The 72,089-nt window shown below is 41.4% G+C and overlaps 1 protein-coding gene and 1 long non-coding RNA gene across 5 annotated transcripts; both read left to right on the forward strand.

Moving 5' to 3' along the window:
- Positions 1-13,728: 13,728 nt before the first annotated feature.
- LOC139622778 (receptor-type tyrosine-protein phosphatase epsilon-like) lies at positions 13,729-35,589 on the forward strand. Of its 4 annotated transcripts, none has more exons than XM_071480357.1 (22): positions 13,729-13,978; positions 15,369-15,561; positions 19,925-20,195; positions 25,868-25,939; positions 26,855-26,951; positions 27,407-27,480; positions 27,924-28,060; positions 28,227-28,317; positions 28,497-28,573; positions 28,656-28,692; positions 28,788-28,885; positions 29,508-29,627; positions 30,473-30,636; positions 31,509-31,644; positions 31,842-31,991; positions 32,494-32,587; positions 32,925-33,001; positions 33,140-33,274; positions 33,500-33,625; positions 33,785-33,936; positions 34,958-35,093; positions 35,224-35,589. In XM_071480357.1, the coding sequence occupies exons 4-22, from the start codon at positions 25,873-25,875 to the stop codon at positions 35,296-35,298; spliced, it is 2,043 nt and encodes a 680-aa protein (XP_071336458.1). In that variant the 5' UTR covers positions 13,729-13,978; positions 15,369-15,561; positions 19,925-20,195; positions 25,868-25,872; the 3' UTR covers positions 35,299-35,589. The 4 variants fall into 4 exon arrangements, with proteins under 4 accessions (XP_071336458.1, XP_071336459.1, XP_071336457.1 ...); XM_071480358.1 differs by having other exon boundaries at positions 15,369-15,446; XM_071480356.1 differs by having other exon boundaries at positions 15,447-15,561.
- A 15,047-nt stretch (positions 35,590-50,636) lies between these two features.
- Positions 50,637-58,775, forward strand: LOC139622435 (uncharacterized). Its single transcript, XR_011691256.1, has 4 exons — positions 50,637-50,911; positions 51,498-51,725; positions 57,665-58,518; positions 58,687-58,775. It is a non-coding gene; the product is annotated as an uncharacterized lncRNA (long non-coding RNA).
- Positions 58,776-72,089: the final 13,314 nt, after the last annotated feature.

Genomic DNA, 72,089 nt, shown 5'->3' on the forward strand with positions numbered 1-72,089 from the left:
CAAATCAGCATATTTCTGCATATTTCTTCACATTTGTATTTGTATTGGGGCAAAGGTTTTACCTGGCGCTGTACTGAGCTGGTTGATTATTTGGAGGCCAGTTTGCATTGATTACTGTTGTGTTCCAGTCAATTGCTACCACCAATCCATCATGTAATGTGTTTCAGGTTGAAAATGTTGACCTCAGCAACCAGGGAAATCAAAAAACAACATATATTGTATTTCAGTGTAGCAGGACAGGAGTAAACAAAGCAAGTGTTAACAGTTTGTTGCTGTGATGTAAAGAAAAAAAACAAAAAAGGCTAAAACTAAAATAACTGAAGTTTTATTTTGGGCATTACAGCAGACCAGGAGACCCTGACTGTTACTTAATGACCGCTCTATAACCTTGAATATTCACTGGGGCTTATAACTGAAACAAGGTCATCTTTAGTCCTGATTTAAATGCAAGCGTAACTAAAGTCCTGAGGAAAATGTCCCTTTGAGGAAAATTTAAATGTAGCCCAACTCCAAGTTAGTTTAATTCATTCATCTTAACTCTGCCCCGTACAAATATCAAATGACTTTGTTCAGTTTCTGCTCCAGTGATAGTGTGCGTGTTTGTGTGTGTATACCAGGGCATGCAAATATAAATGTAGATGTCTGACTGTATGTGTTTGTGTCTTGTCTTATAAAAGAGATCTTTATCTATGCGAGGTATTTTGGAGCTGGGTCCAAGGATTTCTCATAGGGTAGATGACCAGCAGCATTTATGATGATAGAGATGTTTGTGTGTAAAACAAATCAGTAAAGGTCAAAATCTCCTGCTCTCCAGAACCACCATTAGAGCTAGTCCTGAACTCTGGGGTCTCTTGAGTACCAGGGCGGTGTGCCTCTGACCCCCACCCCCTTGTTTCCCACCATTAGAGTGTCAGTGAACCAAGCAGAGGGAATATGAGTGAGAGGCAGATTCAATGGGATGCTCTCATACGGTTTACCATTCTTCATACAGCACAGTGGCTGACTGGGACTGATGCTGACATGTGCAGCGGGATTCTCCTCTGCTGTTAAAGCTTCGCTGACACTGCTTGTATATGAGTCATGCATTGCCATGGCCTCATTGTTACATTATGGAGTTTAACACATTCTCCGGTGGTATTAGATGTGAAATGTATTCAATTTTTAAAGCCCTCTACAGCATACCAGGATCTGGCTGACAAATATGTTCCTCAGTGGCATCCCTGTGAGATGCCACTGTGAGATGAGAGCCACTGAGACAATGTCTGTGCATGACTGGCTCCTTTGTTATTGTGTGTGCACATGCTTTAAAGTGTATACTTATATATGGATGTGTGCAAGATAAATGTCCTATACCGCATCGCGGAGCATAAAGAGCATAAAGATATTTGTTAGTTTGCTGTGAGTGCAATAACATAATGTGGCTGTATTACACAACGGTGATGCAGTGTTTTGTTTCTGAATAAATATTGATGAAAGCTGAAAGCCCGGTGCTACTTTGTTATGAAGACATCCAATGTTTCATCTTCACCTTTTTTTTTTTTTTTTTTTTTTTTTTTGTATTTTTTATGAAGTGGAATGATAAGACTGCATCAAACTGGGTAATAGTTGTTTATGATGCAGTGATGATGCAGCAAAACATTTCTCAAGGTGAAATACATATCACAAAAGTGTTGCTCACCGCAGCAGGGAGAGAAGCTCTGCCACATAGCTGCTGCAAACCTGTAAAATCTATATTTGTCTCATTACAAGAAAAGATACCTCGCTTGTAAAAGTTTACTGTAAAGCAGATGTGAATGGTGGAGGGATTCATGGGCCAGGAGATCTATAAGAGAGAGGCAGAGACAGGGGGAGAAAAGAGAGATTCTCTTATCTCTTTGAATGTCATTGATTTATTAACACCCGGAAATGGGGGCAAAACAGTGTTTCATCAGAGTGATTAAAACTCAATAGAAAGATTGAGCCCCTGTGTCTTCGTCTTTGCATATTCATTTTGTTTCACATTGAAAGAATAATTACACATTGATTATCCATGTCCAACACAACAGACCAATCATTACTTTGTGTGAGAAGAGGGAGAATCTCCTAGTGTTTGCAGACCCCGAAAGACAATTACATCCTTATCAGAAGAAAGATGGTTCGTGATGTATTACATGTTGAAGATGGTAATAATGATTTTATAATGAATTTTCAGTTATGATTCATTCCTATGTTCACATTCCCCAAAGGGTGCCCACATGAGAGATTGCTTAACCATGTAGCATTTGCTTATCCGTGGGGTAAATAAAGAGGCCAAACAAGAAAGACGAGACACGAGAAACACGTAAAAAATAAATCACAGAGAATCTTCTAAGTAAATGAATAAAGCAGCATTTAGTGTTTTGAATAGCCTGGGTATGCATTTCACCATCTGTTAAGCGAGGTGAGCCACGCTGCAATGGAAACAGCACGCTGATGTAAAATGCAAACTTCTGACACTGGTCACACTTCAGGCATTTGCAATTAAAAAGTTGTTTATCACAGCTCCCAGTCATTGTATTGAAAAGAATAGCAATGAGCCGCTGAGCTTTAATCAGACTTAGGCAGTGCGAAGAATTAAACTATCTGGGTGAAAGATGATAGCCACTGTTGCTTTTTACTATGAGCTTCATGACACCGAGCCCAGCTGAATAATTAAAAGGTATACTTATTATCAGTAGCTCACCTGGGAAGATTTCCCCTATATGATGTCATTCTTTGTGCATGCACAGGTGAGTAGGTGATAGAAGAAAGTCAAAATGTAATTATAGCACTTCCACAGCAGCTTTAAAGAAACAATCAAAACATATTTGGAATTGGCTTATCTGCTTTCTCGCGGAGAGTTAAATGAGTAAATCGATATCTACACTAAATATAAAGCAATATGTAAGAACAGCAGTTATCAATTTTACACTTGAGTTTTTGTATGGATTAAAAACAGTGAGACATAATGTTTCAATTAGTGAGCTTAAGAGGGGCTGGTAAGGGGAAACAGCTAGCTTATCTCTGTCCAGCAGTTATGAAATCCCCCTATCTCCAGTCTTTGTGCTAAGCTAAGCTAAGTCGCTCCTGGCTGGAACTTAATATTTACAGACAGATATGAGTGGCATCAGTCTTCTCATCCAACTGCCAGAAATCAAATAAGGATGTTCCCCAAAATGTAGAACTTCAAACGATTGCACTTACCTCTACACTGTGTAGTTTTATATAAAGACTTATTAGTATTCTTTAAAGACTAATTGATATTCTATAAAGACTAATTAGTATGCTATAAAGACTTATTTGTCATCTCTTGTCCTTTTATCAGTTTACTCCAGATCTTTGTGCAAAGCCCTGACTTGCAGCAGACTGTGCTCTGTTTTCCTCTCCTTTATCAAGGACACATGTGTCATCTCGTGTGTGTGTGTGTGTGTGTGTGTGTGTGTGTGTGTGTGTGTGTGTGTGTGTGGTTTGTGTGTTGAAGGGGGCACAGCGCTGCAAAAGTCACTTGATTGCTTTCATTTTGTTTATGTCCCTCTATTTGAGGATCTCTATTTTTAGCCATGTCTTTGCTGCCTCACTTTGTCATGACACTCAGCAGGGTTTTCTCTCAGCCAATATTCTTCATTACTTCTCTCCTCCCCTGCTGCTTTTACCCTCCAGATATCTTTTTTTTTTTTTTTTTTTTTCCTTTTTACCTGGCTTGCCCTGTATTCCTTACCCCATCCCCTCCACACACATAACTCTCGCCTGCACACTAAGCTACAACGGAATGACTGTATATGTGGTGATTTGCAGCTGAAGCTCACTGCAACCCACAAGTCAAAGCATCATAAGTCACAATTTTGTATAATAGCGGGCTGTGTCATTATTGTGGCATAAAATGGGGATAACTGCTCTACTTTCCAGCTGCATGGGGAAGAAATCTCATGCATCTTTTAAAATATGAATAAACCTCAGTGATAGTTGCACATATGGTCATGCTTCATGCTGTTAAGAATGTGTTAAAAACACTGGCACGTTTCCCGTGGCGAAGAGCATGGTGATCTTTCATGGCAGTATAAATGTTTAGGCTTTGAGCTGGTGTGTCACATTAGTAGCCTACAGCAGCCTTGAATTTAACTTACATCTGTATTTGTTGAATACCAAATGAACGTATATTGTATAAAGAAACAGGATGGAGGTTTGCAGAAAAAAGCAGCAAAACCAAAAAAACGTTTGCTTTGCTTCACCTCAAGCAGCATTTGTTAGAGATGCATAACTATCAAGCTTTTTCAGCCTTTTTTTTCTACTCGTCAGGGAAGAAAGTCAAAACTAAAGTGAAATGTGACACAAAGGTTAGAGTCAAGAGAGAGCACTTAGCCGCACACATGCGCGCACACACACACACACACACACACACACACACACACACACACACACACACACACACACACACAAACCTTTCTCTGCTATATTTAATTCATGCTGACCTAACAAACTGTCCAAATGACACTGAACTTTGTTTATTTATATGTCCTTGAAAAAAAAAAAAAAGAACAAAACTGGATGAAACAGTCACAGCTCTTTCATCTACAAGCACACAACGCCAGATGTTGCAGGTTGTGGTTATGTGCCATATGCTCTGCTGCAAGTTTTTTTTTTTTTTGTTTTTTTTTTTTATCTTTTGTACTGCATGATGAATTCATTCAACACCAATTGTACCACAATACACCAGCAGCTGCAGTCTGGCTGCTACTCCAAACAGATTTAAGCTTCAAAGCAAAACACAAAGTTCTGACCCTGAGCAGCAGTGCAGCTTTTGTAAAGTAAGTCTTTATACAGGGTCATCGCAAAATCTCCAAAGCTGAGAGATCTTGAGTATGGACAAGCGTCTTCTCGCGGGCCACTCGCTGTGTTCCTCATGTAATGGGTTTAAGCCGTACGGTGACAACCTAGCTGATGGATGAGGTGATTATATCCCTCTTTCGCTTCACTCGAGGACAGTTCCCCAGTTCCTAATTGGTAAGAGAGCAGATGACAAGGGAAGAGACGTCTCCCACTCTTTCCATCCTCTCTTACCCCTCTGTCCCTCCCTTACTACCTCCCCAGTTCCCAGTCATTTAACTAATCTTATTTTATCCCCTTGTCGACAGGCGCAGGACTCAGGCGGTAAAATGGAGTGCAGTAGAGATAACTTGCATGGCAGGGCCACAGTAATTTAATGGGAACAGATGTTTCCCCTGCTAGAGTGACAGCAGATCCTTCTCCAGCTCCCTGAAGGGAGGAGCGGACACATTACAGATGGTTGTTGTGCCTGTGGTCATCATTACTAAGGGCCAGGTTTAGACTGGGCTCCAGTCCTGTCGGAGATATGAAAGCAGTGATGGACAGAGGAGCCCCTGGATAAAAATGACTTAAAAGGCCTTTGGCTTGAACCAGAAGCAGTGGTGCAAGAGCATGAGCGATAGAGATAGAGAGAGAGAGAGAGAGAGAGAGAGAGAGAGAGAGAGAGAGAGAGAGAGAGAAAGAGGCGTGCAAACATAGTGTCTGTGTGTGTGTGTTTTTGTGGGTGTCCTCGTGTATGTGTATGAAATCATTCTTCTGTGTTTGCACTGTGTATACGTGGGCATTCCTGTATTTGTGTATGAGAGCATGCGTGGGCATTGGAGACACAGTCTGTACGATCTCATCACAAGAGATGGCCTCCATAGACAGGGAGGCAGCCGACACTGATCGACCCGCACTGCACAACAAACAAGAGGCAACAACAAAAAGCAGAGAGAGAGAGAGAGAGAGAGAGAGAGAGAGAGAGAGAGAGAGAGAGAGAGAGAGAGAGAGAGAGAGAGAGATATTCCTCTCTGCCTTTTCTCTCCGTCTCTTTGCAGTCTGAAGATGAATCCCTCTCTATAACCCACTCAAATTGAATTCTTCCCGTTTGTGTCGTGCAAAAATGAGAAGGCATTTCATCAAGTCTTTCCTTTTGCATCATGCTTGTAATTCGAGTTGTCAGCTGCGCACCGTAGGTCAACATCACACACTTTCCCGGCTGTAGCAATGTCATTCATAGTTTTTTTTCCCCCTTTGTTAAGACAAATATTGAGGTTTGAAAAATTGTACATTTGAATTAAAGCTGTAAACAATATTTGAAATTTATTTCATGTATTTTTTTTTCATTTTCCCAATGAATGTCTGTTTTATTCAATACAAATCAAGACTCTAGGCTTGAACAAATGAAAGGAAAGTGTCTGTTAGAGAGATCATGAGACAACGTAGACTAGAACATAAATGGATTAAAAGCAGCGTTACATATTTGATAAACATGACGGAGCTGGACATCGTAAAGCAGAACTTATCAAGAACAAAAACAACCTTTATTTAAAATTCTGTGGCTCCCGTTGAGGAGAATACCAGCCCCAAATCAAACATCCACTCGATATTTGAGATTTTTGTTTTGATAGTCCTGCCAGTTCATTCTGCAGTGATATTTCCCCGTGAGTGCACATGAGCATTTGTGTGACACCCATTCCCCCAGGGATGTGTGCTCACCCCCCCTGCTGTTCCCCCTGTTCACCCACGACTGCACGGCCTCACACAACTCCAACACTGTCATCAAGTTTGCTAATGACACCATTATCATCGGCCGCATCACAGACAGAAATGGGTCTGCCTATAGAGCAGAGGTGAGAGAGTACCTGGTGAGAACACTGTGGTGCCAGCAGAACAACCTCTTGCTCAACATCAGCGAGAACAAGGATCTTATCTTGGACTACTTCAGATTCTTGGGGATTAATATCAGTGAGGATCTGGGCTGGTCACACCTCACGGGGTCCGGATGTGAAATCAGCGAAACAGTAGCTCTTCTTCCTCTGACAGCTGAGGAGGCTTGGCATTGACTCCGGGATACTCACTGACTTCCACAGGTGCACCATCGAGAGCGTCCTGACTGGAACTGGATGCTGAACTGCCAGCCATCCAGGACCTCTACAGCCGGCACTGCAGGAGGAAGGCACAGCGGATCCTCTCTGACCCCAGCCGTCCCAGCCACAGACCTTTCACACTCCTGCCATCTGGCACGCTGCACAGGAGCATCCGGACCTGAACCAGCAGGTTCAGAGGCAGCTTTTACCTGCAAGCCATCGGGCTACTGAGCTGCTGACATTTACACTTGGACACACACCACGCACAAACGCTATAGTAACACAATACCATACACATACCGCAATGATCAGACCCTTAAGAAAAAACTACCGTTTACATTGATTACACAAGCCACATTAATTTACATCTAGATGCTAACACCTTCACTCACTTTCTTACCACAGGGACCCACAACGTCCTCCAACTGGCAGGTCAGGAGTGACGGCCAGTCACCGCCAATCTTCTCCTGGCTTCCTGTTCAACTCCTCTCACCTGTTTCAGGGCCAACAAGAGGCTCATTCCGCTGCCTCCCCAAGCCTGCAGGCGGCTGTCTTCTTCTCCCTTCGTGCTATTGCCAGAGCCATGGACATCTTCCACACATACTCTGCCGAGAAACCCCTGCAGCCAACCTCAACTGGAAATAGCCAGGCCTGCTAGCCCTTTGTCCCTGCATTGTTGGACCAGGTCCTGGTACTTGGTGGCCTTCCTCTTCACATCCATCTTCAGGGAGGTCAGTTCAGGGAGGATGATCCTCTTCGCCTTCTTGGATCATATGACTATGTTAGGCCTCAGGGATGTTTGGACGACCTGCAGAAAGTGTAGTTTTCTTCCCAGGTCCCTCACCTTGCACAGTTGTGCCAACTGTATGGATAGAGCTAGTCTCACATGGCTGAATTGTAACAGTTCCACTGAAAGGTAATCCATTCAAGTAAACAATGATGTTGGCACTCCCTCCTTGTGCTTCTACCCACAACCCCTCAGCAGAAACACATTTTATGATACAATCTAAGCACACTGAACAAACAGAAACTGGGGATTTTACTGGACTGTAAAAGCTGTGTTTTGCAGTGTATTTCCCATGTGTGTATTTTTTTTCTTCATGTCTTGTATTTCTTACAGTATGTGGTTATGATCAGGTCTTGATATTGATGTTTAAAAGTCCAGCTATCATATCTTCCAGGCCAATAGTTCTCATTGGTAGTGAAGTCTCTAGAGGCTCTAAAGAAAGACTTTTCTTTCTGCAGACTGTTTCCATGGTGTAGTACATATTTAATGCCACATAAAGGCGAACATGTCGGTCATCCATAATATTACAGCCCTTGAATTGCTGGGCATGGCCAGTTTATTCAATCCTCTACATGCATCTCTGTTCTTGAAGAAAAAAAAAAAAAAACGCAATCTAATGTTAATATTACCTGACTTTTATTGGTTTTTATTCGCCACATTGGGCTTTAAATTAAGCCATATTTCACCACATGCACTGGCATTTATAGAAATCATTTATTAGCGCGAGCCTTTTTTTTTTTCAGACAACTGTGAGAATGGAGCTTGAAGGCGAGCACAATGGGACCACCTTAAACTTCCACTGACAACAGACACATCCAGTGTCAAAAAGCACTGCCACACTGATTGTACAGTATGTTCCTGCTCCAAGCTCCCCAATAGGTGAAAATGCAATTTATGTGCATATTAAATGCAAGATCACTCCTGGTTTCGGCAAAGAAAAGCTGTCATATTCGTAAGAGGATGTGCCAATTGGAAAGGTCACAACTGTCTATAGAGAACAAATGAGGCCGGTAATCGTTTTTCCTGCCAGCCTTCTACAGGCACATAAAAGACCAGGTGCTTGTCTGAATCTTGATGATCCCCTCTAAGTGAAATCATTGACGCGCATCCAGCTCAATTAAGCAGCTACTATGGTGAGCAAGGAATGATCACATTCTGTGGTAGACAGCAAAAAAAAAAAAAAAAGTCAAACTGTGTGATGACAGCATCCTGGGGATAAGTTAAATTACTGGTTATGATTGGCTGTAATGTAACTGACGACTCTGCAAGGAATTGTGGTATTAAGAGAACTCTTTAAAAGCTGTTTCACAAACAACTTTTTCACCCATGAAAGCCTGCAACCAAAGTGTCTCTGACATTTACAACACCTCTGTGAGAACTCAGGAGCTGTTAAAACAGTGTATACTGTTAGACCTCAAGGTCGTGTGTGGCGCTGGGTGAGAAGGATTACAGGGACTAATGGACAGCGCTTGACTTTAATGAAGAGCCCTGATGAGGAGGCAGATTGGTCCCCATCGACTGCCATTTCCATTTTCATGGGTGACCAGATGTATCACGGGAGGAATTTCGTAGCTGATTGAGAATCCCTGTGGATTAAATCAGCCTGTGTACATACAGTATGTGTGCATGTGCACTGGTGGAACTCAGACTGATCCATTTCAGATACAGCGAAGAGTTCAGCCTGAATGGGATCATTGAGAATTTGATCCCGGGTCAGCATTCACACTCCTCCGTGTGGCAAATTCAGCAACACAATGTACTGTAAATGGATTTCAGGCTGTAATTCAGGAAGGCTTACACATATGTGGCTTATATGAAGAGTAATAAAAAAGCTGTTGAACTTCCTTTTTTTGTAGTCTGCAGAGCAACCAGGAATGTGAATTGGATTGTGGTCAAGTCCATGATACTTAATCATTTTCTTATCAGTGGTTGCTGTCAAAGCATGGCTAAGGAATGACCCCAAAAGAAAGAGAGAGGAGAAATGAAGGACAGAGGGCGGCTCATGCTAGCCCCGTCGCCTCCTTTGAGCTCAGTGACACACCTGCCTATTGACACCGGTGCTTTATTCCACCCAAAATCCCCTCCTGATACCCACTCTGTGAAGGTTAATGGGGGATAAAGCATTTTGTCATAAGCTCACAGCAGCGCCTTTTCTCTTGGTCTGGCATTAGAGCCAACAGGCAGGACAGAAAGAAAAATTTATATCACTGTCAGCGGTCACTAGTGAACAACTTGTCATCATGGCCTATTTCGGAACAATATACCCGCCAGTGCCAAGCTGTGCTTGCTATGCTTCGAGTACAAGGGCACAGCTTAAGATGTGTAGTGTGTGTTTGTCATTGGTTGCAGGCAGGATGTTTCTGCTCAGTGCTAAGCATCAATAAATCAAATCAACATAATTAACCAATGTATTGAATTTAATTTAATAAGAGAGGAAAACAATTTTATTACAGATGTGAATTACAGATGTGATCATTTTATCTCTCAGATGTGATAAAATGAAGTGATGAAGGTCAATAGACAGGAAGTCTATTTGCAGGTAGAAAACATTTTCCTCCCTAAAGGTCTCCTGAGCTTTAAGGAAGTGAATGTACTGACAACATACTGCCTGATTGGCCATCCAAATGATGCACTTCCCTAGGAGCCTCAGTGCTTCTTCATTGTGAAGCCAGCAGGTTGTTATATTATCTGGGTAAAAAACATGCATGGAGTGGCTGTGGGCCAATGCGGTCAGGTGCCGTAACGATAAACCAATGCCTGTTGTCAATTTGGAATTGGTGTTTGTATGTCAAACAAAGCACTGATGATGATGATTTAAACTTCAAACAATGACAGTACAATGATTGTTGCTACACTGATAAGGACAAAGATGCTCTATGAAGACACTGTATTTAAGAGGCAGGCTTAAGTGTTTCTTCTGTGGCAATTAACTTCAGCTGGGCGAGCAATCCACATGATTCACTCACAACGGAGTTTGGTTAATTAGAGCAGAGCATGATGGCTGGATCTCTTTTGACTTCAATACGCAGTGAAACTAAAACAATTCAATTATACGATGAGGTAATTTAGGTAAGTGATTGGGTCATTGTTGCACATGCACACGTGAAACTTTAAGAATCACTAAGCAGGGTTCAGCATCAGTAGAGAGGTTTATGAACTATTCATAGAGCAACACTGCCCCCAGCTGAAATGTGCTGTGTGCTTCAGTGGAATGCATACTGCAAAGAACAGTGAACACACATGTTCACTTTAAATGATTTCACAGGTACAGTACAGATGACTGGACTCTACTGAAAACATGCCAGTACATGTGGCTGAGTGGTAGCTGGTAGCTAACAACCAGTGATGAAGTGATGCAATAAACTGATAAGAAATTTTCCCATAATCATTTGCAGGCTGTTGAGCAGAAGTCATGTTCAGAATTTTTCCATTTACCTGACACACTACATGTTATGGAGCCACCATACAAGGCTGCAATGTACTTTCAGTTCTACTGCAAATGTTTGATTTGACTCTACAAGCATGTGATTGCTTCATTTCACGGGGAAATTTAGCTGCCTGTGACAAAGTGATGGTGAGGTTATGTCTTCTTGAATCATATGTTCAGTAACCACAAAATGTTGGCTAACCCTTGCAAAGCACCTGAATCCAGTGCCAGATCCTCATATTAATACACTTAGTCGCAGTGATTTCCATCATAACTCTGTACAACTATCTACAACTTTCCTCTTCATTCTCTAAGAATCTCAGAGATGTTGTTGTGGTGGTCTGTTTCTTTTGAAAGGCTCTGCTGTGTTTTCAGTTTTATATAGGGCCTTTTTGTCTGTGCCAATTGTCCTACACAAAATACCTCAGTTCATTGGGCCCAGGCTGTGGGCCACCTTAAAGGACCTATTTGTAAGTTTTACTACTGCTACATTGCCAGCAAGTTCAGCATCAAACTTCATTCCTTTACTCACAAACAGCTGTCTCAGGTGGTGGAAAGCAGCACCAGTGTTAACTCTTGTTTCTATCACATCTTTTCTTGAGCTGAAGTTAGCATGGTAACCAGCTAGTCTTGTCACTTTCCAATAGTGATTCTTTGCCTTTGCCCAGGCCTCCTGTCCTGAAGATGTAGCACTGCTCAGAGGGCGTATTATAACCTCTTGTCTTGTAAACACAATGATGGCTGAAGCTCATGTCAAGCGACAATCGCCACCATTCGTTCCTGGCAAGAAACAATGGCAACAGCCCCGCTAAAAGAAAATTCCTTCATTGAGACTTTCTAATTTGGAGAGTTGGTAGGCTCAGTGTTATCATTGATTTATGACTCATGATTACATAATCCCTCATAATTTCCTGTGAATCATTACAGACTGCCTTCCAATTGGTTACACAGACAAAAACTGTGAACATGTAATGTCATACTGTAGTTGACTAATCATAAATATATCATGACTGTCCTGTATCATATTTTAAAATTTCGGTAATGGATATGGACTACCAAACAGCTGAGAAAGGATGACCTGCTGAAGGAATATCATTCTCTCTTTTGTGCATTTCAGATGTTGTCAGCAGGTTCTCAAAATGTTTCTTCAAAAAACCCCAGAACTGAACACGAGACGATGAAAGTCCTTAAGACATGACTGATTTCATGACCACCTACTCCATCAAGTTCGTGTGTCAGTCTGAAGCACCCATTTTCATTAATCATATAACTACAAAACACACTTAAAATGTATTAACACAATTTAAATGAATGAATTGCTCAACTCAGACATTACAGAGATATTATATATTAATTTGTAAATTATTTGTCTCGCCTCTTGAGTGGATTTTGTTGGCATTTATTTTGTTTGTAGATTGAATCAGTCCATTAATTCAGTGTAGCTTCCACAAGAGGTCAGCAAAAACAGCACAGTTATAGTAAATGAGTTGTTTTAATGTCTTTGAAAACTCAATAAAAGCCACATAGGATAATCACATATGCTGTATAAGCAGTACATTTGTTTTATTTATATTCATTTTCTAACTGTGATAAATGAGGCCAAGAAAAAAAATGTATTCCTTGTTATATTCAACAGCCTGTGCAGAGTTGACATTTGTCTGTGTGGCTGCGCTTCCTGGGAACAGAGGAGCTTTTACACAGCTGCCCTGGGACCTCATATTTCTGATTCATGACTCAGACGTGCAAATGCCACTTGCTGAGCACAAGTATTTAATGGTAACAAAATGTGATTGTACACATTGAGCAGCAGCAGCACAATCACATGTACAATATGCACATTGGGAATAACTCGTATAATATTCACTCATATGATTAAAACACTAGAAACAAAATACAAATATATATCATGAGAAAAATAAAAAATAAATAGCCTACATTGTCAACATTCTATTTCTTTTGTCCTAATATATAAAATCATAACATTATTTCACTTTTTGCTCATATTTACAATTTTTTTTGTGAGCACATGAAGGCAGCATGACAGGTTCATCATTGCCAGCAGATGGCCCTACTTAAAAGTATTAAAACCTTTAGCCAGTTCTTTAAGTGTAAAGGTTGTCCATATTGATTTTATGATGTACTGACCTAAATCACTCTGAACTGCATCGTGTGTCCTCTTTTATAGATTAAAATCACATGACCTACTTATTGTCGACTGAGGCTGATAGAAAAAAAAAAAAACTAAAATACAGAAAAAATGCCACAGATGTGCCAAACAAAAATGCAAGTTTGTATGTGACAGGAAAAATAGAATTTGATAAGGTCAATGTGAATACTTAATGTAAACCTCCGGAGGAACAGTAGAGAAATGTTACAGCTTAAAGCCTTTCTTAATGTATTGAAGAAACGTCACATGCTAAAATGTCAACCGTAAAAAGTGTCATGGGGGGGGGGGGGGGAACAAGAACACACTCAGCCTTTTAATGCACAGGCCTGCCCTTTACCGTCCAGTGATGCAGGAATGTGAAGGATGCTGAGAGTCCACCTGATACACCGCTATGCACCCGGGGGAGGGTCTCCAGTCTCCACTCCGGCTGCCATAACTCGGCTCAGCTCAGGCAGCCAGGCGCATGCAGGGGGGGGGGGGGGAGCGCATCCTCAGAGAGATCCGCTACAAACACGATGACCAGAGGAGCCTAAACGCATTCCTCGGCTCCGGTCAGATGATTCGACAACTTCATGTGTTTCGCCCTATCCTCCAAAGGACATAGGAGAAGACGACGCAGGCGTCGGGCCGCGCAGGAAAGACACAGATCGACATCATCGGCCGCCGCTGCGCCGTGTGAGACGAGGTCATCGCAGTCTACCACGGTAAGACGCATAAAAAGCAAGCGGTTAAAGCAGCCGGGCTACTTTTCCCATCAGCGTATTTATGCGTAAACACCGACCGGGTTGTGTCGGTTATTTGCTCCAGCCTCGAATCCTCTCCGTGTAGCTGTGATGCATTAGGCTTCGTGCATCTCTCTCGTAATTAGACCACAGTGCGTCTCGCTAAAAGCAGAAAATGCTTTTTTTTTATGCTTACAACATATCTCCAGAGAGGGAATGCAGGCCACAGAGATTTGGACTTGGTATTTGTATTCCGTCCACGCTGCCACTCCTGACAACATGAGCCACAGTAAATATGGGTTAGTGGAGCAAATCCACACGCCCTGCGACCACCAGGATGCTCCATGGGATTTACCCATAAATGCTTTCAAAATTGATCTAAATTGATGATTTTTAACATCTGATCATATGTTAAAGGGGAAGAGGCGCTTTGGGTTTGCAGCATCCTCACTGGTCTAGACAGAAAACACAAGGGGGCGAGTACACATAGTATACACGTAGTAGACAGGCCTGTAGGCTGCATAGTCAACAACCATGCTGGATGCTCCACTCAAGTTTAGCATCCAGGTTTTCTGACATCACCTGAGAGGATGATGTGTCAGCTCGTTAGGGCATGCTTGATTTTTTTTTTTTTGGTTTCAAAATAAAATCTTCAGAACAGACTTCCTGTTCCACTGCAGTTTCCTATATTTGCACTATTTTCATTGTGATAAATACTGATAGGTCAATCTGGAGGAAGTGAACAAAAAGACACAGACAGGAAGACGTAGAGAAATGTCATTTTCATCGCTGTAAGTCGTTGGTGCAGACTCTGATATTAGTGTGATGATAACGCGGTAATGAGATGAAATATTATGTCATAATTGTTGTAGTGTGGGATACTGCTGGAACTGTTATGTGCTCATACATTAATTATAAATGTCTTTCATTCACCATAACCTCATTCACAATAACGTAACCTTCAGTTCCCTCCCTGATTAAATGGCCTAATAAAAGCAGATGTTAATTTTACCTCACATTCCTCGTCTGTGGTCTGAATATTGGGCGACACAGCCCCATATCTTTTGCACCTTGGGAATACATGTGCTATAGTTAGACACATGCTAATACAAAGATTAATTTCCTGATGATGACATTTCAATATCCTAAGGTGAGAATGATGCTGATTATTTTAAACACAGGCACAGTGGCCTGTTTTTCCACCGCTTGTAACATCACCGTGATTCTTGGCCGATATATAAGTGTAACACAGGAAGGGCCGATATATAAACTATGACATACGAAGTCTGGACATTGATATGACAACAGCCATGTGTAGAAAGACACAAGTCACTTTTGAGTCAACATGACCTCTCTGATATTGTTTGCTCAGAGGGATGTCCATCTGCTGGAGGGATAATTCAGAGGCTGCATCAGATGACAGGTCATAAACCCTCATTCACTACTGCAGGTATGAAATTGGTGTCGAACACCTGGGCTGAAAGAAGAACGGAGAAAGAGCAAAGGGGGGAGGTGGAGGAAAACCTACAACTAAGAGCCGGATCTGTGTGACATTTCATGTATAGGTCAGTGTGAAGCTAATAAAGCCCTCTCAACTGCAATATCTTAACTTCTAGGTTGTCATGGGACGGAACTGGAATCCATTTTTTTAATCTTAGAGTTTTGTATTAAAAAAAGTTTTGTGACACCTCTCCCTATTATTTTTATAGGAATTATATAGATTCACTATATGGATCTTTTGCACACATGCATAGACATTTAAGCCTTTAAGTCTTTTTTTTCCAATCTGATGTATATTTGAACATTTTATTATCTTGATTACATTCTTTAATTATGGCTGGTACATTTAGTTATGTGGGCTAATCAGAGGTTAATTTAGCTACATAAGTTTTTCATTAGGTGCCTGGGTAATTACCTTTCATAATTCACGGATCTGAGCTGTCTGACTCTTGTCACTGTTTCTACTGATTCTCACTGAAATAGAGGTAATATAGGTATGAGCTGACAGATAAGGATTCCATTCAAGTCTGTGGGCTGTCTGCATGCGTGCACTGACTGGTGTGAGTTGTTTGGGGAAACAAATAGATGAGAAAGACCTCTTAACATCGCGAACCACTGCAATTTCTATTTTTTGATTGGACTGCACTCTGAGTGTCCCTGCAGTCATGATTAGAATAAAATGTGTAGGTTGAAAATGACTGTCTTCCTTATATATTCAACTGGATGTTGGGTGCTCTGCGGTGTTTTAATCTTCAGGCACTACATCCTTATGTTTTAGTAAAGAACCATCCACCTCACCATCATAGTTTCTTGCTTGCGTTTAACCTCTGACTCTAGCCTGGTTCTTGTACATCATATTTCATTAATACACAGACTCTGTTGTGCAAGGCCAGTGATTCATAAGGAAACCATGACTTCAAGAGGAAGTGCTCATGTTATTATCACTCTGTCTGCTAATGAGGAAAGAAAGTGAGTGTTCATTTTAACGAGAGCTGCTGCACTTGAACACAAGGGGCTGTTTCAGGAGCTGCAGAGAGCAAAACTGAGCAGAGCCATATTAACTAGAACAGCAGTTTGTTGGGTCAGGCTGAACTTCATCAGTTCTGTTTGTGTGTTTCACAGTTTATACTGGACTCCAGTGAAAGGAGCAAACTTGTTACCCTCAGCTGAGCTCCAGTAGAATGAGTGGTGAAGCCATAATTGCAGTGCTTATTATCTCTTGTCCCTGGTTTCACCTATACTGTGGCCCAGAAGTGTCATTTTCAGAGGCCTCAAGCTTGAGCCTGGAGATTACTCCTCTCATCCTCTGATATGAAGGCATAAAAATATTCCTCAGCTATCTCCCTCAGCACTGGCCACTCATTTTAAAGCACTGATGTTTGAGGCTCAGGCCCCGACATGCTCAGCAGACCATTCGGTTAAGGTTCAGGATTCATGTGAGTAGGAATTCACATGAAGTCTCAAACTGGCTAATCATTATTTGAGCACTGAGGTAGAAACCTCAGTTTACTAAAAGACACACAATTCTCACTTTTTCAGCAGTGTATGTCTTCATCTCATCCTGTAGAAAGCAGCAGCTTTTATTCCTGTTGCCTCAGCATGCAAACTCACAGACTGAATTAGACTAACAAACATACAGACTCACCATAGTCTGAACTTGTGCGCAAGCGTGAAATAAAATTTTCCAGCCCGACTTTAAAAAAATACAGTCTCATCTCGCTCGCTACGCCGAGCTTCATGAATGGCTACTGCATGCATCTGTGCTCCCTAAAGACCTGTTTACCCCATTATATACGAAACTGTGGATTCATCCTCTCAGGAAACCACGTGCTCCTCTGGGGTAGAAGCCATCATTATTGGATTTATGTGTCAGGAAGGCAGCATGTGAATGGCATGAATAGCTAACTTTAAACGAACACTGAACTCACTGAAGATGTGGGGTTTGTGAATAGCGCCCATCAGAATTGTGCATAGATTTCAAATATTTTGACAATGCAAATCCCTATTGAAATAAAATGACGGTAACAGTACATTTGAATGATATTTAATTTTTTATTTTTAATAACGTTACTTCATAGCCGTGCTTATAGCTACTCAGCGGTATGAATTAATGATTGAACCACAGAGTGCTGGGTGATGACTGCACTCCCATAAAACTTTAATGATCTGCATGTTTCCCCTCTTAGTCAATGGGCAGAGTGGCACAGAAAGGAAGTGCTTGTGCCTGCAGTAATCGTATGCCGTGAGCATGCCTCCTTCCTCTTTGGACTGAGTGCGCAGGGCTGAAAGAAGAACAATACACTGTGTGAAAAGATGAACATGGTTTCATAAGAGTCTCCCACAGGACAAGTGAAATACAGTATAAATAACTTAGCATATTTTATACATTTTTTATACCCATTATCATTTAGCACAGGCTTTTTAACATTAATAATCATATATTATCACTGCAAAAAGCCTGGCCTACTTCTTCAGTGCGTATTATTGCTTCAGTGTAGAACATTGCCTATTTTATCTTTTATTAATATCTTAACCACTGCTTAGTAACTAAACTTTTCTTAAACCCATAACAACTTTGCTGTTAAAATAAGAGCCACAGAGCGTAAGATCGCAGGAGTCCCACCTGGGAAATAAAACCAATCCAGAGAACAGTGCTAATGTCGCCATTTCTGCCCGGTTACTCTGTGATCCATCTTTGATTGACAGATTCACTAACAAGATTAATGTTTGCAGGCCAGGTCAAAGGTCACATGAGCAGCGTAGTGACTGTTTTTTTTCTCAGTATGTATTTTTAGCTCGACCTTATTGTATCATCAGTACATTTACTACATCCTCATATAGAATGAATATGCAAAAAGCCAGGGGTACAGTGTTAGAGATAAATTACCATAAAGCTGCAGTTAATTTTGTTCTTAGTTTGGCTCATCACCACTGAATGACTGCAGGCCACTAGAAGGCAAAAACTGTAAAATAGAGATCTGAGATTCTTCTTACTGAAGAACCAAAATCACTCCGTACAAATGGATAATGAGGGTAAATCATGCATTTCATGTACCCTCACAGTCTAGGATTGGGTCTGTGATCTTCGTAGTTGTTGCAGTGCTTAAACAAACAAAAACAAACCAATATCATATTTCATCAGCGAGGCTTTGAAAAGCTCAGCTGTGCGCTGTTATTTTTCAGACCGACTCACAACTGGACTTAACCCAAAGAATTTACAGTTTAAAATGATGCTAAACACAGTATAGGAAAACATAGATCAAGCCTAAAGGAGGATATTCACCAGTATTAAAAGCCCACTTTATTGTGGTGCGTCTGTAACTTCATGAGCTGATTACAGTGACAAAGAAGGCAACTATGACAGTTGCCTTTGGAGCACATTTCAGAAGGATCTTTACACCAGGTTTGCAGTTCTCAGATTAAAGGGGTTGCCTGCAGTGCCAAACATGTTTATGTTCGAATGCCAAAGACTTTGCAACATTTGGAAAAGTTGAGCCCTGCTCCTGCAGTAAGAGGCTGAAACGAGGTGTTTTCCACACCTTGTTTTCATTCATTTTCCAGCTCAGTCTGAGTGGGCTCATCCAGCCGGGTCCAGTGACTAACTCACCTCCTCTCCTCTGCTCTCTGCTCGGCTGCGTCACAGCGGCCAAGTGTTAACAATATGGCTTTGTGTCTCACACCTGTGGGCAGTGGGACTCTGGGAGAGAGGGAGTCAGTGGGCGAAAGGGGCATGCTTTCTTCTCTCAGACTCAAGCCAGGCGATAGAATAACATCACAGTGATGTCTTTGTGTAAAGAAGCGAGGAATTAATTCCAGTGTAGTTTATGTGATGGTTTTTTGTTGTATAGTCACATTTATAGACAGATTTATGGCCGTGTGGTGGTGACTTTAATTGGGAAACACTGTTTGTGAACGCCGCTCGCATGTTTACTGCTGTTAGATTTGAAGGTGATTCTTACGTCTAATTATTTTGTTGGAAGCAAGCGGCGAATGTGTACAAACACAGTTCGGGAAGACTAATTTGGGGCAAATTAGTCTTGCATGGCTGGAGATAAATAGCTTGTTAATGTTTTTGCTTTGCAACAGTGGCTTCTGTAAGTTACGACAGAGGTTGCTGCAGTAAACAAACAGTGGGCATGTACAGTACAAATGGCTGCACATGCACACACACACACTAACCCAGTTGATTAAATGCAGTGCACAGTCATTCTCTCAGACATACTGTGCACAGATGCAAACGCCCACTCATTCCACTTCTCTTTTGTTGTGCATTCACGTAGTCTTTTTTTTTTTTTTTTTTTTTTGAGCCAACTTCAAACAGTGAGTCAGGGAAAATCTGCCTCTGTTGAGTGCTTAATAATATAATAAAAGAGCTTTTAGGTTTGGTTGAATGATTGTTTTTTTTTTTTTTTTGCTTTGTTTTTGCAGGTTGTTGTGATCCTTCATGCCTTGATCCCAATCTGAAGCTCTGACACACCTCAAAACCACCTTATTCACCAACGAACCTCAGTCATCTCTTCATCCACTGCTATCATCGATACCTCTGGGAGGATGTGAATATGAGATGAAGGACTGAGGGTAAAAAAACAAAACAAAAAAAAACTCCAATAAATCCAAGCAAGAAAGGAAGCGGGATCACATGGATGCTATGGACTGACGGGTCAACTGATACCAGATCACACTGGCTTTGCTTGGAAGTGTAAGTCTTTATTAATCCATCTGACCACAGACCAGGTCCATTGTGCTTCAGGGAATCAATTGAAATTCAATCCATTAATGGGAATAATCCAATAATTACACTGTCTTATTTCTAGATGAGACTAATTGGATTTCAAACACTTTCTTCAGATTGATTCGTTTGACCACTAACTGCGCAGCGGACAGCGAACAGAGACACGTAAACATGGTTGAGACAGATGAGACACAGATACAGTAGCATTCCCGCTGTTAGGTATAATGTCTTTTTTGATAGGAAGTGTTGCAATACAATGTTTTTGTAAAAAAATCTCTGACAGCCTTGTTGCAAAGCCTCTCTCATATGTGAAATACAGAAAGCTGCATTTGAAGATATGGCAGTGACTTACCAGAGAGTACAGCTTCATCCTTTTTACTGCCTCTATGTACTAAGGATGTCTTCCATTATAGCTGTTATCTCTGAACCCAGAATCTAGACATTTATCTCCTCCAGCTCCCCTCCTCTCTCCCCTCTCCTCTCATCTCATCTCCTCTCTCATCTCTCCTCTCCTCTCTGCTGCCACACTTTACTGACATGTGTTTGTGCTCTCGTTCCTTCCTTTTCCTTGGCATTTGACAATGGAAGTGGTGGCTGTTTCTGGTATTCTTTTTTTTTTTTTTTTTTTTGCTCTGTCTTTGTTTCTTCTCTCCTCGGAAAAAGAAAAAAAAAACTCTTTTATCTTTCTGTGTACAAGACATGCCATCTATTCTGTGCCAAGCACAAAATGTGGATCTGTCTTTCAGGCTGTACTGATCTGTGTAGAAACAGAGACATGATTGAATCCCACTATCTTTTTGATATATTTATATTTGATATCTATTTATATTGTTTGAGGTACCCCTATAAACAGAAAATTCTTTATCTTTATTATAAAACAAATCGCTCTCCCGCAGTATAAATGCTATCCACGGTATTCTTTGTGTCTCACTGATGGTTAGAAATTTGTTGTCACACATACTTAGCATTATTCCTCCTGTTCTTCCAGATCATACTTCAATGAGCATGATATGTGGCAAATATCCACAGATGCTTGAATACAGTGTCACTGATGGAGCATGCTGAATAATTCAGAAATCATGCATTTTTCAAATCAGTGGTGATTTCCACTGCAGAAGGCTTTTAGCAGGGTCGGGTCAGCCAGGTTCCTGTTTGTTTACATGCTACACATCATATCTCAGTAGCTGTGTGATGAAAGAATTGTGGCATGGTTGTGCAACTGAGCATCAATAGGTGAAGTGTTTATGGGAGAACACTGTCGGTCCACCGCTTTGGTTCAAACTCAAATATCTCAGTAGCCATTGGGCTGATTCCAGACAAGCTGAACTAAAGTGGTGAACATGGTCAATGTTATATCTGCTAACACTGTGTAACCAGCCTCCTGCCCAATGCATACTGGGACACATGCACCCATAACCCTAATATGGATCAGCAACGTAAGACAAGATTTGAGCAGGTGAGTCTTTGAGCTTGAGGTCGAGGTGCCATTGAAATGGTACCAGGGTGTAATATTTTTTCTCTTATTTACAGTTTATATAATATACAGTGTTGACCCTTGCCCCACATGTTGAGCGTCAGCAGTCAAATAAGACAGTAAAGTTCCTCAAATGTTTTGAGCTCATCGGTGACTCTGCTCTACAGTGAAGCGCTCAGCATGTCGTTCCTAAATCAAGTGCTAAATCTGTCAGGAAAAGGCACCAAAGAGCACCGAATTAAGTCTGAATATATTTATCACAGAAAACAGTTGATTAGCTCCATGATTTCCCAACATGATACACACAGCAAACCTCATAATCGTGACAAATTCAGCTACATATTAGCATATTAGCAGATGCTGCTTCGTTGTGGTATTTAAGAGTCAAACATAGATACCTAGTTTTCAAGGATGCAAACGGAAACATCGCCTTAATTCTGAGCAGCAACCTCCACCCACAGTATCATATGGATCCACTGTATGAGTGAATCACATAACATGTTATAATATGACACAAATCACTTTGAGGTTACTTTGCCAGTTATTCTATTAAGATCAAATAAGACCTTTAGGAGCTCTGAAATTGCTTTAAACCTGTACTTAAAATGATTTTGTGCTCAGCAGATGAGAGATAATTCATTATTTATATGGGATGTTTAACTGAGGTCAGGAGGTCAGCAGGGAGTTCTAATGCTGATGCTGTATTTGCAATATTCAAAGTTTTCTACCAATGTTTGCATAGGAAACGTGTTTGTGTTGTTTAATACAACAGATGTTTAGGTTCTTCCAGATTAAGATTTGATTCTTAATTATGGTCACATTGTACCACATTTTTATGTTTCCGGTTTGAAATGGATGATACCTCCCCCACACAGTTCGGTCTGAATTAATGATAAGGTAGAGTGAACAGGGTGCAGGTTTGCTACAAAGTAAAGACATATTTCTGTGATTGTTGTTTCTTTGATGTCAGTTTTCTTTGAGGCTCGTTTTCAGGTGCTCATATGTGAGCCAAGGTGAGGGAGATGTTACAGTGAAGCAGAACAGATTCATTTTAGGGTGCTGTGAGTCTTGGGACTTGAGAGATGCACAGTATATCTCATACAGTTTTACATTTTTTTTTATTTTTTTATCACTCAGAGTTGTGATAGTTGTCTCACATTTAATCCACATTTGTGTGTGAACTACATCATGTTGAATAATGCATATTAGTGCCCAAAATATTAACATGTTATGCATCCTGAATGTTAGCATTGCATCATGCATCGGTAGGATGATTTGCTTCTGCACTCCCAGCTCAAGTGATGCAGTATAATTTAATTCACTGGGAACATTTATGTCAAGCAGGTGCTGGTGGTAGAAGTGAGCGGGCTGTTGTTGGTGTTTCATTAAACAGAAAGAAAAGCAGGGATCTGGAATGAATGATGCAATAGCTGATGGCGCTGGCAAGGCCAATTATACCAAAGCATCTTTTCCTTGTTAAAATTAGGTCTCTCCAGCAAATCCTCTTGCAACTGAGGGTCAGATGATGTCATATGCTAATTGAGATATATAAATAGTGTATAGTAAGTGGCATGAGTAATGTGTCATAATGAATCATGACAAGTTTCATGAAGAAAAAAGATGTAGACTTAAAAAAAAAATATATATATATGACCAAATGATCATAGAAATCAACATTTTAGGTTCAAGACTTTCACACTCTGAAAGGCCTCTAAGGCTGAACTGAGGATATAAAGATTGTGTTTATTTCCAAAGACATTGTAATGCTTTGTATGTAGGATGATACTGAAGACTGAATTGGTTACCAAATTCTTTCGTCAGCAACACAACAACTCTTGTTCCCTTAGGCCCTTTTATCACTTTTGAATAATTGCATAAGATCTAAGTTCCATAAATAAATTAACAAGTGACCACATTGATAATGGGTACAGTATAATGTCCTCCCTTCCAGTGCAATTAGATGTCTGCTGTTGCTTGTTCTTTGCATACACGCAGTGGTGTTATGAATTTCTTCTTTTGGTCAGAGGGCCACACCGCAGTAGTAGTAGTAGTAGCTTTATTGTCATTATATTGGAGTCAGACAACAATATAACGAAATTCAGGTAGCACTCCCTGAGGTACAGAAACAGGACAAAAAAAAAAAAAAGCACAGTATTAACCGATAGCAGTAAATTCTATTTTACACTTCATTTTACCACTTCCCTTTTTTTTGTTTCTTTAGCAGCACAGGGAAACGTACAGTCTAGATGGGAGTTATCTTTTTTTTTTCATTTAATTCCGGCATATAGAGTGATTGCACATTTGACATATTTTTAGATTTCAGTTCTACTTGTCATTTCCCAGATATATGCTGTATATACTGTAGCTGCCAGGAAACGACAGATATGCAGTGACCCATACGCACCGCGTGCCTTGCAGCGTAGAGCTGTAGGATGGGCCTGTGTGAGTGAATGTGACTTGCCCAGTGGGGTAGAGCGGGGAACAGGTGCTGACACTGTCAGCTTGTTAACACAGGGGAGAGAATTGGCTCCTCCAACAGAGTGTGGCACATATGCAACACATAGCCTTTGGCTGTGGGATGTATGTGCAAGCATGCATATGTGTTATGTGAGAAACGGCAGTGTGTCTGTGTGTGTGTGTGTGTGTTTGTGTGTGTGTGTGTATGCATGTGTGTTGCGTAGTTGGCACACTGCTGCAATTCTCAGACATTTAATGGGGTGTAAGGAGTATTTGATTTGTATGTTTAATAATTTGGGTGAAAAATAGACATCAGCTTGGATTGTGAACATTAAATAAAGGAAATAAAAGTAGCAGCAAGAGACTATAATGTGCAAAACACAGAGCCCCTAATTTGTTGTCTTTATAATACTTTATAAGTTTTGACATAAATTTGTTTTCAGACCATTGTTAGCGCATTATTATGTAGCTCCATTTTTTTTTAACAAAGCTTTGGGAGATGTAGTTATGTGAAACCCCCTAGGGTTATGTGCAAGGAATTCTCTCAAACATCACAAATTAGGCCCCTAGATGACCCATTTCTAGAAGAACTAAATTGACACAATGAATTATTCCATCCAGTCTTGTGGCCTGTATAATGAGAAGGGGACTTAGAACACAGGATAAATTAGGACACTCAATTCTTGATTCTCTCATTTATTCCATCAAAGCCATTTAGGCAGATCTGCCCCGTTTCCCCAATTTATTCTATGATTTCTTACCCTCTCATTTGGAGGACGGGGGAGAAAAGAAGAAATGGATGAGAGTTCGGAGAAATTGGCGCCTACGTTTTGGAGATAATAAGATACACGGATAATGTGTCAGAATCTATTTAATTCTGGTACAGTTGAGAGGAAGTTGTCATATTCTTTCTATTGCAGAGCTCGGCCCCAAATAAATCACTAATAGCTCCCAGCAATGAAGTAAAAGGGAAGAGTGAGAATGTGGTTTAGAATAAAATGATGGTTCACTGCGGAGGGAGGGGATAAGAGAGAGACGGTGTAACGGAGGGAGAAGGAGGGAAGAAGGTACTGTAAAAGGAAAACATCACCATCTGGTCTTCTTCATAAAGCCAACAGTGTAACCTATATACATATGCTCATTTTTACACAACGCTCTGTTTAGGCTTGTTTATCAGTATCACTATTACCCTGGAAAAAAGTAGTGAGTTATATTGCCCACTGTGTTTAAAAAACAGGCACCACCATTGAGGATCAGTGTGCATGTCTTTGCCAGTCTGCTGTACATCAAAGGCATCTCAGCAAAATGAGATGATTTCTGACAAATACTGCTTGAGCTCCACTCCATTGTCAAATCCACAGGGCCCGCGGGGGATATGGTTGGTGTCACCTGTGGTTTAAAGCCTCCTCTCCGGTTTGATGTCTGAATATTAGGTTATGTGATACGCTGCTGCTCTTTTAAGTCAGCCTGACAGGACAAGGCTGCAAGCAGATATCCCATAAGGACTTTAACTGCTCAGCAGAGAGACATACAGACATCACACATGCCTCATCAAAGCTCAGCTCTCCTCCCTGCCCTCTGTACGCTTCATCAGGCCGCAGATACATTTCATATTAGTTTGGCGCCTTCCAGTGGAAATGGTGAAGAATTACAGGGTTTCATCTGCTTCTCTGTTCAAGTGTTCTGTTTTTTTTTTCTTTATTCACAGTGACAATGGTGTTGTTTCTGATTGGGATCTCTATTGCTGTGAATAATTCATCTCATGAGAACCAAACAGCAGGTAATTGTTGCAATGACTGAAGAGCAGCTGTACTGTGTATGGCAGAGATCAGATGTTAAAGCGAGACTATGTTACTTTTGAAAGATGAAATATTTAAATTATTTATCTGCATACAAATGAAACAATGAGTTTAACGCACTCAGGCGTTTTGCTGTTACAGCTGTACAGCTGGTATGACAAGTATTTTATAGTACAGTAGTTAATTATAGCTGATGTAAACTTTAGGCAGATATTGCTGTTATTAAATCAGTTCACTGACTTTATGACTCTGTCTGTGCTACTGTAGCCTACACTACATGTTACCTTTAACATTTTCATGAAACAATAACACGTCTCCAAAGTGGCCATCATTCAGCAAAATGATAGTCTTGCTTTGAAGGAATATTTAGACATTTGGGGCAGATTTGTTTCTTGCTGAGAGTTAGATGGACAGAATGTAAAAATGTCTGCCTACCAGGTAAAAGGTAAAAATATAAAGCTCACTTACAACGTTATATATCAGACTACTTCAGCCAGGGTGGGTTACATACAGGAAGAAATACTCCAGTACATATCCCCCCTAAAATCACCATTTATTTATAGCCTTTGGTTTTTTTTATGGATTAAGCAAATGAGGAAACCACTTATCAAATAGTTACCTTTAAAGGTTCAACATAGACATTTAACCTTTGAATAGAGCAGACCTAGCCGTGTTTTCATCTGCTTCAAGTCTTTATGCTAAACTAAGCTAAATGCTTTTTTTTTTCTGGCTGTAGCTGCATCTTTAACAGACAGATATGAGAGTAGTATCAATCTACTCGACTCTAACTCTCGCCAAGAAAGCAAATGAGCACATTTACCAACTACTCTTAAAATGTGATTGTTTGCATGTATTCTTGAATAAAACTAATATGATCCTATGTGTCTTTTGTCCAGAAAACCCCACCCATCAGGGTGCTCATGTGCTACCCTCAACGCTGGTCATATCCCTGCTTCTCATCATCATTGTCCTGCTGACGATCTACTGTCTGAGGTGAATAACCAGTGAATCTCTGCTTTCTCTTTTCTCCTTCTCTCTCTCTTTCCCTTTTAGTATGTGCCTGAGTATGTGTGTGTGTGTGTGTGTGTGTGTGTGAGGTTAGGGCATCAGGGAGGGGGTGTGGGTGGTTTGGAAACAGGCGGTGAGCAGTGGCTTGTGGGTAAACAGCTGCACCTCAAGTAAGACAGCAAACAAAAACAGCGAGGTCAGGTCAGGCCACAAACAGTCATTCACTGACCAACCAGCTCTGGCCTCTCTCAGGCGACGACATGAGGAGGAACAGCTTTGCCTCTCTCAGATGGTTGATATTGGTTTTGGTATTTGTTATTTGCCCTGCCTTGTGTGCTTAACAGCTCTCTTATGGGGACTGGGATCAGCTCATTTTTGCTTTTTCAGAGATATCTGCCCTTTATCTTCTCTGATGGTCTCGTCTTTCTTTGCCTCTCTAGGTTCAAAAACCACAGGAAAGCTCTAGTTACCTCGGTGGATAAAAAGATTCCAAATGGCTTCTTGGAGGAACAAGGTACTGTTGTTCTGTGCTCAGTATAACCGCCAGTGCATGAAAATGTAATGCAGTCTTTTACTTTTTATTTCTTTTTTATTTGATTTGTAGATTTACACTCTTTATGGTGTTGGAAAGTTTCATGATCTGTAGTCCAAGGTGGCTGGCAAGGTTTCGAAAGGCTCTTAGCTTTCCTAGCACGTAGGGAGCCATATAAACTTTGACTTCAAGTAAAAAATAAATAAATAAACCAAAAGGCCAAATTCTGAGTAAGACAGCTTCGTGCAGCAGCAGCAGCAGCAGCACCATGTTTATGACTCAAGAAATCATTTCTGTCATGTACCCACAGAAGTAGGAAATCTTAATGGCCATCAGGCTTGTTTTTGCAGGTGCTATGAGAGCTTGTAATGTTCTCTATTGGGAAACATTAGCAGTCTGACTGCCATATATCCCTTTAAACACAGGAGAGCAGACAGTGGTCCTTCTCCCCAGATCTCCCTCACCATCCAAGAGGTACTTCCCCATCCCCCTGGACTCGCTGGAGGAGGAGTACCGGATACGCTCCGCAGACGATTGCAAGCTCTTCAGAGAAGAGTTCAACGTAAGCCCGAGTTTGTTTGGTGGACTGTGCAGTATAGTCTGTATCTGACTAAGATCTTTGTCCTGCAAGCATAGAATAAGAAAAATAGTCATAAAATGTTATGTTATGATGCTGTGTACCCATGGTTTTAGTTTTATCTCACGAGAATTGGGTTCTGTGTTTATAGTCGCTGCCGTGTTACTACCACCATGGGTCCTTTGAGGAGGCGAGCAGAGAGCACAACAGAGAGAAAAACAGATACCCAAACATTTTACCATGTGAGTGAGGATCTATATTCTGCAGCAGACAACATTAATGTAACCTTTAGACTTGAAGTTTTATTGATCACTAAATCTAAGGGAAAAGTGATGTGGGCCGAAATGAAAAATAAGAACCAACTTTTTATATGGCTGTTGATCTTTTTTTTTTTTTTTTTTATCTCTTCTCTCTTCAACAGATGATCATTCAAGAGTGGTGTTGAGTCATCTCGATGGACATCTGTGCTCCGACTACGTAAACGCATCTTACATAGATGTGAGTCTAAATTAGAATGAAGCCTTAATTGCAGATGATTGGTTTCTTGACAAGTGGTCATTAATACTGTTTTGTTAAACAGGGTTATAAAGAGAAGAACAAATTCATTGCAGCTCAAGGTAAATGTACATTTTAGTTATATTTGCACATGCAAATATTCAAGATTGTGACCATTTGTGCCATATTTTTTATACTTTTCTTGATTGTGTTTCAGGTCCAAAGCTTGAGACGGTGGCTGACTTCTGGCGGATGATTTGGGAACAGAAAACAGCAACTATAGTAATGCTGACGAATCTTAAAGAAAGGAAGGAGGTATGTTAAAGAGCGTTCTCCCTCTGCACTGCATTTTTCTAATGCTACCAAGTAGGGTGTGTTATAGAATGAATCTGTACAATCTATATAGCTCCAATGCCCAATTCGTGAAACCCTTTAGTATTCTCATGACCCAAAGTCACGGGCATAATTTGCTTGACCCCTTTCCCAACTGAGAATCTATACAAAGTGTCACCCCGCAGATTACGTAGCATCGCATTAAATTTAGCCTCAAAGGGATGATCAATTGAGAGCTCAACAGCATGTTTAATAGGGCAGAATAGAGGCATTGGGGATCAATGACGGAATAATTGTTGATAAGATCCTAAGAGGCTTCATGATAATTAGTCTGAGAATCTAGTTAATGAGTTGAAACGTCGCTGTGAAGATCGTATTGACTGACAGACTCGCACAAAGTCCCCGTGATTGCCTTTGAATTGGACTCTGAAATACACACATTAAATACACTTTTCTATACGCACACATACAATACACACAGTAGATGCAGCTTTACAACAAGTCAAAGTAGTAATAAACTGTTTTTTTTTTTTTGTTTTTTGTTTTTTTTTAACATAGATAGACTAGTTCAACAAGGATAAGCTTTTCATGGTTCTCTCACCAGGAAAAATGTTATCAGTATTGGCCAGAAAAAGGCTGCTGGATGTACGGGAACGTCAGGGTGGCGATGGAGGACTTCACTGTGCTGGTGGACTACACCATCAGGAAATTCTGTGTTCAGTATGTAAGTAAAATTAAGTTAAATCTAAAATTAAGGTGAATGTTGGCTTTTATTTAGACATACACATGCTGTGAAAGTTATTGTGTGCTTTCTCAATATAGTTCTTAATTGCTCTAAACATCTCTAATGATAATAGCTAGAGTGTTATTAAAAATTAAACATAAAACGAAGCTGCGTTGAGGTTGTGTAAAAAGTAATGTTCCCCTTAGGGAAATTAGAAGATTATAGTAAATTGTAATATGATGCGAACTATAATAAATAAATGAACCTCAGAATATTAAAGGATATATGTAATAAAGCAACATAAAATTATCAATATGTTGGTACATTTAACACACACTATGCACCTCACAAATCTGCGGTGTTTCACATCAATTCATCTTTAGAAGTTTACACACATGCACTGCTGAGTTGGGCGCGATCTCAGTGTACTGCAAAGCCTTCAGCCAGCAAAATTCACTTTGTTCCCGCTCTATTTGAAGCCAGAGAAGTGCAGATATCCCCTCTGAAAAACTGTGACTGTGCTGTGGCACTGCACTACAAGCCGACGGACTGGGTGCTTTTACATTCAGCTCTCTGAACAGAGAGCAACCAAGTGTTCAAGAGAATGAAATTACATTCTCCTGAGAGAGCGTCCGTGAGATATGAGAGTGAGGCAGAGCACTACACGTGTTTAATGATTAGATTCTGTCACAAAACAACTAAATGACATAAAAAAACACAAATTTTTCAGATAATTCGAGGTTACTTTTCCAAACTGCCTTCATGAAAACAGTCAGTTTAGTGATTTGTGTCTACACAGTGGGCGTTATGCACATGTATGAACTTTGTATGTCTGTGCTTCACAGCAGGGCAGCGATGGTCCCCGAGCCCCCCGACTGGTCACCCAGCTCCACTTCACCAGCTGGCCAGACTTCGGGGTGCCATTCACACCCATAGGCATGCTGAAATTCCTCAAGAAGGTCAAGGCTGTCAATCCGTCCTATGCTGGACCCATTGTTGTGCACTGCAGGTAAAATAGTATAGTGTAAAATATAAATACATAATGCCAGAAGGACCCATATAAATTGAGTCTGAATTGCTCCACATGCTGCAGAGGAACCAGACTGCAAAAGCTCTTTCCTAGTGAAACTGGCCTCCGTTCATTATTAAAGAGGAGGCAACACTTTTCAGATTATAAATATCCTTTTCAGGAGTAAATCTATGAGCAAAGTTAAATAAGGTATATAAACAGTGTAACTTTACTGTAGGTAAAATGTATAAAAAGCGAAAGTGAAGCATATTGTAGATGGATAAAACCATCAACAAATATATCAACAAATATATATTAACATTCTGTAATGGTTTTCCTGGTATGTGCATGTGTTTGTCTGGCCAGTCAGTGTAAAGTCTGAATAAAGAAATCTGCAGCCGATTGTAGCAACTGCTGCAACAGGTGCTCAGGGAGAGGGACTGTTGTTCTTGAATGGGGCCCATTGAAGAGGCTTCAACACCCTGCTGTGGAATCCCAGCCCCGTGCTCCCGGAGGAGCCATCCGCTCCAACGACTCTTGTAAATCTATTAGGAGTTTGTTTGGGCTTCAGAGGTGAAGCACTTTTACACATGCTCCGGGCTGTCCACAATTGATGTCTATGTTTGGAATTTAGGGATAGTATGGCAATACATAACCAGACTGTGAAAACATTTTTCAATCATTATATCGTGTCCATTATTCTTTATTGTATGAGAGAAACCTGTCTTCCACGGTGTTCTTCTTTCGCTGCGGAGGCTCTTTGAGCTATATAAAAACTACGTCTGACAGAGTTGTTATTCTGTTTTGAAGCGACACTCGGCTGTTTGCTACAGAGAAGACCTTGTGCCTTCTTCTTGTTTGTGTTTCTGCAGTGCTGGGGTTGGGAGGACTGGGACGTTCATTGTCATTGACAGCATGATCGACATGATGCACATGGACCAGAGGGTGGATGTCTTCGGCTTTGTGAGCAGAATACGAGAGCAGCGCTGTCAACTCATCCAGACAGATGTAAGTGTTGACCCTTTCCGACCTGTTGTGCCTTGGGCTGACAGCTCAACTCGCTGCTCTAGTCGTGGTATAAACAAGCGAGGACATGGAAAAAAAACTACCGTGTCTGTGATGCGAAAATAGTAGGAAAGACTCTGGCACTAAAGCAACTTCTTCTACCTCTTCCTCTCCTCGACTTCCTCTGTCTTCCTCCTCAGATGCAGTACTCCTTTATCTACCAGGCTCTGCTGGAGTACTATCTGTATGGAGACACAGAGCTAGATGTGTGCTCTCTCGAGGGCCATCTGCAGAGGCTTCACAACACCAGGGTTCCACACGACAGGCTGGGCCTGGAGGAGGAGTTCAGGGTACGAAGACAGAAGCTCACTCTTAAACATTTCAGTCAGTAATGAATCGTCCCCATCACCCTGCACCCTGCATGGGTATATTTTCATGGAAAACTTGCCCAGGGTGCCGCTCTTGGCAGTAGTAACATAAATAACAATGCTTTGTACCAACTAAAACTTTATATGGCACCACCATCTGCCACATAGAAATTATTGTAGCTTGGTGAAAATTTCTCATTTTTTCTGTATAGTCCCTCACAGTTCCCTACACACTGAGAGGAATTATTCCCTGTTGCCTCTTCTTCTTCTTCTTCTTCTTCTTTTTTCTTTCTAGTAATAAGAAATGTTTTTGTCCAGCATCTGTCTTCTTACTTGTTGCATTTTTTTTTTTTTTTTTTTAAAATATTGTCTGCCTTCACCTTCATCACCAGCCTTAAAAATCACCACTTTTATTAGCACTGCGCTGTCCAGATGAAAATCAACTTTCTGATCCTGTCTATCCACCCATGTTTTCTCCCAACAGAAGCTGACCAACGTTCGCATAATGAAGGAGAACATGAGAACTGGGAACCTTCCTGCCAACATGAAGAAGAACCGTGTGCTTCAGATCATTCCGTGTAAGGACTAGTCTGATACGCCGAACGGTTTCATAATACATCACATCCAAGTAACATCAAAGTATCACACTGCTGTACACAGATATCTGGCTAATCAGTTCGTGTCTGTGTGATCAGTCACATTTGAATGGGGCTTGTATCTTGACTCAAAGTTGGGAAAGCCTGGGTTCAAGTTTTTACAGTGAAAACTTATATAGGCTGTATACAGCAGGCCTTAATAACACAAAAGTTAAGTTTTACTTAGCTGTTTTTTTTTTCCATCAGCCTCTTCAAAGTTATATTTTATTAGGGATCACTTGTGGAAAGTTTCATTTTTCCTTTTTTTTTCTTTTTGCAGATGATTTCAACCGAGTAATACTCTCAGTGAAAAGAGGACAGGAGTTCACTGACTACATCAATGCCTCCTTTATTGATGTAAGCACTCCCTCATGACCCCCTGTATAGATTTCCCATAGAAGTTTATATAAAGCTCATTGTTTCCTTTACAAACAATGCAAAATATTATGTTTGCTGCACTCTCAAGTGTTGTTTACCGGATGATCTGCCCTCCAGGGCTACAGGCAGAAGGACTATTTTATAGCAACCCAGGGCCCCCTGTCTCACACAGTGGAGGACTTCTGGAGGATGGTGTGGGAGTGGAGGTGCCATTCAATCGTTATGCTCACCGAACTCAAAGAGAGGGAGCAGGTACAGTATGGTGCTCTTGCAAAAGTGCAGGCTGAAAAGTGGAGTTGCACATTTAAGGTCTTTTTTTTTTTATTCCATTATTTCATTTTTTCCTGACAGTCTGTGTATGTATTTAATTGTTTTATATTGGTTTTTAAGGTGCGCACTGAAAATATAAAAACAAAAATAGGGTATAAATCTTTCAAGTGTACCCTGATTGTATTTCCATCTGACCCTTCCAACCAGGAAAAGTGCTTCCAGTATTGGCCATCAGAGGGCAGTGTAACATTTGGAGATTACACTGTGGAGCTGACTGGCGATACACTGTGTGAAACCTTCATTCTCAAAGACATGGTGCTCACCTATAGACCAGTGCGTAATGTTTTATTTTAACATTTACAACCATTAAAATATAGATTTTAAATGAACAAATGTGTCGCCCTGTTTTCTTTGTGCTGTCGTGAAATGTGATTAGCGTCTACCATTTTTTGGTTGCGTGAAAATAACACTGCAAGTCCTCAATCTCTCCAGGAGAAGCAGTCACAACACGTTCGACACTTCCACTTCCACGGATGGCCTGAGATCGGAATACCGGCTGACGGGAGGGGAATGATTGACATTATTGCCGCTGTGCAGAGGCAGCAGCAGCAGTCTGGAAACCGTCCCATAATTGTGCACTGCAGGTGAGGAACTTCAAGTTTGACAATTCTGCAGCACGAGGTGCAGCTTCAGATGGATATTATATACAGTATATTACATTATGTATTTGCCCACTCATGCTTTTAATACACACCCCTTCATTCTCACTGTGCTTTTATTACCTGATCACTGGAATCTCGCAGAGTGATTTTAGTTTTACAGATACATTCTTCTTTCCTACAAATGTCTCTTACAATAAATTCTACATTTTGCCTCAGTAGACCTGGTGTTCTATGCTTAAACCACTTATGTGATCCCTTATAAAGACTTAGCTGTGAAAGCTTTGATCAGAACCTAGCTTCAGGTGAAGTGATTCTAAAGCAGCATGCCCCTATGGGATTGATCCAATCCACTGATTCACAGTCAATTAAAACCTCTCAAAGTGAAATCTCCTCTGACTCCCACTATGATTAATCTGATAAGATGAGCTAACGACAGGAAATGGTGTCATCATTCTCTTCTATTCCTTCATCACCACTTGTCTAAGAGGGGCTTTTTAAAGCTTTTTCTCGGCCCCTCGGGAATGGGGCTAACCCGTTGCAATCCCCAACGTCTTTCCACACTTCTCTTCCGAATCGCACATCGCTCCCGCTCCCTGCCTCCCTCTGTCTTTCTCTCCATCCCACCATCATTGTAAACATTGACTCAGTCAAACACTGAGCTTCCAAACTGATTAGTGTTAGCGTTTGGATTAGCCTCTCTTTAAGTGAGGATGATTATTAGCACAATTACACAAAGGTCACCTTTTCTCGTGCAAACTTTTTCCTTTAAATGGAAAAAGGATGTGCTGCTGAGATCACAAGAGTTCCACTGCAGCATTATTGTTAAGAAATATAGATTGAATTCCACTTTTTTTTTTTTTGTTTGACTTATGAGATGCATTTCTAAATTGTCTGTAGCTCTTCCACAACTGCAGTTCTGCAACAAATCTGACCATTTTCAAAGGCCTTCCAGTGTGTGCATTACGTGATATGGTTGCTGATAGTCTTGTCCCTCATGTTTCAGTGCTGGTGCAGGTCGGACCGGTACCTTCATTGCCCTTAGTAACATTCTGGAGAGGGTGAAAGCCGAAGGCCTCCTGGACGTTTTTCAGACAGTCAAGAGTTTACGCATGCAGAGACCACACATGGTTCAGACTGTGGTAGGTGGAAAACAAGATAATATCAAACCTGCTGTGCAGAAACTGTCAGCTTACGCATGTTTGTGTTGTTTGGAACCGTTTTTGCACATATATGCACAGTAACGCTTTTCCTTTTTGCTTTCCCTTCCAGGAGCAATACGACTTCTGCTACAGAGTGGTTCAGGATTTTGTTGACATTTTCTCAGACTATGCCAATTTTAAATAATACCTGTCAGATACTGTTCTGTATACTTTGGTCAAATTAACTTATGCAATTTTTTTCTGAATGTTGTTTTCTAAAGCAAGCTCTTTTTACATTTTGCACAGATCTTAAAAATTGTTTTAACATACTGTAAAATAATTGAAAACATCTGTGGGGTCTCTTTCAGGAATGTTTGATCTTCAATTATCATCATGTCAAATATACAAATTAATAGATTTATGTTGCATTAATACAACATTGTTAGGGTCAGTAATTCAATAATTGTTTTACAATGACATACTATTGTGTGTGTGTGTATGTATATATATATATATACTATATATATATATATATATATATATATATATATATATATATATATATATATATATATATATATATATATATATATATATATATATATATATATATATATACACACTAAATATATATATATATAATTAGTATTACTCTACCTGCAATGCATCACTAATGTTTTGCAGATTATAATATGCATTCTCTTTTATTTCAATTTTTTTTTTGTTACTGACCACAATGCCTTTGGTTTACCAACTGTATTACTCTCGTATTTTATGTATTTTATGCTACCCCACTCAACATGTCTGATTGCCATAAGGAGAATAAATTGTGTGTTTGATCAGTAGGATAAAATGATTAATGCTTTTGCTAAAGGGTGTCCTGTCTGACATGTGTGAATAATATTTATGATTTGCTTTCAGTAGCTCAAACAAAAACATAAAAGTCAAGATACATTTTGTTCTGTTAGACGCTGCAAATTACCTCACTTCTGTTCTGTGAATAACTTAACAGCTGCTGCCTGTTGCAATTTTATTAACTTCACCAACTTTCCTTTTTGCCTGTGGCAATATTACTTAGTGGATTGGCGCCTGACGCTGCAAAATGCAATTAGCCCACATTGGAACAGGCAGAAAATAATGTATTATTACAAGAATCCAAACGTATCATTCTTATAAATGTTTTGCAGCCAAGTATCACATCCTGCTTCCAAAAAATAAAAAAATAAAAAATAAATAAAAAATACACTTAGCAAGCCGACTTTACATTTGCATGTTTGCATAAAGCAGTGCCATATTGATTAGAAAACAGTTCTGATCATGAAAAACTTGTCACCAAGTGACACAATTTTAATAAAGATAAGCCAGATGATTATGTTTAATTTACATGTAATAGATACATTTTAAAAAGTGTATTGTTTTTGAATGGTGGTCTCATGTAAGGATCATCATTTCATTGTTTGTATAAACTCTTCTCAGAATAATATAAGGATAACAAATGTATCATAATTTTAGTTTAGTTTGAAAATGAGTGTGTAAAAATTGAGAAGAAAAACTGTTTAGAAATTTGGTTTGAAATGAAAAAGTTGATCATTGATGCAGCTGAACCTTGTTCGTCCCCAAAGACTGAGCTGAAAAATGCCTGGGACAGTGAAAGCATTTAGATCAAGAGCCAGTGCTCAGCCAAAATATGAAACGTGCATGCACAGGCTTTAGGATATATTGTGACCATGATAGTTAGTCTTAGTTTCATATTTAAACAAGGAGAACCCAACATTGCTGCAAAGTCAAAAGTGTATATTTTTCCAGACTTCTTTGTAGATCAGTAAGTGTGGAAGTCTTAAGCTTGGGTGAATAGCTTTCTACTGTGTTTGTACTGCCATAATTATACAGTCATAACATGGGTTTATATATGACACACTGGTCATTTTATTAGTTTATTTAATGTACATAAATTCTTGTTGTGGTCATTTATCATCACTAATGCCGTAAGCATTGTTGACTTCTTTTTAATGTACTGTCATGCAGAAAGAACAAGAGAAAGGGATAATGACAGTGAGGCCTTGCAGCTGATGTAACATAAATGCACAAGCATCTTGTTTCCGTAATGTTTCTGCCTTTCGATTCTGTATGGGTTTGAACTACTATTTGTTTGCTAAAAGCTGAACCAATAAATTATAGATGGAGAGAAACGTCAGATTTCATCTTAATGTTGTCTTTTTGTCTGCTGCCACACAGATGCATCCGATTCTGTTTATATATAGATAAATATATATTTCATGCTGCTTGAGCCCTCATGGTGATGTCAATATGTCTGAGCACTTAGCCCGCTCCATTAGTAGTATTTTGTGTCCCATTAGTCAGTAAATGTGTCACACCTGCATAGAGGGGATTATAATCCTGACAGCAGGTTTGTACAGCACCTATAAAACGCCCCTCTGGCTAATGCACCACATGCTAACGAGGCAAATACAGAGGTGAGTCAGTCCTCAGTGAAGTTTGTTCAATGTTCATTAGGTTAGAATTACTCTTATTAATTACTGTCTGAAATGTTGTTTCCTAATGTTGGGTGATGCTTTATAACCCCTGATCTGTGAGCCGTGGAGCTGTGTGAGTGAGGAGACTGTGACATTATTGTTTTTATTACAAACTTGGCCTCCTCTGCAGCTCTAATGGAAGCAAGCAGCAGAGTGATGGTGCAGGTGTTGTTGTTGGCGTTGGTGGTTCAGGTCACCCTGTCCCAGCACTGGTCCTATGGATGGCTACCAGGTGGAAAGAGAAGTGTGGGAGAGCTGGAGGCAACCATCAGGGTGAGTGATTTTCTTTCTTTTTAATGTGGATGAGTGTACAGTTTCAGGAAATGTGGCGTCTTTATGGAATTTAAAGCAATACTTAATAGAAATACCTCTATAAAACTGGTCAATTTAGCCTGACTGTGCGCTTTTTTACAATGCTGTAAATGCTACGTTGGGTTCAGTTTTCATATCACTCACGGTTTTATCTTCTAAAATCTCTTTTATTGTATTTAGATGATGGGTACAGGAGGAGTGGTGTCTCTTCCTGAAGAGGCGAGTGCCCAAACCCAAGAGAGACTTAGACCATACAATGTAGTAAGTGCTTATTATACATAATTTATCACCAATGTCTCCTTCAATTGTACAATATTAATGTACATTACACCACTGTGTGCAACTGTGCTCCAGAGCAGCAATGACAATATACAAACTGCTCAACGACTGTTTTTATTTTTCCCTTTTTGCATGATTGAATATGTGCATGCTTAATATTATCTTTTTTAAATGTTGGCAGATGTATTGCTAATTTGCTGCGACTTGTTTGATATCATATATATAAATGAAAATTTAAATATTTGTTAGATTAAATATTCAAGCTGCAGATCAAACTGTTAACTGAGATTTAATTTCCTCAGATTAATGATGATTCCAGTCATTTCGACCGAAAGAAAAGGTTCCCTCATAATTGAAGAGCTGCAAAAAAAAAAAAGGAAATAAACACAGACTGTATTTTCATCATCATCCTCATCATCATCATTATGATCAACAAACATGCTGACTTCAACAAATCATCACATTTATCACACATATATTATTTATGTATGTCTGTAACATTTAAATTCATGTAAAATTGTAATAAAGTTTTTGAAATCTCACTAAATGATCAAATCTTTTGTTTTCTGATTTTTAGAAAGTGACGTCTCCTCCTCTAGATCAGGTCATTAGAACAAAAATGAGGCTTTTTAAGTGTAAAATACTGTTTTAAAGACTTTAAATCGATTAAATTGCCTTTGTAAAGCAGCCACGACCGACAAGCATGACAAACTTGTGACACAACAATCTTAGCATGACAACAGCTGGTGATTAAGCCAATTTATTAGAAATCAATGACTTAATTGAATTTGTTACAGTTTTGGTAATTCCATTTTCTGCCACACCAGTCATGTGCATATGTGATGTGGAAAATTACACCAGCTGATTTTTGTGCTCGTACCTGAATGTTGATTAGCCGGCAAAATGAAAGACACTCATCTAAATATTTTCTGCTTGTGGTGTCCACAGCAGCTTTCCGCTAATTTAGGATAACTGCAGTCATCCAAAACAGACAAAGTGCAGAACTTTTTTTTTTTTTACCCCCTCCCCTCCTCTCTGTACAGGAAATTGGTGTTCATTATAAAAATTGGAATTTCATATCAGGAAAGGAAAAGAATCAGCAGGGGGCATATGTTTTAAAGAGAACTCATTTTCTGGCAAAGCCCCACAGACGGAGCACCATACTAATCGCCTGGTGCATAAGGGGCCAGGATTCATGAACTGTGCTGACACTGGGGAGGCCCCGCATTGTTAGAGCATGGTTGTAATGCACACCAATGAACCCAAACCCGCTGGCACAACTGGGAAAAGGTGAACATTATAAAAGCACATAGATTTAAAGAGAAATTAAACCACATTCCATTGCACTTCCAGAACAATGCTTGTTCATTTGTGATACTTCACGTCGTTGGGTTTAATATTCATGGTTGTAATTTGCATAAGACAATCATTTCCTTTGATGAGGAAAGAATTTTTTGAAAAGTGCTATAGTGTGCTTTACCTTCTTTGACAAAGTTACTGAAGAAGATGTTGTCCAGTGCATTTTCTTTTGAAAATCGCCATGAGACTTCCCTGAATTGATTTAGTGGAGTTTATACTTATCTTTATAAAGTTTTCAATAATTTTGCAACATGCTCATATAAGACAATTATGCTTTTATAGCATTTCCTAAAATATGGTTTTAATTCAATTTGGTATACTTGTGTGAGAATAATTAATGTTTACAGATAAAGAATAAAATCCCATAAATTCCCTTTAAATAATCCCAGAGCATTTGCTATGAAAGCCAACTTTCTCCCTCCCAGTGTCCTCATCAAGGACCTGCCTAATTGCACGTATATCAGGACAACAAAACCTGCTGGTATCTATGTTTCCAAATTTGATTTAACCTCACTTTCTCCTTCCCAGACCCCCTGGTGGATATTCACTTTGTTTACCTCAAATTAAACTTCATATTGTTTACAGCCTCCTGGTCCCTGAACATTTTATAGCATTTTAGAATTATTTCTTTATTTATTTTTTGTAATGATTGTAGAGTTGGGATTCATTTGAATGTTTCCCTCATCTGCATGAAAATTATATAATTAACTTTTGATTAACCAGCTCAGTTGAGTTGGTTCCCCCATGAACACTGGTGAATAGTACCCACCGCATTTTAATGACTGTTTTCCAATTGAGTGGCGACCTTTTCATCAAAGAGCCACAACTGGGGCTAAACAACGGTAGAAAATAATCACGGCGAAGACAATAGTAGAGGCCGACAGGCTAGGATGTCATCCTTAAATATAACAACAAGGATGAAAGCAACCTTACTGCACGTAGTGGCTGTGGCGAGAAGCCAAGTGCTTATGCTGCTGGATGCCCCATTGTTAAAGCTGTGGAGGTCACATCCATTGGCATATAGAGAGGGAAAGGACAGGAAGCTGAGAATGGCCCATTGTTACTTGTCCTTGCTCAGAGGGAATTCCATTATGAAGGGCAATACATTTTTGATACTTTGATTTTTGTGCCATTCATTTGTTTGAAAAACAGAACATATTTGGATAATGGCTTCAGGAAAAAGGGGTCTCAGAGCACCTCCATCCAAGGCTACAGCACTGCATTAACACACCTGCCAATCAAGCACATCCGAGCAGATGTGCTTCCTTGCACAGCCTACCATCAAATAAGCATTCTATCATATGCATAATATAGTTTTCATTTCATCACGATTATGCTCCGTGCGCCGTGTGTGTGTGTTTCCAATGGGTCATAGGAAACTTTTATTGAAGCGGAGTGTATAATAAAGTCATTTTCCAGGTGCTTGTTGTGGCTCTTATTATGAACAGAATGATAATTTCCCCTAGAGGAATCTGGCACTGCATATCAATTGAAGTTTAGTGTGGGTCTTACTATGTTCCCGCAGGCTATAGTAGAAGGCAAAGTCATCTTCAGAGAGAGTCTAAATGTCAGGGAGGTCTTCAAACACTTTTTCCCAGAGCCTTACTGAAAAGGGTCTTTGGAAGAGCTATGTCTTGGAATTGATATGGTGGACGTGAGGTAAAGAGGGAGGCTGAGGGCTTAATGTAAAGCAGTTGACATAAAATTTAATTGGAAGAAAAAAAACCCAATATATATATATATATATATATATATATATATATATATATACATATATAAAAGAAGAAACTAAGGAAGGGGTTGTAGAAGAAATGAGAATATGACTGCACTTATTGAGCTGCATTCTGAGGTGTAGCAGCGCTGCTCAGTTACTGTTCTGTCATATCCACGCGTCTCCACATGGTGACACTCTTGAGCTGTGTGTTTTGAGTCCTGGCTGTCGGTCTTTCAGCAATTCCATCACTTAAGTTGCAGAAACTGTTATTCTTCTAAATCCAACAAAGACTTCAATCAGTCATCTCAAACTCTGCAAAAATTGTTAATTTTTCTTCACGCTGACTGATGGAGTTTGAGTTTGTAACAAAAAGTATTTTGTACAGTTTTGCAGTAGAGCTGTGCATGGCCTGAAACCAAGCTCACTGTAAAATGTTGAAATTCACATAAAAGCATTTCATCTGAAAGTCATGAATTTCTCAGATCTTTTTAGTTTTGCATTTGCAGGGTGTTAATTTATTCTAATATTTTTTTTTTATTTTTTTTTTTAGGAGTAAAGTTGAAGTACAGCAAGCTATACGATCGCATGTACAGTATAGTCGTGAATTGGCCTTCCCTCTCCTTCTTGGCTGGCAGGGAACCTTCCTGTTGTGATCCGACTTCTCTCCTTTGATCAAAGAACAGTGTTAAAGCACTGGGAGAAGGAGGAGGTATGAAATATGAATGAATACAGCTGTGTTTTGATGGATATGTCTCAAAGTATCCCAGTAAGAGACTGCTAAAGGCCAGGAAATCTGTTTGTGTTGTGGAAATAGGCTCTTCCTCGCTTGTTTCTGTACCAGCTTCATCTTGGGTAGCTTTTCACTTCATATTTTAGAGATCCTTTGTTAGGAAAGAGATCAACCCCTTATCCATGAATTTGTAGGAAACTGTTCTAAGAGACCCTAGTTCATAATATATATCATTAATGACACCATTTCCTTTGTTTGGTCTTGAAACCACCTTTTGAACAAAACGAGCGGCAGCCATGAGAGGAGGATATTTATTATTTTTCTAGGGTAGACCCAAAGTTCTCACAGATGGAATGAGATCTTATATGAGGTGATGGAGGCTTTGTCACTAGTTATGTCTGTGATTCCATTTCCTCTTCTAAAACCCCATCGGGGAGCTGTGACTCATTTTGAAGTTGGAAGTTGATACTGTGGTGTAAAACTAACGTTCCCTGCTGAATTTGGAAACTATCAGAGCTCACACAAATCTCAGATTTTCAGAGTTAGATGAACTCATCTCTCACATTACACTTCTTTAATAAACAAAGATAATAAAAAGATATGTTCATAAAAACACAATTATTAGGAGAGATTGTAAAATGAAAATTGGTGCCTATAGATGTCTTTTAAACCACATCACAGCTCCACTGTCTCGCTAACAATCATTTAAAGACTCTCTTCAGTCATTTAGGAGTATATTAACTAAGATCCAGCCTTTGGACCTGTGGCAGGACAGTGTCTCTGGACTGCCGGAGGTTCAAAACTTGCTGCCCAGGCTTTATTAGCCTCACTAATAGCTGGGTTCCCCAAATGCCAGGGTCCACCTCTGCTGGGAGTAAGGGCTCAGATCCTGTCAGAGAGGGGTCGCGCTAACCAACTGTAATCTTTAGGGTACTCCACTCCCGCTAACCTACATCTAACGGCGGTTTCATCCCCCCCGCTTACCCCCAACCACTACCCTTTCCCTCCCCAATCTGGTGTACCCATCCCACCTCAGTTATGCCACCCTTGGCTCTCCCTCCCACGTCTTACCACCCTTGTGTGATAGTACCCCCCCCACCACCCAACCCACACCATGCTTGTTCCAGCCTCATCCGGCTGGCCACAGCGAGGAGTGCGCCTTATCCTGTGGTAACGGCAATTAGCAGTGTAAAGCAAGCTGTGGAGAAGACTGGATCCCTGTCCACGTTTCAACCCCAGATCACGAGTCTCCAGCACGACTTCAAGGCAAACCATGCAATTAGCTACAATAATGATAATGTGTTGTAGGGGAACAAAGAGAGGGTAAAACAGACTACTGGTGTGAGGGAGAGTGGGGTGCTAATAGTAGGGGGGTTATTTGAATGCCCTGGTGCAGATAGGAGACCAAATCAGACTGATTATCAAACGTATGATGAATTACATTATTCCTCTAATTATCCATGCCTTTTATGTGTGAACCAACTGAGTGAATTTTGCATTCTAGACATCTACGGTCAGTGGTCTTTGGGCATCACACTGGGGTTACATCTTTTATTTCCTCTAAGAAACATACAAGGAGTTACTCATGTGGCTAAGCTGATGGGAAGAGGAGAGTGATGTACTGACAATTTTCTTAGTTGACTTAATTAGATACTTTCAGAAATATTTGGCAGCAGTACAGGAATGGAAAAAGGGGGAAGTATGTGGTTTTGATGTTTGACTATCGCAGATGTGTTGACACAGAGTCAAAACATGTTGGAAACAAACCACAAAACCCAGACCACAAATAACAGCATTTCAAGTCAAGGTTGTGAGTAGATACAGTCGAGAAGCAGACTCACTGCCTTGGTTGGAGCACAAAAGTGCAGCGCCTATTCTCTCCGCTGTGAGCAGAGACCATTCCTACAGTCTTACATCCAGAGGTTTATAGAGGATATTTTGCTGGGTGTTGTGCAAAACGAACCGTGTCCCCAGAGCAGCAGCAACTTCACCTTGGCGGAGTAATGCTGTGATATTCTGTTTATTCTTCACTCACTTCATTTTACTCAGAGGAAATCCTCTGGAGATGGCTTATCTTGGAGCTGGAACAGGTGCACTCTAATTTACTCCTATTGCTTGGGGAGCCCAGGGGCCCCTGTAGAGAAGAAAGTAGCGATGTAGCACACTCCACTGTAAAGCACAAACAGCCAGAGAAAGAGCATTTAATCGAAAGAGAAGAAAACTGTGAGCTTTGAGTGCAGCCGTATCATTTGGATGCAGAAAATCTTTTTTTTTTTTTTTTTTTGTTTTCCTGAGGAAAAAGGACCCGTCATTTCATTTAACTTTCATTTGTTCAACACTGTTTACTTTGCTTGAAACTGTCATGCAACACTTGGCAAACCACCAGATGACGTGGGGGACCTGCTGTATTAACTCTGCATAATAAAACGTTTCCTCACCAGTCATTCCTGAAGTATCTGCGGCTTTTACGGCTTAAAAAATGGTTTATAGTATCTCTGATATGTTCCACTTAAGTTAAAGTGTACGTAAATGTGCATGCTATGGCCTATTTGTTTTGGTAATGCTGCACATTTTCAGCCAGGAAAAAGTTTGTTTCATCTTTCACCCTCATCCCTGCATTCACTGCGAAAGAGCTAAGCTTTCAACTTTGAATTTACTCTCCAATTCCTTTTCTTTAGAGAACTATGGTTTTGAAGAGTGGGGCTGGTATGTTATTTGTTCGGTATATTATAAGTCTGAATTCAGTCAGTATTTTTGTTTTGTGTTGTTCGTCTCTTGGGAATTATGCAATCAAAGCAGATGCCTCAAGCAGTCTAGAAAGCGCCCCTTGTGAATAAGAGAAAATCTTGTACACAGCATTTTTTGTATGTGTGTATGAGGAAGGGGGGCATGACAACAAAGCAAATATATGGCATTGTTCTCTGTATACTATACCCGCATGCTGCAGCTTTAAAAAAAAAAAAAAAAAAAAAAAAAAAAAAGAGAATATAACCATCACACCTGTATTCATTTTTTAAAGAATGTCAGACCATTTGACTTCATTCAAATGAAAATTCTGCACCGCTGATGAAGTGCATAACTACAGTATGTGCACCTCTTTGACTGATGCAATGAAGGTTCAACCGTCAATGCACTGGATCTCTATTATGGAAAAATAAGATTTGAAGACTGTGTTGCTGGTAGAATTTCACAATATATAAACAGACATTTCTCACTCAGGAAAACCGCAAAACAAAAAAACAAACAAACACCAGAGAGACAAAGGCTTTGGCAGAAAAAGGAGTAAACACAAAGAAGAGGGAGCAACACAAGGACAACAAGAGAAATATCATATACACTTTTAATGAGTGTGCCTGCCCCAAGCTTCTGTTTTTAATCACCTTTCCGTGTGACATAATTTGCTGCGAGATTGTATATGCTTGAGGGACTTTCAGTTCTTGTCAACTCAAGAGCATTTGAACCAATCAATACCTGTCTATCCTGTGGCACACTCATAGTTGGCCATTAGGAAAGAGCTGCTTAAAGTAAGCTCAGCCAATACCATTAGCCCTAGCCTAAGGGCAGTTCCATGCCTTAGTCAGGGTAGGCACCTGCCCCCGTCAACCCCACCTCACCCCCTTAACCCCCCTCCACCCCTCCCCCCACCATTAAGAACCTCCCCTGAGACATCATTTGGACACATCGGCCAAAGAGCACTTCTTTATTCCCTCTCTTTTCTTTCCCTGGCTCCACCAAAAATCAATACAGCTCCCCTTTTTCTTATTTTCACAATTTTGCCTCAATATTATTCTCTCTCTCTGCCAGAAACCAATGGACTATCTTTTTTTTTTTTTTGTCTTTTCATCTACAATTTCCTGTGACTAATGTCTCCACACCTCATGTTTCGGAGGGAAAGAATTGGAAAATAATTAAATTATCTTGTCGTGGTGATATCAAACGGAGGCCCCACGGTGCACTGAAGCATTTTAAAACCAGCTTGGTCATTCTGCATTTAGTTGCTCCCATTTTGACCCTATACGTTTCAACGCTTCCTTTCCATAACGCGACATTTTATGACGTCTACAGAGTTGCTTTGCAAACTCAGCAAATTTTGGAGTTGTGCCTTAACCTCCTCATACTTTGTTTTTGACACTCAATAAGGGAGACATCAGCGCTCAAATATCTTCACAGCAATGAATGAACTTCCTCTGTGTCAGTGTTTTTCTGCTCAGACCATGTCATAATACCAAACCCTAGAGAACAGAGCAGCGCACACAGTAATGCTTCCTGACTGCTTCTAATTTTATTGCGAGGCAATGACTCCACACAGCACAAACTTTCAGTACAAGTGATACAATATAATGTTCTAAGAAGGACGTCAGTCAGTTATTGCCCTTCCAACCCACTCTTTCCAATAGAAACAGGAAAAGTGGGGTGCTGCCCTAAATCTTGGCCAGTGCTGTTTACGATAATAACTCTGAAGAGTGATAGCTGGTTCCGCAGCACTGGCGATTTCTGTGGCCGCCTGTATCGATCGGGGGTCCTAATGAGCAGCAGCGGAGCTGTGGCTAATGGTGTTGTGTCTGGTGTCCGTGGTAAACGCCCACGTTGAGATTATCATTCCCAGGGGGGACTGAGAAAGGTTTTGCCAGCCCAAGCCCTCAGGGTGCGAGCGACACACTTCAGGGGTCAAGGTAAACTATCAAATGAACAGCCAGGCCTTTCCCTCCCTTGCTTCAAGGACTATACCATACTACACTACAGTAAAGCTTCAATCTCCATATCCTATGTGATGCAAAGACAGAGCATCAGACAAGCTTTGATATTTTTTCTTATTTGAGTGCATATACAAGGGCGGAAACTCCCCACCCTGTTGCAACCTGACTTTATCACTTCAGTTCTTTGTCCAATTTCTCTACAGTAGTTGTAAAAAAAGCTATTAGCGGGGCATTGATAGAGACTTCACCAAACTGCTTAACTGTTATTAAGAGACCTCAAATGAGACCTGGCTTGACAGACTGATAATGGCTTATTTGACTTCAGAGATCACCCTGGCACAAACACTCGAGCCCCCTTCACATACCCATGGCAGTCATTGTCCTTTGCTATGCACGGCCATTCTGGCAGTCTTGAGTGACATCCAACAAGTTCAGCAGATTCAGAATGTAAGTGCACACCAGACAGTGCATAGTATCTTGAAAGAAGGGGCTGAAACAGTCTCATTGTAATGAAGGGAGTTGTTGCTCCCTTCATAAACCTGGCAAGGAAATGCAACCTGCTGTCAACTCACATGTGGGAAGGGAAACTCTTTAAGCTATGTGGACAATTAAGTCTCGATAAAACCGCAGCAAAAATGCGTATTTATTGCCGCAACCACCTCTGTGTTTCAACAGACGATTCCTCCATGGATTATGCTCGATGGTATTCAGCTCAGGGTGCGCGCGGAGCATTAGCAGGGCACATTCTAATGAAGTCAACCCAACGCACGGCACCTCTCAGAGTCATGCCCTGTTTGGAGTCACACTTCCATGTCCTGGCAAATGCTGAGCATGTAAAACAGAACTGTCAATTATTCAACATGAACAGGAGGATGTATGGAGTGACATGGGGGGTGGACAGGGGCCGACAAAGCCTCGGGCAGATAGGGGGTACCACTTTGATGTGAGTGTGTGGGCCTGCAGAGTTGAGCAAGGTGCACTGGGTAATCTGCTAGAACAGCCCCCCCTCCCTCCCCCACCCCACCTCCAACCCCACCACTCCTTCGTTTCTCTCTCCCTCCCTCCCAGTGCTGAGCTTCTCTGCACTCTTTATGTCCTGCTTCGTTTTCCCCTCTGACATGGACGCCCCCTCTCGCTTCATCTGTGCTTCACACATTCATAAACAAGATGCACACACACACACACAAACACACACAAACACACACTACATGCACATGTGCACGCACACATAATGACATGAAAGCAAGCTTCCTTTGTCTGTTAACCAAACAAGAGCAGGCAGCACTTGTTACAGATAATAAAGTTGTGAATGGCTGATTTTCGGAGAAATAGCGTTGTTGCTGTGTCACAGGAATGGCATTACTCATTTATACAATGAATACTAAAAGTTCCTCTCTCTAGAGTCTCCTCTCGTAGTCATACAATAGCAAGCTTAATTACATTAAGTTCTGAGAAGAGGGAAGTTAATGGATGACATTTTGCTACACCATGAGTGCTCCTTCCAATAACAATAGAAACCCAAATAAGACCTAATTAATATGCATAGCAGAGCCAATGAACTTAATTGTCAAGTTGCTTTTATCAACCTGTCAAAGGATTGACAATTAAAACAGCCTCCGTTAAAACTTTAATGAGAAGCAAGTAGGAGAGAGGGATGATGAGGGAACAAAAAGACGCAAGCTTCATCCGTCATGAAAGACGCTACAAGACAACTACCCATTATTATTTCCTATCAGGATAAAACTATGCAAATCATATTATGCATTTTTAAATAATGAGTCAATGAGTAATATTTAATTTATTACCTATACTCTTAGAATGAATATTTAACGCTGTTTTTAAGTTGATGAATTCATTAGATAATTTAGTGTAGAGCTGTAACAGCAAGTTCTTTTTTTTCCCCCACTCAGAATGTCCTTCACTTTCTGTCCTGAAATCCAGCTCAAGCATGTGTCAGTTTTCAAGTTCAACAAGTAAACTTCCTAAAGTCTTCGCTCAAGGAGGCCAGAGAACCTCCTGGTTATTGTGGCGAGAGCTGAGGTCCATACGTGGACCTGAACTGGGGGAACAGCAGCATTTTGACTTGAGTTTTTATCTCAACATTGACACCAGCATGTCTATGTTCCAGAGGGGAGTTAAAACTGCTGACTCACTCCCAGTGCGCTGGTTGTTGTTCTCCCTTACAGATGTGACCGTTAATAGGCCTGCATCCATAATCATTAGTGTGTCTCAGTGCACAGGTACCCGATGGGCCCCGTGCGTCTGCCATTTGGTCTCGGTTCACTGTGCTTGCCTGCAGATGTGAGCGAGACACACACCTGCTCAGGGGCTCTCAAACAGACCGGCGCCATCCGTCACAGCTCACGCTACACTCGCTCTGTCGGAACAAGGCCTTGGTTCCGGTCCAGCGGCCCTCAGACTGTAGGTCAGTGGCCGTCTCTCGTGATGAACCCACCCTACCATGAATCATATCCTCTCGTCCCTTTATACGCACTCCACTCCATCCATCCCCAACCCTCATTGCCCCTGTTCATGCTTCGCACTTCCCTCAAACAAGCACTCAAGCGCACTGAGGTAGCTCAGGTGAGCCAGGTAAAGACAGCACCTTAAAGAGAGACATAAACTAATGATCATGTTTTCCCACATCATACATTCCCTCTGCCCATAAGCCACAGTGCACTCAATAAAAAAAAGAAAAAAAAAGAAGAAAAAAAAAACTTTCGTGTGGGTCTTTCACGGGCATCAGGCCACGCTTCACACTACATTTGTTGATGTGTGCATGCATGTGCACGTCTCATGCCAGCCCGCCTCCCATCAAGTCCTAATGAGGCCAGCTGGCTCTGTGCTCGGACCAAACCAAACTGGAGAGACGGCACAGTCCTGGCTCTCTCCGCCTTGTACACCCCACCTCCCCGAAGCCTCCCGCCCACCCTCCCTCTTCTCCAGATATCTTGGAGAACCATGGACGGCTGAGCACACACGGCAGATTTGGAAATGGCCAGTGTGTTTGTTAAAATCTATGTCTCTCCAGATCCCTTGGCCAGGGCCTGAATTAGAAAGTCCACGGCTGCAGCCCCAGACCTGCCTCCCTGGTTGCTTACCACTACAGTGTTTTCTGCATCTACAACAGCAGTGGTGATGTTGAGGTCTGCTGTAGAACAGCGGGAAGGAGGAGATATACCCCGAGGCGCAGTCAAGGGAATATGGTTCCTGACTATGGAAACAGAAACACAGCCAATGTTACATATACCTACAGTAACTACAATAAAAACTCAGACAGATAAAACAGATCCCAGACAACATGTCATAATATATTTTTTTTTCTAAAATCCAAAAAGTCCAACAGTACACATCAGTAGCCGTATTTCAACTTTAGTGTCCATTCTCTCTGAGCTGCTGTCTTTTTAAAAACTGTATTATCGGGAAGATCATTTCTTATTAGGCTACAGCAGTTAATTTCACTGCAGACTAATTAGAGCCATTTCACATTATTAACAAGCATTATTGTTGATAAGGGCCAAAGAGGTCTGCAGAGAGCCTTATATTGTCCAGGCTGTTACTTGGCATACAGTTATGTCCATGTGGGTGAGTAATTCCAGCTCCCTTGCAATGTCTCCTTGACAACTAACAATAATATACCTCCTCTTAGCAACAAAAGAAACCATGCACAACATTTGTACATGCAGAGAACACCAACATGTGTGTGCATTAGCAGACACATACACACATGTGGCTGTGCTCCCGCATACATAATGGGCCCCTTGCATGCATAAGCATGTGTGCATCACCATCAATTTGCGTACAAATGCACACAAGCAATACACAAACACAATTTCTGTCCCCCTTCATCCAATCAGCAACCAGATCATGTTCACTGCAGTCTGGAGACGGCAGACTGCATGTAAGTTTTTTGCCCAGGAAGAGAGACTGGACCAGGGGGAACACCTTAACAGGTAGCCCTGGGGTGCTTACCAGAGTTCGGGCAGCCAGGGGGAGAGAGTGGCTCTGGGAAGCCGTACCACCACTATCCTCTCTGTCCACTGATTATGAAGCAGGTCCCAGACGGGTGCCTTTAGGAACCCCCCAGGCTACTCACAGCCTCCCTCTCCTCTGTTACAGGATCTGTCGCTGGGGGATTCGACTGAAGTGTGAAGAGGGGTGTATGTGGGAGACGTGCCGCAGATTCTAAACAGGTACGTGCTGATTTCATTGGTTGTCTCTCTGTTAAGTTTGGTTCTGGTTACAAAATTTGATGGATACAAAAAAAAGTCACAGTGCTCATTGTCAGCACTGAATTGATTTCAGATCAGTTCGATTTGACTTGTGTATTCCCCAGGTAACTCAGCGAGTCTCAGTTATTGAAAAAGTCAGACTGCAAACCAAAACTGTCCTGCTTTGTATGAGCTACAAGAGCTGAGAGGAAAAGGTCTCAACACTTGGGCTCAACTATAACCCTGTCTTGAGTTATGATGACGTCCCAAGTTTGCAAAAGCCCTCTGGCTTCAACTATCTCTGACATGGTGTGCGTGTGCATGTGTGTGTTTGTGTGTGTGTAAAACTCCTTCCAAAGTCCAAAAAAAGAAGGAAAAAAAATCATAACTAATGAGCCCATTTAGCGCCCAGCACCTGACTTTGGCCCGTGATCTCCGGGAGACATTAGAGGCAATTTGCCATCGACTTCAGGGCTCGTGTCCCAAACGTTATCAATGAGCTTGTCAGGTAGAGACCTAACCTCCCTTTGTTTCCTCCTCCACCCCCCTCTCTGCTCTGGTCCCCCAGCCTGCTCCCCGGGCCCCCGAAGAGGAACCAGCGGCATGATGTCACACACCTGTTTGGCTGGAGGCTGCGGCCCGGCGATGCTTGCAGCCGTGGGTGTCGCGTTGGCACCCCTCGCTCCCCCCTTGTCGCTGCCTGCTACGCCCCGTGGATGTGTCAAAATGGCAGATGATGGTTGGGGTGTGTGCAGCTGCTTGGGAAGAGGAGTGCCAAGGGCGCTCATTTCCTGCGGTGAGTTTTAATTTGCTCTACTCACGTCTTCTGAAGAACCCTACCCCCCCCAACACACACACACACACACACACACACACAGACACATTCATCTACTCTTATAAACACAGATCTTACCTCACCATACAGACACTTGCAATAAACACACGCACTGTATACAAATCTGCTACCACCTAAGGGGGCAAAAACCCCACATGCCCGAATAGAGGTGAGTGCAGGGAGGATGGTGCCAGACTTTAGTTTTGGAGCCACACTTTTCTTGAAACTTGAATAAAACTCCAACCAAACAAAAATGTGCACTCAAATGATCTAACTGGTGCATGTACAAATCACTTCTCAGAAGTGTTCAGCTGGGTAAAAAGAGACAAGTCACAAAACCTGCTGATAGAATATGCGGCTAGCAGTGCTACAGTATGCGAGGGGTCTATGTCTCTTGACATCTGCTATGCAGTTGTCACTGGTAACTTAAATCCCCATTGATCAGACAGCTAGAGTGAATTTGTGTTGCTGTTTTTTTTCTAACTCCCACTTTGCGAACAAACCCATTTTCACACGGGGCACACACATATACCTGACAGTTACACCCAAACAAGCCTTGCTGTTTACTCGAGAACAAACACATAGACGCCAACCAGCAAATCTATTCTCAATACACACATCACCCCAGACGTAAAGAGATTCAATTTTCGCCTACCGGGAGTGTTTCCATTTTTTTACGCAACAATTTTTTTCTTTCTCTCCTGTGTCAAGACAGCTGCCTTTGATGTTAGCATCTAATATACAGGGCTAAAAAACTATAGTTTGCTGTGAGCTGACAGATAAAACAGTGCAAGACGCCATTACCCTGCAAAGCGGAATAATGAGGAGACCTGAACACACAGAAGACAGGAGCCCAGTTGAATTACCGTGGTCTCTCATCCAAGGTGGGAGCTTTTTGACAGCTTTCCAGGCAGCACAACACATTACCATACTGACGCTGCTCTGTAGTGCCAAAGAAAAGCTTTGATGAAAACATAACTGGGAAACTGGGAAATCTTTATATGTGTGTGAGTACGTTTGTGTGTGTGTGTGTGTGTGACTGCGTGTGCATGCACGTGTGTGCCTCTGAACGTGCCCACACGCAACATGCATGTGTGTATGTGTGTGTGTGTGTGTCTTCATTGAGTGTGTTTGTGCATGTCTGCGAGTGTGTGTGTGTGTGTGTGTGTAACAACAAAGACAGGACAACAATGGGAAACCAAGCAGTGTCAAGCTGCAACTTTATGTTCTCTAATTACTAAGTGGATACTGTATTCTTGAGTGTGCTCCTATTGGCTGAGATACAAGGGCTTATTTTTTGATTTATATTCATGTTGATGATTCAGTCGAATTATCAAAGTATCGAACCCAACTGACAATATGTCTAAAAGAAATTCTTCAAGTGGAGAGTAATGCTGCCAAATTTATTCTGCCATTTCATTAATGTGGTTAGCTAGTTAGTTATCCATATTCTAACGGAGTAGGCTTGATGTTAGATCTTTGGCAAGGACACCCTGTACTGAGTTTTGGCACGGTACTGTGCCGCAGTATGCTGCTGACTCTGGGTCTTAACGACAGGCTAAACGAAGCGGGCGTTACGGCCCCCTGGATAGGTCATTACTCGTCCGTGGCCAAGAGCTAAACTGGAGCAGGGCTTTTTAAAGAGGGGAGCAGGTGTGTTTCACCATAGGGGCTGGAGCCAGCCCAAGACCAAACAGCCTTAACGGTCTTTATCTCCTTCATAATGAGGCCACGCTCTCCACACACCCGAACTCTGCCCACATGGGCTAATGCTGGAGGTATGGAGACCCAACCCTCCCCCCGGTTAAATGGTGACACTTTCAAAATGACCCATGCCCCAAGCAATGGAGGAACAGTGGCATGTCATGAATGTCTATAGACACAAATTGGCAGGGAGCTATGCCATTTAATGTGTGTTTCTTCAGAATTTCACCCAGTTAATTATCGAAAAGTGGGCTCTAAAATAGAATAAAATACCTTTGAGTATACAATTGATGTTGTTAACCTTTTCTTGTTTAATGGTAAAATGTTTAAATAACTCACTGGTGCACTGGATAAGGGTTCCTCGGCATGTGTGCATGTGTGTGTGTGTGTGTGTGTGTGTGTGGGAGGTTTGGTATGTGTTTAAATGTGTGAGTGGCTGTGTACGTGAGTGTGTCTGAGTGGTATTGTCCCTCTCCTCTTTCACCTGTCTGAGTAGGTTCTCTAGTACGGTCCCTGCGCTCCCCGCAGTCTTCTCAGTCCTGTCAACCGAGTTGAACTTGATCAACATCAAACGGCATAGCATTCAAAAGTATTAGTGTTCTCTGTTGATGGGCTCTCTTGCTATCACAAATCAGTCCCCAAGCTACTTCATTATTTATCTCTAATTCATCAGTGTTGTCTCCTCGCACACGGGCAGTAATGCACACACATATACTGAATGTGAACACACACACACAGGACACACATTGCACATCAGCACATTAATCTCTGCTTACCTTCAACAGAGCTTTTGTTTTTGTGATATTTCATGTCATCACAGTTTAGCTAAAAAATAAAAAAGCTGTGTTTTTTTTCCTCTGGTTTTTTTTTCTTTTTTTTAATATTACCTTTTCCCCAGGTCAGCGCAATGGAAAAATAATCCTGTGGAGGGATTAAGCTCATACTTGTACTTTCAAAATGCTGATTATTGCGTGGACCCGACAGGCCCTGTGTTTTTCTCCGAGCATTCTGGGGATGTGAGTCCGAAAGTAGCCCCATGGTGCCGTGACCCCTGACCTAGCGTGGGCGATCCCACCAGATGTGGAGTGTGTGCTGGGACAGTGGCGAGGGGCAGCTCGGTCTCACGCGGGGAGGCCCTGTCTCCCCAAACTGCCACAGAGAGCATGGCCAGAGGGGTTCTGTCAGCACCGTTATCAATCATACTCCCTCCCTGTCTCTCTCTCTCTCTCTTTCTCTCCCACTTTTCCTTTCTCTCACTCTCTCTTTCACACTGTTTCCTTTTTGCACTGTCTCTCACTTCGCCTCTTTCAGCCTGTTCTACTCTCTGCTTTTGTTTTTCTCTCACTTTTTCTTTCTGCTCTCTCATGTATCCTCTTTTCCACTTAGACTACCGTGCTCTTGCGTTTTCAGTCACATACTGTACACACACCTTCAGCACTCCCCCCCTCACGTATACACACTTTAACCTTCCTAGTGTGACTTTTTTTTCTCTCTTTTACTCTCTAATCTGTTTCACCACTGCCTTCCTTCAGTCTTAGCGCACACTTTTTGTCTAAAAATGTTTTTACTTGTCCTTTAGATTGACAAAGCAGATGCTCTGGAAGGACATGATACGTTATTCCAACAGGAATACATAGACGGTGATTTATCATACCCAGGGAATCTGATTAAAGTGAAGAGGAAATGGAGAAGTGGACAAAAGAGCATATAAAAAGGACAAAAATCGGCATCAGCAAAAAATATATAGAGGGCACCCAGAGGAAACATTCATAAGGATTAAATCTGAAAATAACCTTTTTTTTTTTTTTTTAGTGTGTGCGTGTATGCGTGTGTGTGTGTGTGTGTGTGTGTGTGTGTGTGTGTGTGTGTGTGAATAGTGATACAGTGTAATGGGAGATGGAGGCAGGGGTCATGGTTTGAGGAATAGATGCCAGTTGTCCCTGCCATCCGGTGTGAGGTGTTCTCTGACACATGGCACTTTGAAGGCCCCAGTCCCTCCTATCGCTGCGATCCTTTACATCTGCAATCAGGGCAAATGGGTTACAGCCAGCACAACAGACAACAACTAAATAAACAACATACCTGGGGTGGATCCCCTCCAATTCCGGACTGCCAGTCTGGCTTTGGTGCATTTTTAAAACATCACTAGGTAATTGAACTCGAACGTTCACACTGACACATTTGCATGGGGTAAAGGGGGGTTGGTGTAAGCAATGGAGCAGCTGGTACGCACCAGTACGACTCCGGCTCAACCAGTCCTTCTGACTTCATATGTAGCACTTAATTGGTTCCCAAGGCAAGAATGAAATATTTAGCTCGCACGTCCTTTAAAATGCGATTGATTTTGATCTGACAGCTGTGCCTGTCCCGCGCGAGGGAGTGAGAGAGAGAGAGAGAGAGGAGAGGGTGAGAGCTGTCTGGGCTCGTTGCCTGAGAATAGCGCGACAACACCCACTCAACCGCACACAAACACCAGTATATGGCCACTGAATGTAAAGGATCACTCATGGATGCCATATGCTTTCAACTAAAGCCTCCTTTTAAACCCCCCTATTTAACCTCTAAGATAGAACAAGCTTTGAGCTTTGGACGATCATGAGTCAAAGTTGTTTTCATCTCTGCAAGTTCAAAGCACAGATACACAGTTTCTAGTGTGCATGTGCAATCTCATACACACGCAACAGAAGCGTCATTTAATTTCCTGTTTAAATGTCAAAATTATCAGGTGTAATATAACATGTAAAACTAAAACTAAAAAAAAAGAAATGTTAATTTTAAATAGCACTTAAAAACTTCAATGGACTTGATCACACTCAGCAGGAACCTTGTCTATGTAGTTTCAGAGTCTTCTCAAAAGTAATGCTCCAGCCAAAGTGAGGCAGATATCCAATCAAATTGGATTAATGTCACTAATTATATGACAGAAATGAGCAGTGCAAGGCAATGGTGTGGTCACGCCATAACATGATAGAAATGCATTAAATGGGAACCTGCACGGGATCCATGGCAGGGAACCTCCCCTCTGTCAAATTGACTAAGCTGCAAATTACGTACAAACGGATATATCCTTTATATAACGGCAGTGATTTTCTCCACTTTATCCTACCTGTCAAGCTCAGAACATCACAGGCTAATTCTTTATTAAGTGAAAGGGCATCGGGGACCAGATGATCCAATTTAAGTACATTGGGCAGAATAGAAGACTAATTAAAACCCATATTTTTACATTATTAATTTTGGAACTTCACTTTTAATGAATGTGAAATGACAGGCCTTCCATTTATACACACATACTCTTTGGGCTGCTCAACAAGGGAATAAGAGTTACGGGTATACTGCAGGGGCTAAGAAGAATTTTTAAGCATCCATGACAGGCTTAATATCAAAGTTTATACAAAGGTGTGCATAGCTAACTTCTGCATCGTAAACACGACTCCTAATTGAGTGTATAGGTTTCGAGCCTTCGGTTTATTTGGGGCTGCTGTGAGGCTTGAGACAAAAAGTAATCAGGACGTCTGTTGCCGGGGGTGCAACCTTGTCATTTAGCCCTCATTCTTCCTCTCAGTACCTGGAGAAAGAGAGAGAGATGGGAGAGAGAGAGAGAGAGAGAGAGAGAGAGAGAAAGAGAGAGGCACCTACATGCAGTTTAATAATGTGCCCCATTTCCAGTCACCTCTGCTCAAAACCACTTCGCTTTTTTAGCAACGTCACCCTTAATTGTCCATCATGCCCTCTAATCAGACCATGACCCCGTTTTAGTGCTAACTTTAATTATCTTAGTGACTAGGAATGAAAAAGCTGCTTCCAACTCAGGCTTTCTGCTTGGTCTCTATTAGAATGATGGTTAAATGTCAAAGGCATCCTGTCCGAAACACAAGCATTAAAATGAAATATGCATATATTACGTGTTGGGAAATAACTAAAATGAATGAGAAGTTACTGTCTGGAAAAGAACTCTATGGAAAATGGGAGAGGTGGGTCTTGTGTTTACCCTTCATAAAAACAATTCTCTCTGTTCACTTTTCGTTCCCCACAGGCTAACGCATCCTCACATCCACAAATAGGCGCAAGTCAAAGGGCAGCGAGTTTGTAAAATTGAGTCAAATATACAAAACAGCAATATTTAATGGCTTTTCTTTTTTCACACCAAGTGACCCCTGCATGGAAACCGATCTTTTTTTTTCCTCCGGTTTCAGGAAACTCTTGGAAGGCAAAAGCAACATCCTGAGTTGGTGAGGAGACAGGAGAGGTGCTGACATGCCGACAGGCAGGGGATCCTGGGAAAAGCCACAGACAGGAAGAGCCTGACTGACTTTGACCCCCGAGGTCAAGGCTGGGGGCTCGGCAACTGAAAGATGTTTCCAAGCCACACTCAGACTATCATAGAGTTTTACAGGAAATAGCTTAGAAATACTGTATGCTGTGAAATGTGGGAGATCTTTTTATTGCTTGCTCTTTTGTTTTGCTCTCTGTGACATAAAATGCATTTTAGCTCTGAGCTATATTTGACTTATTTGTTTGAGGGTTACTATATGTAATTGAGTTGAGCTCAAGTCCATTTCTCATCTCTATAATGTGGAAAACAGTATTTTTTCAGTCTGTGGATGTGCCGTGACTAATAGAATTATAGATGATGGGAAATGTGGAGATTTGTGTGACAGAGTTTAGACTGGGACAAAAGCACTGTGTTACTCTAGTGCTCCAATTTCTGACATGTGTTTTGAATAGAGTGAAGTTTCCTACTTTTTTAGGCTTTATGTGGTGGGTCACCAAAGGCCCTTTACTGTTAAACCAAATTGGGTGAGAGAAGATTGTCCTCTCCCCAGTACCGCAGAAGGACCCATAAATCAAGGCATCCATCGTTTGTCACACCTCTGTCTCCCAGCTCGTGGCTCAGGCCCACCTCGGTCCAACTCTGAGTTTTAACGGCACAAATGTATCCATCAACCATGCCGAGTGGCCGCCAGCCGCCAAGCCGCCTCAGCGATCGATGGGTGCGATGTACCCTCCCTCTCGGCCTGTGTGCAGCTCACTCTCTGCGTGGGAAGGGGTAAGAGGAACCTCATTTTAGCTGGTTTTAGCCTCGGGCCACTACTGTGATTTTACCCCATGCTCCTGGCCTGACGTCATTAAAGATGCATGATGATGGATACCATGAAGTCAACCTCTCCAAGGGGGTTTTGAGGTAGAAAAAAAAAAAACCTTGCTTGTTTTTCAGATCACACTAAGAATAAATCAAGACTGTTTAAATGTAGAGGTTGCAACTGGATGCATGTGACTAATCTTTCAATGCACATCAGAAGAGCGGGTATTCAGGTATTTAATGGTGAGGAGACACGTTTTGACCAGTTGGTGGTGCTCCTGTCACAGTGAATTCACAAGCCTGGCTCTCTGTGATTCAGATAAATACACTCTTGGCTGTTTCCAAACTGGGCTGGAGAAACAGAAGACAATGATGCAAATTTAGATTTCATATCAAGACATGCTTGAGAAATTGTTTCTTTTTCTCCTACTTTGCAATAGAAATGTGAATTTGCTGTTACTAATTTTAGATTCTTTCACTCCCACTTTTCATAATCTGATCCCCATCTTCTCCTCCCACTACATGTACATGTTTATAAAATGATGGAGGATATTCATGAGGCCCTGCAACACCACATTCTGAAGAATTAAGAGGAAAAAAATCCATATTCATATGCATGTTCAGTTATTTTAGTCTTGGAATTCCAGTTAAAAAAAGTTACTCATATTTCTCCATATGTATCATAGATACCAGGATGTGTAACCTTGAGTTTGATATGTGAGGTGTGTGAGTGTCTCAGTTGTATGCAACAAATGTGGTGAAAGTCTGTGTGTGTGTGTGTGTGTGTGTGTGCGTGCGTGTGTGTGCGTATGTGTGCGTGCGCGCGCGCGGTCATGGTCACTGAGTGTATGTGTGTGTGGTGCCTCATGAAGAATCAGTGTGTCTCCAAAGGGAATGACAGGGGAGACATTTGACAGCTGTGCTCCTCAAGTTCAAAGGTCATGTCAAGTCCTGGATGAGCCCAAGGTAAAATGCTTCACAGGGCCCGTACCGGTCAATGGGTATCGTTTGCCTCAATAGCAAACAGGGTTGGCGGTAATGGGACCTCAGTCATATGTCAGCGCCTGGAAGAAAAGTCAAATACCATGAGGCCATGTTTATAGCCCCCCCAGAACAAAAGGGAAAGTAAAAAGATTGAACTTTTAAACTCCCCAATTTATAGCTTAAAGGTGTCATATGCATGGTAAACTCTCTAGGCAGCATTCATTATCAGTCAACACCTCTCTCGTTCACTCACCCTCTTCTCTCAATCTCTTCTCCCACTTTCTCCTTTACTTTCTCCGTCCCACCCTCCCCTCGCAGTGTTTCAGCTCTAACTGCAGTTTCTAGCATCTGCTTTAACCGGCGCGGTCCGTGCCGTCCCTGCTGGGGAGTAGAATCCAGCCCCTCACTGGAAGACCCTGAAATAAGGCCTTTATCAGCCAACCCCACACAGTATCAGGGGGCCCCCCGCTCCTCCAGCAGCCTCTGATGTGAAGGAGAGATGGACAGAGCTCTGTGGTCCTCTGGTCGAGCACCAGAACAGGATTCAGCCCATTGTACCATTCAAATTAAGCAGGCATCAAAAGGGAAGAGGAAGCTGTTGTTGATGTATTGTCTCGTGTTATTTTAACCGGCTTAACTCAAGCCTCTTCATGGTGGAGTGTTGTGGCGCTGGATGCCGATGATGATAAGTGGTGGATTCTCTGTTAAGACTGCTAAGCTGCTGTGCTGGCTGAACGGGGGGCTCTGGCTCCATTGGCTGTCGTGGCTGATTTTGGCTGTGGTTGAACCATTTCAATAGGTTACCATGGATTTATCCACTCAAAACCGCTGACTTGGCTGTCCATGTACAGCCTCTTCATGTCACCAGTGGGACCCCTGTTTATTTCATCATGCTGACATTTTTTGAGGAGATTTGATGAAAAATTAAAGTTCAACGCAAACAACAACACAAAGAGGAACTTTTTAGTTAGTTGCACAGTTTTGAAAGTGCAGACTCTGAAATCACTTCTTTTTTTATTTTGTATTTTCTTTTGCGTTAAATTAAAAATACTTTGGTTTTAAAGTGTCTGTATCATTTACAGAGTAGTAAAATCCAACAAACAGTAATCTGGGCCTTCAAATAAAAATAAAAAAAAACATAGGCCTCTTTTTAATAATGATGCCAATAACATGTAAATAGCTGCCATAAACATACATGTGAGAGGAAATATGTTTTCCATAGACTTAAATTGCAGCGTTTTATTCACTGGCCTGGTAAATAATCACCCTGTAAAGACAGTTCAGTCAGCTCTGAGTACTTGTGAATAGCTCTCTCCATTCTCCGCTGAAAGCTGTCTATTTAATTTCTCTCTTCTGTCCTCAGAGCAGTAGCTATTAAGTGCCTTCATATGTCAAGCCAGTGACACCTCCTCCATTCTCTTCAGCTTGTTTAAGCGTGCCCCTGTATTGTTGCCCGCCGTGCTTGACGTGTTAATAGCTTAATAACGTAATCTGGCAAATAATGACACCTCATCACAAAGACCGAGGCCAAATGTTTACAAGGGAAGCTGTAATGTATGATGACAGTAATCTGAATAAAAATGAATTTACTGGCATCGTCTCATTTGCAGTAAATTTTCACTTCTTCCATGCACAACTGATGCTCCACGGACACCTTCCTTTGCTCTCTAGCTGTCTCATTACCCTGCCTTTCAAGTGGTGGGAGAAAGGGAGAGACGGAGAGAAAAGAGATGGAGAAGGGGTGAGAGTGTGTGAGAGAGAGAGAAAGAGGGGGAGGGGGGAGAAAAGGGGTAAAGGAAGAAAGACAGAGAGGGCAAGGAGGAGATAGGCACTGATAGAGCTTGTTATTTTCAAAGCCGTTTTCTTCTCTATTGTTTGCTGTGGAACAGGAATGAGGAAAAAAGAAGAAGTTCACACCGATTTCAAAAAGTCTCACTTCCTTTTTGACAGATGTGGTGTCAGCTTTGCTGTTTAATTAAAAGGAAATGGAGGTGATGATTGCAACACAGACGTGATCTGATATGATAATGTATTTACAATCATCAAGATGATCGTCATTAAGGATGTGTCAAGGACGAATTCATTGTGGGATTTGGGGTCCTGAGCTGTCAAGTGTATTTTTCTGAGGCAGTTGTGAGATTGTCAGGAGGATGCTGTGACTATGACAGTCACAATTAATAATTTGCTAAAAGAATGTGATTGAGTTTTATACACTGTTTTGTCATGGCGATTTCCAAAGCCCAGAACATTTATACCAGCAGTGTGAGTGAGAGAGAACAAAAAAAAAGAATAAGAGGGCCCAGGCAAGGCTGAAGCCAGAGACAAAAATACCCTTGATACATATGCTATATGGGATTCTATTATTAAATGACTTTGAATTATTTTATGCACGGCAGCTTGAATTTTTCATAAGAGGTGCATATGGAAGGTTCATCAAAACAAATTGTTCGATTTTGACAATTGCTACAACAATCGCACCCTTCTTTCGCTGCACCTGTTTGAAAATGAATAATTTGAAGTCATTTTAATTGCTTATGTGACAGCTAATCATCAAGGCATTAATTTATTTATCGAGCTTCATTTGAACTTCCTCCTTAGTGATAACATATCCAGCTTTACTCTCTAGAGTAACAAGATACTGATTAAACTGTAGCAACCTCCTTCAGTATTATGCAGATGCCAAGGAGTGAGCCCTAGAGTGGCTGCAATAATAAGATGCATGATCCGCACTAAGTCGAGATGAACCATGTATTGGTCATATTACTGAAATGCAGGGGGAAAAAATAACTTGTTGATCTAATCATAATATTTGAAACCGAAATTGCTACTCGCAGGAGGCTGCTGCCTACTTTAATTGAGAATATCTTCAGTATAAAGATTTCAAATGTGCTTTTAATCTTGTTGCTGTTTTCATAAGGTGAACCAAAAAATCCAAAATCTGTGAACGCCGTATACCCTAAATCAAAAGACAAATTTGACAGTGTTGAGTTATGTGACGAAACACAGAAAGTGAGGAACATCTGCCCCAAACTCTCAGAGAAGCGGAGCATTAGCCTGAATGTTTCTAGCTGCTGGTGGCTCATCTGCAGTTGGTGGTGTGCCGGGATTGGTGCGATGGCTATGGGGAAATCAGCCACTGTTCTCTCTCTCTGGGTCCCAAGCATGGCCATTAACTGACTGCCAGCAGCTCTGGGAAGAGGAACAACAGATGCCAGCAACTGAAAAGCCTCCAGCTCTTCAGCTAAACCAATCCCAACTGAGTCGGGACGGGCCTCTGTAGATTTTTGGACATACAGCGAACAAATGTGGACATGAAAGGGGGAAGAGGAGGGCTGTTCTGGAGGTAAAGATTTGTTAACCCTCTTGAACTTGACAAGAGACGGGACCGAGGCACAGATTAGCCCTCTCAAAGCTGGCTTTTGCAAAAGGTTGCTGTGTGAATATGTGAATGCTGGTGAAGTGGTGTGTGTGTGTATGTGTGTGTGTGCGCGCACATATGTTTGTGTGTTTGTATGTGTTTGTGCATCTGTGTTTAAACAAGTTTGCCTGTTTGCACATTCTATATGCAGACACGTACAGTCGTAATGACAGCAGCACATTAAATGGTAGGTAATTACAGCAATGAAACCATTTAATTATGCCGTAATTACATTTTACTTCTCTGCCATTACCATATCGGTTCTACAGCAAAAGACTTCTTTTCATCTGATGTCAGTAGATATCATTGTAACCATTTGGCAGCGTGTTGCACAGCTACACCACAGCTTAAGTTTCATTTCCTCCCCAAAAGAAGGAAAAGACATCGACCCTGAAAAGTCCCCACATGTTCAAATGATTCAAATACTTGTCTCCTGACTGGATATACGTAATGAGGCTAAACTATTAAGGTGCTAATGTTGCCTCCGGGTGCAGAGGTCATATGTATGAACATTACACTATAGTTAAGCAAAGACACATGAGAGAAGTCAAATGATTTTGACCACATCAAGCTGCAGAGCAACAAGGAAACGGGGAAATGACGGGATGGTGAAGTAGGAAGTGGAGGTGGAAAGCGAGGTGGGGGAGCAAGAAATCACAAAGCCTGGGTAAACACAGCTAGGTCTGCATCTGGAACCAACTAAAAAGATGCTTAATAATGCAGAGCCGTACAGGCGGGCCCTGTGCAGCTGTTGTGTGCGCAGGACCATGAAAGACTCTCCATCTGACAGCTGGCTCCATCTAGCTGGCTCCATCACCCTCTCTCTCTCTCTTTCTCTCTCTCTCTTTCTCTTGCTTCCCCCTCTCCTCTGTTGTCCAGAGTGGCAAGGAGACAGCAGATTAGGGATTAGCCAATCCCTGCCATCCTCATCTGTCCCATCTGCCTGCCAGCCAGCCAGCCAGCCAGGATCCCGATTCCAGAAAGAGATGGGACATTACTGGGGAAAAGGGGGACGTGAGACAACAGAGCAGACAAAAGCATGGCTGAGTGGGGGGAAGCGGGGAGAACTGGGACAAGGCAAATTCACAAAGCATGAACCCAGAGTGGGAGTTGGGCAGAGGGGAAGAATGGGTGGGTGTCGGAAACATGCAGGCGAAGACAGGACAGCAGAACTTGAATGGGATAGACAGAGACGCACTACTGTACAGTTTGGGGAATAAAAGATTAGAGACCTCACCCTTTCGATGAACTTCAGGCTACTTTAACAATTTAAGTCAATGCCATGATACATACCACAATTCTGTAATCTCATGAAACATTCAAAGAACCTGCCACTCTGGATATTCACTCACTTTTCAGGGTACCACTGCGTCTTAATCCATGGCTTGCTCGCTACAGGCAGCACGTGAACGTACATAATTTTCTGTGCAGAAATTTCACCTGAACAAAGCTGGCAACCCTTTATAGTTGCTAAAAATACACCCTTGTATTTTGTCTTGGTATCAAAGAGACCACTTGTCTTTTTAATAATCTGCCAGCTCATATTTGGCAGAGACTAGAAAGCACACTCAGAGAAATAATTGCTGTTATCTGTTAGAGTCAATAAAACCTCTACAATTGCACTGTTTGAGATAAGAGTGTGCTCCTCGCCATGTGTTCCCCTAAACGAAGTCCCTCTAAATGATTTAGATATACACTCACTAAGTATCTGCTTATACATTATGAGTGTAATAAGCTCCAGGCAATTGCCGGCTATTGGAAGCATCAGTCATTGAACTAAATAACGAGGAAACAAACTCTGCACACATGCAAAATAATTCAGATATCAACACTCTGGTTGCTTTTTATTTTCTGAAAATTTTGCTACCTTACACATATCTATCTTTTGCAACAAGCTCATGCAGTCCAAATGTATTCACTGTATATTTTCAAGTGTTAAGTGAACGATATCAGGTAGCAGCAACATTAGAGGTTTTTGTTTCATATCATAAAAACGATTCAAACTTGAGGGACCAAGTTCTGCTCAGCAACAGGGGAATTTTAAGAAGAAAAAAAAAAAAAGGGGGAGTTCCTTTTACTCTGGAAAGGCACCCGGTAGCTTAACAGGCCCTCAGCTCCAGTACCTGGTTCCCTCTGTGCACACCTTTAAATCACACCCAGGATAGTTGCCTTGTCAAAGCTCTCTCAGTGAGCCAGGCATCTGAGAAACATTAAAACACTTCCTCATGCAAGCCCGAGCCTCCCACAGGGCAGCGAGCGGGAGCAGAGCCTTTCTCTCAGGCCCAGTATCCGGGGAGGATACTGCTCAGTACCGCTTGGAAAGTCCCAGCTCGGACAGCGGTGGTTAATATTTTAATAGCCTACGGCTGAGGCAGTTATCATCCAAGTGTATTCTTGTTGGTGGATTTAAAAAACCCACTCTCTCGCTCCCACTCTCTCTCTCTCTCTTTCTCACAGTTAAGAACCCGATTTGAGTTTTTAATTATTCTTTTTTGAATTCCCCAACCAGCTCTCCTCTGTTCTTTTTCATTTGTGCTGTGCAGTTTTTCCAAGACTTGTACCCAGGGAATCCCTGACAGTGTCCTACTTAACTTTTCACTTTCTTTCCTGTGATTTGTTCTTTTTTTTTCCAGTTTGAGGGACTATCACTGATCAATCCACAGCTTCTCTCCAAACACCTGCGTTTATATTGATCAGTCATCCACTTTCCCTCCTTTTGAACTGAAGGGAACACTTGTCAGCACAGGTAAAAGCGATCAAATCCCTTTATGAAGCCACAGCTCTGTACTGTGAAATCCTTTACTCTGGAACAATGTTTGCCCGCAAGTGCTATGCTTTGGAGTTAAATGGGCACCAAAACAATTTCCACCATTGAACTGGTCTCCTAACGCAACTTTGCAACAACTTTTGTTGCTTCCACTAATCAACATTTACGGCTCCTACAGTGTAACATAGTGCACGTCTTTAATTTCAAACAACTTCGACACAGAGGAGGGGAACCAGAAAAATGAGAGTACATATGGAGTGGAATGAAAGACACAGCAGAGACATGTGAACATTTATGTGTTAGTGCTTACATTGGCATGTGCACATGTGTGTATTTGCATATGTTTGCATGTGAGCATTTGTGTCCATGCAAATGCAGGTCTACAGGTCTTTTTTTCTGTGTGTGTGTGTGTGTGCGTGTGTGTGTGTGTGTGTACAGGTGCATATGTGGCTTCTCTGAGCCAGCCGTCAGCAGCGCCTGCAGGGAAGGGGCCGGGGTTACGGCATCAGCTGCAAGCAGGAATGAGAATGGCTGAGAGTCAGACAGACACTGCCGTGGGTTATTATGTTTGAGTCAGACCAAGCACTCCTGGGAGCACCGAAAATATTGCTGTTACAGTTGTAACATTATCACAACAGAATAAATAAGAGCGGACCCGGGACACCCAAGGAAAGATTTAAAAAGAATATATGCATGGGCCGAAGCAGAACTGGAATAATTAATTAAATAAATCTCATCACAGCACTCCTCTGCACACTTAATTGAAGTGCACTAAACGCGGCGAGTGCTTTCAAAATTGAGAGGATGGGTCAATCCGAACCTCTGCACCTCCATAATGAAAGAGAAAAAGGAAGATAATAGCACACATAACCTCAAGCAATTAAAGGGCTCTAGAATGTGGTGAACAAGCTTTGCCCTCTTGGACACTGTTGACCCACGGTGCCCAACAAGGCCCCCTGGGAAATAAGCACTTATTAAAAATGGAGGAACAGCCACAATCCCACTGAGGCTGTAATATGCTATAGAGTAATTTAATTCTACTTACATGTATCACTTCAGCTTCCGTGCCGAGTATGAAGCAATTCAGCATTTCATTTGACAAAATATGACCTGTCAAGAGACTGAATAATAACACCACTAGATCAGATGTGTGGACATGCGATACAGTATTGCACACGGTTCCAGAAAAAAGGTCCTGCCATTCATGAAGATAGTATCTCAACATAATTGTGGTTTCCTCAGCTATCTTGAAACACACTGCATCTTACAATAAAAAGCAATACATAAAAAAGCTTCATCTACTTAAGGGATTATTTTGAAAGTCTCTCTTTACCCTCTAACAGACTGATGAAACATTCTTCCATGCTTGATTTGATCATCCTTCATAAAGAAGAAAAAAAAAAAGTATACAGCAGAATCACAAGTCCTGGCATGGGTTTGGGAATATTGGTTGTACCCTCCTCAAGAGTCAGGAAAATCCCTTGGTATGGTTGCTCTTTCTTTGTGCTGTGTAGCTTCATCGCAAATAAACATACTGTCTGTTATTGTTTTCCCATAAGAACCTCAGAGTTAAAAAAGTATATTTTTTTCTTTTGCTCTTCAAAATGAAATACAGGTCAGTGTCCTACATAAGTTTGCTGCAGGTTCGAAAACATTTCTGCAGCATGTTTAAAGTCTGAGTTTGTGTGTTTGCTAAATTTCAGAATTGACTGCAAAGCATTTATATCGTGTTTTCCGTAAATATAAAACCTGATTAAAATAAATTCTCCCTGCTCAATGTAAATAATGAGCATTCTTATAGATATATGTTTAAGCATGAGGGTGGGGAAAAAAAAAATCAAATGCAACCATGAATAAAACAACTGCTGTAAGGGAACAATTTGGGACGTCTGATTTTCTCTGTGGGTGTTGAGATGAATAAAAAAAGGCCCTTCTTGAGCATGCATGTGTGGTTGTCTTTGGGAGAGCGGCCATGCCCTGTGGACAGATAAAGGAGTGATAGGACACCGGGGGATAGGGCAAGGACACGTGGCGGCCCGCCCCTGGTCATTGGTGACAAGAGCAGGGGGACGTTAAACACACACACTGGGCTGACTCCACACTTTGATTTAGCGCTTTTGCCTAATGTTACAAAGGGGGGTTACAGAGGCCCACTGGAGATGGGATCAGCAGATCTCACCGACTGTCGTCATAAAGAAGCCTGCGGAGGGCTCAAACCTTGACTCACATCTGATGCACGAAGCAAGCTAGCATGCATGTGTGTGTGAGAGTGAGAGAGAGAGAGAGAAAGAGAGAGGGAAAGAGGGGTGGTCCATAGACCATAGAGAACAATACACAAAGGGCATTTAATGATTCCATATTGATGCTCTGTAAATGGCTTAATTTGTCTGAAGACACACAGCAAAGGCAGTGCTGTGGTGAAAACTGTATTGACTCAAAACACATGATTTAATACATATTAATATTGGATGAAAAACTCATTAATGAATGCATCAGACAAATCATAATACTGTGTCATAAATAGATTGAGGGCTTTTAAGAATTTATGGAATATCAGGCTATTTTCCTGAACAGTACTGTGATGCAGTCCCAACTTCAGTCATAAAACTCTCACACTGTAGATGCAGGTAAATAATCTCTTTTTTTTTTTCTTTTTTTTTTTTTTTTTCCTAGCTAGTTACTCTCACTGTGGGCTGGGAGCTGATCTCTGCTCCAGACACTTTCAAGTCTACTTAATGTAGCCTACACGGGCTTCACAGGCTGTTTCATGCTCTTATGGAAAACAGGCCTTTGAAATCCCTCAGCAGCCCAATCTTAATCTCATTTGTGAATATGAGCCGAGCCACGACAGGACCAGGAACATCCTCGTCTTCCTAAAGCACCGTTTCATTTGTCAGGAGATTTGGGGCGGTTGACACAAGAGGAGTGATTTAATTGATTTTAATCACACACCTGAGATAGGGAGAGCGAGGGGGCTGCCCTTAACGATTATTCAGAGGGCCCATCCCATGCTGTATCTCCCCGGCTCTCAGCCCTCTGTTTGTTTTGATACATCAGCATTTTGATGGATAGGACTTAGATTATGAACTTACAAAGCAGTCTGGAATTTTAAACGTGACCTTGGACTTCATATGCCAATAAGAATAATAAAACCATTGTTTGTCAGAGAAAAGTGCATCCGAATCCTACGCTCATTGGTGAAAAAGCTTTTCCCAAGAAGCAGCATGCAATATGGATTTTCTATTTCCAAACGTTGCTGTCAGCTTCCTGACAACGTTGACTTATTATCTGCAGTTGACTGTCTACTCAATGTTTAACGGACACACACTGTGAAAACGTTCCACAGGCAATGCTCAACTTTGTACCGCTTAAAGATGAATTTTTCCCTTTTGCCTCCTCAGGAAGTTGGAGCCTTCTCCCTTCCCTCGGCGTACCACAGTAATTTGTTATGAAAATCTAGACCAAAAGCAGAAGGGAAAAGCAGGACCACGTTGTTGCAAGCCATTAGTTGGGAAAACTGTTTGGTGAACATTATAATGCAAACCAACCCAGGATAGAAAAAAAAAAAGAGGGGAAGACAGCCTGGGGAGAGAGATTTAAATATGTAATAAACTAATATTTCATTTATTTTCCTCACATGGGAACCTGACCATTTAGCTGCAGCACACTCAGATCAGAACCCCTCTCCTTTAATGAGTGAAGCCAGCAATTACACTAAGCTTGGAAAACATTTGAAAATAGATCTGAAGTAGCCATGCAAAATATTTCAGTATGCAAGTCACTGTTGGTATTTTATTTTGTTTATTTTAATTATTTTGTGCATGTCAACTATTATGATTTCTGTATAGCTTCTTGGTGAGATTCTTAATCCTAGTTTAACTTCAAAATTGCAGTAAAAACAAAAAGTGAAATAAAAGTTGGAAAGCTGTATTTTGTGCTGTATTTCATGATTTCTTTTGCCCTCATTCCTTCATTCACAGCGTTTCTCTGAGCTTTGCTTTTCCCTGTTACAGACGCACTGTGGAAAGCCTGTGTTTTATTATCTGATTTTTTTTTCCATGTCTTTTCTGCTCCGTGTAGAATACAATGGCATTCATTCTTGATGAGGTTGCTGTCACTTTTAATTTCTGTTAGTTCGGGTAAAATGAATGACAGTCGGCCTTGTAATAAATATAACATGCGCTGCATTAATTTTTCAGAGAACAAGAATGGGAGGCTCCCGTTACTAATTCCTTTTCAAATGTTTAGATTTATGGCTTTCTCAATGAGTGCATCTTTTTCAAACTTTGTGGCAGAAATATATTTCCATCTCATTAATGAGCAATTACGGAAAAGGGGAGTATGCAGCCAGAATCTCCATACTAAAGGACATGTCTTTGATGAACCCTCATGGTTTTGTGTGTGTGTGTGTGTGTGTGTGTGTGTGTGTGTGTGTGTGTGTAAATGCATGTGTAGGTGTACATGTATTTACAATTTTTTCTGCATATTGCCGTTTTTTTAATGTAAACACATACCAGACTGTGCATATGAGTAATGTTTGTATACATGAGCCCAATAAGAGCTGATATGCAGAGTGTGTGTGCATGTGTGTGTGTGTGTGTGTATATGTGTGTGTGTGTTCCCACCTCCCCAGATAGACCCTAATTACTGTTGACTCTTATCCCTGAGTTTGCACTGTTCCCGCTGTCTGGATATCACCATTGACAGGTCCGCTCAACTAACCCTCAGACAGCAGGGGAAAGCCTCAGCATCACCTCAGCTTGTAGCCACATCAGCGAAAAATTCAGGACATAATGGTGCTTCTCAGTCAACGTTTTCAACCCAAAGTGAGAGTAATGATGGGTCTCTAATAAGCCCTTTATAAGCCATCTTTGTACTTTGTTAGGCAGGAAATTCACTCTAGCAGTTTTATCACGCTGAATTAGTTTGTGTTGAGTCCCTACTTTGTGGCAAAAAATAGATTTAAAAAAATGAGAGAGATGAAAACGTTTGGATATGCTCAAAAGAAGTCCTCTCTCAAAGGCAGTACATCCTCAAAGAAGTTGGGGGAATCTGGTATTCTTTTTAATGTCTGGAAAGCTGTTGAAGACATGAGCTACTGTATGTCCTTGTAGTGGCTCCACCGTGATGATACATTACACGGGTCCAGGTTAGGTACTGGGTATCCCCAAATATCAAATAAAAGTGACATATTGGACTAAATAAAGGCTCCTTCCTATTATTTAAGGAGGCAATAGATAAAATGTGGAATTAGCAGCTTGTTAGCAACTAAACTGTGGTGTGCATGGTAGCCTGTGTGACAGATACTTTATATTTTTATTTAAAAGGTGGTCTTGACTCCTACTGTGGAGGTAATATAAACTGGCTGCACCTACGATATTACAGATATACTGCTGTGAGAATGCCATATTTTTACTGTAGCAACTGTGACTTGGAGCTATGCAGTAGCTGTGGCAGTGGAGATACTTTACTTATAAGTTGCTAAGCTGGTTGCTATTTAGTGACATTAACTTTGGTTATATTGGCTGTTAGAAATGCATAAAGCGTAATTTAGAGACAGGGACCAAACCAGTGGCAATCCCATTTCCATTCAGCTTCTTCTTGGAGCAAATGTCTTTCATATTTGAACCCTTATTAGGGATGTCTGCTTCCGAGTCTCTGAATTATATTTCCTGGATTTCGACTCATCTTGAAAGACAAAATCATTTGAATTCAAAAGATGGCAGAGATTGACAGAGGAGCGACAGAGTGAAAATATATATAAATCCAGGGATACTTTTTCTTCTGGGCTTTTTTTTTTTAATGAGCTAAAATCCCCACTTCTTGCCATTTCCCTGCCTTAATTGATGATTATGTTGTTACACAGTGGAAGCGCTTCCCTCTCTCCTCCCAGTCATTATGATATGGACAGGCAGCTCTTGAAGCTTCAAAGGCAGGATGGAGTGATTTAAGCTCAATTCAGCCATTCCCGGGCCCACAGGTAAAAACCCTTGTAAACAGTGAATGCTAATCGTTAATTAGCCCTGTGGCTGAATCACACAATTTCTGTTTGAGCTGACCGCTGTTACGGTCCTGCTTAAGGGCATGTTGTATCTCTTTTGACGGCCCAATTAGAAATTCAGCTGCAGAACCATAAGGCAACCTCGTCATGAATATTTAAAAAGACTGCCACAGACGAGCACGAAGGGGGCACTGAACCGCATGTCATGGAGGGAATATTCGGCAAGTAACCACAATCAATAGTCTCTTGATGTTCTCTGTATTAACGTGATGATTGCTGTTTTTCTTGGGCCTGTAATAGAGGAAGACTACAGGTCAGGGTGATGAGGGGGCTAAAGTAATAAGGCTTGGGTTCACGCCACTGAATGT

The sequence above is a fragment of the Trachinotus anak genome, unplaced genomic scaffold (assembly GCF_046630095.1).
Source record: "Trachinotus anak isolate AG129_WGS33_773 ecotype Australia unplaced genomic scaffold, CSIRO_AGI_Tana_v1 ptg000007l, whole genome shotgun sequence".
NCBI lineage: Eukaryota > Metazoa > Chordata > Actinopteri > Carangiformes > Carangidae > Trachinotus > Trachinotus anak.

Excerpts from the sequence above, each read along its gene's own strand:
- LOC139622778 (XM_071480357.1), top strand. The coding sequence starts at position 25,873 with ATGGTGTTGTTTCTGATTGGGATCTCTATTGCTGTGAATAATTCATCT. Across the intron at positions 25,940-26,854 it reads TCATGAGAACCAAACAGCAG|AAAACCCCACCCATCAGGGT; the intron begins GTAATTGTTGCA and ends TCTTTTGTCCAG. Across the intron at positions 27,481-27,923 it reads TGGCTTCTTGGAGGAACAAG|GAGAGCAGACAGTGGTCCTT; the intron begins GTACTGTTGTTC and ends CTTTAAACACAG.